Source organism: Rhyacophila brunnea, unplaced genomic scaffold, assembly GCF_057557595.1.
Source record: "Rhyacophila brunnea isolate RB1 unplaced genomic scaffold, BYU_Rbru_1.0 scaffold_15, whole genome shotgun sequence".
Classification (NCBI taxonomy): domain Eukaryota; kingdom Metazoa; phylum Arthropoda; class Insecta; order Trichoptera; family Rhyacophilidae; genus Rhyacophila; species Rhyacophila brunnea.
In genome coordinates, this window is record NW_028232806.1 from 33,384,222 (window position 1) to 33,445,169 (window position 60,948).

The 60,948-nt window shown below is 32.9% G+C and overlaps 1 protein-coding gene across 1 annotated transcript; it reads left to right on the forward strand.

Moving 5' to 3' along the window:
* The first annotated feature begins 9,349 nt into the window (after positions 1-9,349).
* On the forward strand, positions 9,350-59,581 carry wwk (anoctamin 8 white walker). The gene is made up of 25 exons (XM_085943311.1): positions 9,350-9,873; positions 11,221-11,337; positions 15,891-16,020; positions 19,772-19,877; positions 20,227-20,359; positions 21,237-21,353; positions 21,543-21,649; positions 23,055-23,158; positions 23,928-24,009; positions 26,456-26,608; positions 28,051-28,186; positions 33,340-33,395; positions 35,074-35,148; positions 36,412-36,544; positions 36,718-36,914; positions 37,025-37,222; positions 37,981-38,112; positions 38,253-38,384; positions 40,458-40,719; positions 41,293-41,417; positions 47,561-47,680; positions 51,475-51,633; positions 51,948-52,134; positions 54,924-55,060; positions 56,917-59,581. Exons 1-25 carry the CDS (start codon positions 9,747-9,749, stop codon positions 57,010-57,012), a joined length of 3,321 nt encoding a protein of 1,106 aa, XP_085799437.1. The 5' UTR covers positions 9,350-9,746; the 3' UTR covers positions 57,013-59,581.
* Positions 59,582-60,948: the final 1,367 nt, after the last annotated feature.

Below are 60,948 nucleotides of genomic sequence, written 5' to 3' on the forward strand. Positions count from 1 at the left end.
TTACTTGCACCAATAGCGTGTAAATTAAACTTTCAAGTCTAAGCGAGACGCGTTGTTTTCGTTGTATGGTTGAGAAGTTGTGTAAATTGGTCAACATCAAATTAATGCTCTGCGCGGTGTAGTTCGTATTTTTTCGACCAGGTTTGCCATTATTGTTCTACTCCGCATGCGCGTACGTCATGCAAGTTGCACTATCGCGAGATAATTGAAACATATTTTGATTTTGACATGCTCTATCTTCAATTATCTAACAGGAATAATATAATTTTAAAAGATTGATAGCTAATATAATATAAAAAATAAAAAATGCTGATACATAGGTAGGTAATTATATTGCAAGTTGCGGAACTATGGACCAACCATATTTTCCATGTTTGGTACATGCTTTTTGATTTAGGGGTGAGAAAATCTTTTACTATAATCCTAATCGAGTTTAAACTTATCAAATATATATAAATTGTTTTTGAATATTTATTTTACAGTAAGTAAGATTAACCAGTATCAACAATCCAGACGACAAGTCCCAACACAAAAACTGTATTTCATTTATCAAGTCATAACAATTCCTGCCGAGGTGTTGGGTCTTGCTAAATAATTTACATTAAGGGGGGGACATGCTCAGCATACGTCAAAATGGAGCTTTTATTGCATTTTAAAAGCATGATCCTGGACATTCCTTAAATATTGTAGATAATCTATTTACATAATTTTGAAGCCTTATTATTCTTTATATTTATTTTAAACATTAATGACTGCATAAAGTATTTTTTTTATTACATAAAATAGTATTCTTTTAAACCTCTCGCTCTATTTTTTTAGAATATAGTCATATTTCAGTACGTCCATGTGAAGTGGTGTTAAGATTTTGTATATTTATTAATTTTTAAAAGCATTTATAAAACTATTAGTAAAATTTATGTCGACATTATTATAGTGAAATATTTACAATAAAAAATTATATTGATAATCTCTGTGATCCCAAATTTGACAAGAATTAGGCATTTTATTATTCAAAAAATGGGCAAGATTTACAGATTTAAAGATAATTTTTAAGATACTCTTTGACCATTCAAATGTGATAAACATTCTACGAATAATGTTTGGTTTATAATAATTATTGACCTAAGAATAAGGTAGTATTTTTTTGAAATACGCCATTTCTACTGGCATTTCCCAGTGGCTAAGCTACAACATACCGCCGTAGCCATAAATTGACAAACTATAATTGAAGTAGGGAGTAAAATTATGTTAACGCGCGTGTTTGAACTATTTTGATTATCTACAACGTTTAAGGAATCTCCAGGATCATGCTTTGAAAATGCAATAAAAGCTCCTTTTTGACCTACGCTGAGCATGTCCGCCCTTAATATATTGACATTTATGCATGCTATATTATAATGTATCATTTGAGCATATTCATACATGATCCAACTCTTTTTTGTACCTAAATGTATGACAAGTACCTCGGTCTATTGTTTTTGGAAAATACGGTACTTGTTTACGCTTGCATTTTCTTGTTATGGCCGCTATATATCATACCATCAGCAGTAAATCCATGCACGTGCAAACGGGCTATAAATGTATAAAAATAAGTAGGTAGAACATATTATCTATCTTCCTTTTAATCAACACTTTTTTGTTATTTTTTTTTAATTAATTTTAAAAAACATCCTTTTTACTAAAAATATAAATTGTGTAAAACTTTAACCCCTTTTTTATTTAATTTATTTATTAAAAACGTTTGTGTAATAACTTTGCCAGTAGGAGAATGGACTTCAGCACTTTTATATCAATGCAACCACATTTTTTTTTTATCAGGAATTACTTACTTTAATTTTGAGAAATATTTCTAGGTGTCACCCCCTGATCGAATGGTTAAGTATCTACTATTTCTATCTTCATCTATAACGCAAATCCTATTGACATCATGGTATGGAAATAAGCTCATTGAGGAGGTAAGCGATTATTTTTTTAAATTTCAGTATGTAGACTGTAGATAATATAAATGATATGACATGATTTTAGGTTTTTGACCCCCCCTTCCCTTATTGTCACATTTCGTAATAAACTATTTTACACGGAGAGGTAAAATAGAGATCTAATTATGTCATATTTTTGAAAACCACCCCTATTTTTGTTAAAAAATAAATTCGTTGAAAAAACCGATTTCAGTTAAATGTTCTCACAGAACATGAGTTTGTATTGTTATTATAGGTTTTATCATGTCACATTTTTAAACAACCCCCCTAACCACTTTGTCACAAAATATTCATATTATAATAACAGACCCCTCCTTCCTCTTATGGTATGATGTCATATCAACTGTCGATTTAGGGGTTGTTTATATATCAACTGTAGAAGAAAAGGATGTAATCCACACAAATCAAACTTTACAGGAGGCACTAAAACGTTTTTGTATGGTTTTCGGTCAAAGTTAAAATACACAATAGACAGCCGTGGAGCGCATGATATGCAATAATAAATTTTGTTTTTATCTAATATTGATATATCCTAATCTGATATTAATTATATATTGAGTTAATTGAAGTTTCACCAACAAAAATGATGGTTATGTTGTTTTTCCCAGTTCACTTCCTACTTATTTTAAAAATAATTGTCTAACTTTAGATAATAAATCGCCATTTGCAGCTTTTATCTCTTGGACACAGCGTGTATTTAGTCGTATACATCATTGTTGTCCAATAAAACCTATTTTAAGAAAATTGAGTGCTATGTTCTTTTTCCTTTCTCAGTCAATATAATAACCACTAAACCAACTTAAAGTCCTAAGTCTTGCTATTAGGTATTTTAATTCTAATTTTGTTTTTAATTGCAAAAAGTTAAATTAGAAGGTAATCAACATATTCTTCTACAATCCATGTATTTATTGTAAATGTCTGTGGGCCGCATGCGGCACAAAATGACAAAAATACTTTATTACCAATTAGTGTTCAATTGAATATGATTGATTTGATAGGGTTGATACTATGTTCAATAATGCAAATATGCACGTAATGCAGAGTGGAGAGTGATTGGAGTAATGCAGAGTGGAGAGTGATTGGAGTAATGCAGAGTGGAGAGTGATTGGAGTATCATTCTGATATTACGTAACTATTAAATTGAATTTTAAATAATAAAATGTAGGTATGTCTAGTCTAGTATAATATAATATTATTTTTCAACACTTTTACCCGCTGCCGCCTGTGAACAATTATTAGAAAATGGATAAATTGGCTCTTCAGTCAAATAGGTTGTGCACCGCTGATCTAAATGCATACTGCATAGTAGTGTAGGTATTACCAATAACCAATAATTGATATTTTAGAGTGACCATGTTGGGGCAGCCGCATACAACTGCGACTGGGTAGGCTCAGAGTGCAATGCGGAGTCTCGCCGGACTCTCAGCCGTGGAGTTATGATGCTGCAGTCGCGCGCCTCCCGTCAACTGGCCATCTCAGCTATGGGTTTCTCCAACATTTCTCTAACTACGTTTTCATCAGTAAATGCAAAATCTTTCTCCAACAAAAATATTTAAAGAAACCATCTCTAGATAAATATGAAATTCACGCTGAAAACGAAACTACTATATAGTACCTACTAATATTTAGCTACAAGTAGTTATTTCGTATTGCATATCGTCGTTGAAACTAGAAAAATGTATAACTCTAACTGAAAATTGACTCTGAATGCCATCTAGTGGCCGTTGTTAAAATCAACCTGTTTTGCAAATGATATAATTCAAAAAAATTGTATGATTGTTAAATCACGGATGATTTAACTCCATAACTATATATTTGTATACGAAACCATAATGCTTTTTGTGTCTCCTGAAAAGTAGCATTTTTGGAGTTACACAATTTTCTAGTTTAAACGATGACATGCATCTGTGGCAAACTGCACCCTTTTATCGCCTGCATCTGTTGAAAAGTAATTTTTGACAATTCTAATGTACAGTATTATTTTATGCCAAGAAGACCTGAAGCTTGATTTTTTTAACAATATAATTCAAATAATATAGTTTATAACTGCCTGTAAGAGTAGTGTTCGAAATAGAGCAGAGTGCACTGGAGCCCACCTTCTCTACTACTACTATTTTACTACCTATTCAAATCAACCAAATTTCCTATTTTATATTATTTTTAATAATAATTTATAGTGGCACCTATGAATAAAAACTATAACTATTTAGTAAACACTTTTTACACCGCAGACAACTGCAAGTTTTTAAAAAAAATTTAATTCACGCAAAATATAATATAATGAAGAATATAGCGTACTACAGGTATTCAACATCATACATTTGAGGGTTAGTAAAGCGAAGCCACTGTATTTCTTGTACATTTTTCACAAATAATAATGTTAATAAAGCAATTTTATATTATATAATTAAGTACCTAGATATATATATTAATTAATATTACATAGTTTTATATTTTTGTTTCAGATACTGAGTGCAGCATGGTCATATTTTACTTTGCTGAAGACGGTGTATCAGAAAACCAATGAATAAAAGAATATTACTATCTAAAGTAGAAGACTGATATAATTTGTAGATATTTAAATCGAGATTTTAATGAAAATACAATATGTACCCCACTAGCTTTGTTGTGTAAAAACGGCGAATTTTTATCTCCACAGGAAAGTACTTAAAAAGGATAATCGACTAAAATTAAATTAATTAAAATTACGAAATAAAAAGCAAATGTGACATATTAGGCCTTTTAAAATATTATATAATAATACCTATTATAATGACGGTATTCTTTCTAAGCTTTATTATAAACTTGTTAGATATTTATAATCATCTACAGGTAAAAAACAAATAAATGTCAAAAGTTAAAAATCCTCCTCCTGTAAAGTAGCATTTTGGTTGATTCGCCTTTTTTACAAAACACCAACGATATATCCTAATTGCAACTGAAAATCTGTAAATGTAGCATTATTCTGAATAATTCATTGTTTTCGAGACAACAGCGATATAATACGATGTGCCCGTTCAAAACCCACATGTCATAATATCATGCTGTGCATCATAACTCTATGACTTCTATTGCCATCTGTTATCAAAATTAAATAATGATTTTTGGTTGATATGTAAACACAATCATTGTATGGTGCGTAATTCCAATTGATTTACTGAAAACTAGCATTATCACCGTAACATGTTTTTTTTGTAGAAGGCATCAATTTGGACAAAAACAGATCAAATATGTGATATATAATATGTTCAACAAACAAAGATAGTTATTTTGAGAAAGCTTTAAATCTGTAGTGGCAAGTGAAATGACATAAAACTATTATTGTTTGATGACTTAAAACTATTCAGTTTTCATTTAAGTAAGACATCATAAGAAGACATATTTACTAGATGCATCCGTGATGTAAAAATGTAAATTCCTAATTGTTTCAAAAATAAAGAACAGTGCAATGCTTTTATATTATGATGTGTTTTACAACAAAATAAACCAAACTTAACTAAACCTAAGCCATTCACTAAGACCGCTATTATAATAATGTAAGTACCTACTACCTCCTTCTACAACCAATTAAAATAGCTATGAAGTCATTAGCAATACAAATACAACAATGATATTACATAATAATATTATAATGAGTCCTATTATGGTCAAAAATTAGGTTTTTATTGAAGAAATATTAGTTTTATCAAATATCTACCTTTGAGTAAGATTTTTGCAATCATTACATCTATACATATTATAAAAATCAGCCCACAAATCTTCCTAAAACGTGACAATTATTATACAACGGAATAATTTGAAATCTCATAATGAAAATTAGACAGTTTTTACTGTAACCTATGAGGCGTAACATGATAGGATGATGATATTATGACATTGCTACTGTCAACACCAGGAGGCCAATCCTCGAATGAAGCACTGCAAAACACGACACCGAACCGCTTTAACTGAAGCACGTAAAATTTTTAGTTTTACAGGAGAAATTGTGTGTATAGAGCTTCGAACGAAATGAATACAAGAAATACAAGTGCAAGTGAGAAAGCATTCAGCATGCTTATACCTCATGTCCATGCGTTAGAGTAAGATAGAAAGTAAACATGTCATGACGGAACTCTTGTGAATTTCATGGAAATTAAAAAACATTTTTATCCATTTTGGTAATGACTTCATATTTAATCAAAACTTACCGTTAACGTTGCATGATTAAACCATTCATTGTTGAAGTACGTAGCCAATTAATCTTTAAACAAGCTAGTTACATCTCCAATATAACAATATTACAACACGGAATTTCCGTTGTATTTTGCAAACAAACATGTATGTTTCTGTATAACAAAATCACAATAAATATTTAAATGAAAATTTAAACACAAAATAATACTTTCAGCGGTAATAGTTATGTAAAAGATAGAAAAAAATAGATTAACAGCCTCTTCAATACTACGTACAAATGTCTGTCGTTTAATAATATGTCAAACGGAGAGTTGCTAGCGCCTCTACCGCCAAAGCATGTATACTTCAATTCCATACTGCAGTCGACACTACCGGTTCACTTTTAAAATACTTTGTTGAAGTAGGCTTGCGCTTCCGTTGCGCAACCGGTCATAGTGCTTCATTCGGGGATTGGTATCCAGGTAGCTCAACTCACTGTTCCAATATTATCGTGTGTATGAATCTGTTGACAATAAATAATTATTCTTTATTAAACTTCACATATTATCATTTTATACAATACAGTAGGTACACTATTACTATAATCACCCGTAATTTTTACTAGTTGAAAGAACAAAATCAAGCTCTATTCGCCGGTATTCGATTGTCAAATTTAGTAATCCGCCACGTACAAGTGTACAACGCAGATGAGACGGGTTTATTTTAGAAACTTCTCCTTCGTAAAACATACGTTCATCGCAAAGAAAGTAATGTCCCAAGAAGGAAAGTGCCCAAGGACCGCATCACAATTATCCCATGCTCCAATGCAACCAAGACACACAAACTGAAGCTTTTGGTCATGGGGAAAGCCAGGAATCCTAAGCCATTCAAGAATATCTACCTCACTTAACAACTGGTTGTGTCAAGTGATTTACTGTTTAACATTTAGTTAATAAACTTAGTTCATAAATATGTATAATTTAGGCGAAGAAATGATTTTGCATGTGAGATCCCCGGGGTTCCAGCGGCTAGCTCAGGTGTCCATCGAACCCCGGATTCACAAAAAAAGAAATTCAAACGGTTGGAGTGTAAATAAAACACGGTCTTTCGTGCTCGTAACGTGGTCTTCTTATATTTTACATTTTCTTTTAAACGTTTACATATTTTGTTTTAACAATAAGTTTCGCAGGTCCTATCCTATCGGAAAGGGGACGCTTACTAATTACTTTTTTTCTTTTTCAAACTTCGCGTACCCACGCCATTCCAGCAAAAAGGACTCTCGTGATTGGCCAAATTTTATCGCGTGATCTTTGATTCGGCGAATCACGAGCCTGACCCTGGCGCAGGCGCGTCGAAATTTGGACGTTGCCGACAAGCGCGGCAAAATTTATTATATTTAAATACTTATATTTAGTCTTAAAATTATCGCTTTCATCCATCATCATTTATACTTTTTAAATTAAAAAAAATACTTACGTGGTTGAGCAAGGAATCAGATTAGATGTTTTATGAAGCCGTTTCTAGAGGTCAGGGTTACGTTTCGACTTGAGCTACTAAATGATTATTTTACACCGGGAGAAGCCCGCCTGTAACAGGGGTGTATCACATGGCACGGGAATGTTTCATTTTGAAGTGAAAAGAAATTACTATTTTATACATATTTAAAAAATGTTTTTTTTATAAAAGAGTTTTACAAATAAATATATACCTACTTAAAGCGTCGATGACATTGAGCCACTTTTCAAGCTACATGCCGGCGAATTTACAATCTGTTTGTAAACTCGCCCAGTGTCATCATCGAACTAGCTAACAAGCAGATTGTAAACAATCTACCGAGAAAAGTTGAAAGCCGGGCTACTTTACTCGCTACTCGCTGGCATGTGGGTTGATCTGCGTAACTGCGCAGTAGAGCGATAGTGGTGAACCTGCCAGTAAAAAAACTAACTACTCAATATGCCTGACAAATAGTAACAAAAATGACTGTTTCAACTCGCTGGCTTGTTGGCTTCTGAGCGAGTGGAAAGTTTTGTGTGTCATCATCACAATTGCACTACCTGACTCACCCGCTTTTAAACTCGCCCACTAGCAGCTTGGAATGAGTGGAAATTATTATTAATGCAATAGAATTTTTTAAGAATTTTCACACAAAAGCGAAAGATGTAGGCATATTGTTGTGTAGATAGAAAAAGTTACAGGAGTGTCACTAACGTCTGTGGAAAGAATTGATGCAGAAAAAAGAAAGAAGGGATCATCAAGGGAATATCAATGCCGAAGAAAAGATGGAAAAGTATACTTAGCTTAGTAAAAATAGCTGTCGAAGATTTTGACAATTGCGTCATTCATAGAAAAATATATAACTTCCATAAAGAAGCCCACCAGTTGCCGACAATAAAAAAAATACATGTACTTACAATATTAGTAAAAGACATAAATTTTAGAGGCTCAGTTGAGTGTCAAAAATGAGAAATGTTGTTCAGATACTAGGGTTTAAATGGAAAAATACTGACAAGTGAATAGCTTTAATGGAAACTCAAGATATTCGATTCCAAAGAATCAAATATTTAAATTTAATTTCAAAGTTACGAGCAGATTACAGGTCAATAGTTTATACAAACGAATTATATTTATACATTCCACCCATAGTAGTTCCAAGGCATGGTCAGGCGGATCGCAAAAAGTAGTAGTTAGTAGTAAAAGTATTAGTAAAAAAAAATTTATTGTATAAACTATTATTTTTGAGCCGTTCTGCACCAGGTCCTCTTATAAATTGGAACCGACTCTACCTAGGTAGGTAATAAAAGTGATGGTAGATTTCATTAGATACCTAGGTACCGAATAACTAAGAATATACATATTCTTAGGTAGGTACCTATTATTTAACAAAATCTGTCGGTGTCAATCGATTTTTGATGATTCCGACACTATTTTATAATCCATTCGCAACTACAGCATGTAAAATGTTTTTTTTATAATGACACGGAAGATGCAACAATTTTAAGTTACTAGGGCTTTAATTGAAAAATATTTAAATATTTCTATTGAAGAGCTAAAATATTTCTATAGATAAAATATAAATTGTAATCGCGTAAAATTGTTTACGAAAATCGTGATTTTTAATTTTTATTATAACTCTACAATGTTTTTTGACCCTGACATAAATAAACAAAAACAACACTTGACTGTGGCAACACAAGAATTGGCGAAATGTCAGATTTTTTATAACAGCGTAAAAATCAATTTTTTTTGACGTTTGGTGTAAGGCAGTAATTATTTTCTATACATTTCATGATGTTCTGAGAAAAACTATCCATAATAACAAAGAGAAATGACAGGAAAGACTTAATCTCGGGTGTAAGCTACTCGCCAGAGTAGATATTCTTATAATTTCATCAATATTATGGTTTTCAAGGTTTGTGTTGTTTGAGATGTAACGCCGACATTGACGGTGATGTCATGTTTTCAAACAAAATACATTCTGCCTCGAACTGCGACTTGGATAATATTTCCGTGAAGTCCCCTTCTCGTGCTTTCTTTTGAATATATCGTTTTGTTTGTGCTCTTCTTTCATCGGTGTGAGGCCATTGCCAAAATAGTAATAATAAAAAACAACTAAAGATGGATGGGTCAAGTTCTGGAGATTCTCCGGTGGATTCGCACCAAGATGTGGTCGATCAGCACATGGACATGGGGCTGCGGCGGCGTAAGATGATAGCGAGCGTCGCCAAAGACACCATTGACAGTGGTTAGTATCTCTATTTTTCTCCAAACAAAAATCTGCAAATTGTTTACTGATTGAAATTATTAATTTTAAACCGGTACCCGTGCCTTTAATTGAAGAGTTGAAGGTGTAATTATATGACATCGTCCTTTAAAACTTCAAAATCGTGCATAGGCTTGATTAGTTTCTGTCAAGCTAAAAGCAATTTTATTATTTACGTAGGTATTGTTTTCATTACTAGTAAGTACTAATGAAGATAAAATAAATACTATGGGATGTAATTACTAAACAAATACTTTAATTTCTTTTATTTTATCAACTTTCAATTCATGGTGGAACTGCATTGTATTGTTGTTTTAATTTAATAAAACGCATTTTTTTTTTAGTACTTATTCCACTTTAAATCAATAGATTAGGACCGGTTTCAGTTGAAAATGTCCCTCTGAGGCGGACGAATTTTTTATAACTTTCTTTTTAGACCAAACCCAACCTAACCTAACCTAAACTACCCCAACCTAATATCTTAGTGTGTGATAATGATACATCGAAATGTATAAAAATTTCAAATTTTAAATTAACATTTATTGGATCGAAAAACACCTGCGTCAATAGAAAAAGGTATTTAATATAATTATTGTCTACATGGAATAAACTGTTTTCGTATAAAAAAATTATAAAAGCTCACGTGGGCATCTGCGGCATAATTACTTACCGAATATTTTGATGATTTTTTAAAATTTTTCCTAAGACCTATTATATCGTTGTATACACCGTATCGTGCACAGATAATCAGGAGTTTACTGTAGGTATCTAACTGAATAAAATGGTTTTTAAATTTGTGATATTGAACATTTATGAAGAGTGGTATCGAATAGCTGTGCAGAGGTTGTGATTTCTCAACTTTTTCAATTTCAAATTTCAAGAATTAAGAAATATTTGTTTCAAATATCTTCTAGAAATCAGGATGGTTTTTTGGTTTCTCAAGTTTCTCGAGAATTATTGAGAAAGTTGAGACACTAAAAGAAATGCTAAAAAAAATAATTCTCCCTTTATTGACGGTTTTTTTGGTCAGTCCATTAAAAAACGTAAAATTGGGGTTTCACTGTACAGCGCACTCTGTTGTGCAGCTGTCTCTCTCTTTACTGCTAAAGCTTCTAGATTCCTATGCTTCAACTACTCCCATTGATCAAGATGATTGATTAGACAGATTTGTTCACTTAATTCATTTTACATCTTAGTTTAGTTACTTTGTGGGTACTTGTTAATTTAATAATATGTAGAGATGATACCTATGTTAAGTTTTTATTGCATTTTGTTTTGGTATTTCCCGTAAAAGTGACTTTTTCATGTTCAATTTGAAAAATGTTTCAGCTGGCCGTTTACTGAGGAGAAAGCTTCCAATTGGAGGACACTTGCTGACACCACGCCGTCTTTGGCTACAATCAGTGGCTACCAGACAGTGTGACGTCGTCATCACTTTTCCTAAAGGTAAGAAACATAATTGTATTTGCTTGCAGATCGCAGAAGATGATATATTTGGAGTCAGAACAAGTACCCAATGAGTTCAGCGAATGGTTAACCCGGCCGGCGCCGATGTCACACACCTTGTACAAATCGGCCAAATTCGCAATGCGCATGTGTATAAATCGATGTCACCGCGTCCATATTTATCATACGGGACTGATTTTTTCACGTAAATTTGGCCTGATTTGTCCTTCTCCTGCCACCTATGACATATTTTAAAAGCATTGGTTCTAAATATAAAATAATCACCAAAGTTTCGAACCAATTCGTACGGCCAAGTTTTGCCGGTCGACAGAAATCAGTTTGAACTGCGCGCCGCGACTGCGCAGTATACGACAGACTTTCAACCGAGCGGGCCATTGCGCGGGATTGTATTTATCGCATACAAGTTGAATATTTACCGCAATCGTTGATAAATACTTTTTTTGCTGTCTGGTGTACTTATCACATTAAAACTGGCATGATTAACTATTGAACGTATGATTTTATTTTACCGCGATTTTTAAAATACTTTTTGTACTGTCTACCGTGTCCCATTTTAGTGAATGTGAAAATTAATACTGATATCAATAACTATTGTGTGTGAGTTTAATGGTTTCTGTGATTTGGCGTTCCCTAATACTGTAGTTAAACATTTTAAAAACATTTCATAGTTTTATAGTGCGTAAATATGGAGGAAGAAAATGTGCGTACTAATGAGGAATTGGACTCAGATTATGATATGTCGGAAGAGGAATTGGAACAGCATGAGACTGATCATGACGTCGACGATACGGACTCTGACGAGCCAATTGAATTTTTGCGGTCGTGGAGAACTGGCCCGTATATTCCAATAGTTCACGAATTCAATGATTGTCGATCTGGCGTGACATCGAACGACTTGAACGAATCCTCTCCCGAATGTCTTTTCTTTGAACATTTTTTGAATAAAAATATAATGTCGGAAATAGTGAACCAAACGAATACATTTTTTAACCATTCGTACAGTGCGGGAGACCTTGGACCGAAATCGCGATCACACAATTGGACAGACACGTCAGTGCCGGAGTTGTATACATTTTTTGCCGTATCAATGCTGATGACTCGAAATAAGCACACGTCGATAGAGGAACATTGGAGTACCGATCCTTACCTGCATGCAGACATTTTTGGGAAAATAATGGCTAGAAATCGATACCAACTTATTTTACAAATGCTTCATTTTTCTGATCCTAGTGTGACCGCCTCAAATGATAGACTAGCTAAAATTAGATTACTGTTAGAACACACAAGAACAATTTTTAGGGAAACGATGATACCGTATCAGAATCTTTGCATAGATGAGAGCATAATCGTGTTTAAGGGTAGATTAATTTTTAAACAATTCATTCCTTCCAAAAGACATCGATTTGGAATAAAAATGTTTGTGATGTGTGACGTAATGACAGGATATATTATTGACTTTATAATTTATTGTGGGGAAGGGACTGACATACAAGACAATGAAAATCTCGGTATTTCCGGTGCGGTAGTGACAACGCTAATGAAAGACTACATCGGGAAAGGTCACACCTTATGGTGTGATAACTGGTATTCGAGTCCGGCGCTTTTTAAATACCTTCACTCTCACAAAACGAATGCTTGCGGTACAGTGAGAAAAAATCGTAAAGATATGCCAGAGTTCAGCAAACTGAAAAAGGGAGATACCGAGTCTAAGTACAATAGTCCACTTTTGGCTCTGAAATGGCACGATAGGAGGGATGTTCACATGCTATCCACCCTCCACGATGCATCATTTGGACCAACGGGAAAAGTGAACTATAGAACTGGCGAAAACATCGAAAAACCAAAATGTGTTATAGATTATAACAAAAATATGGGTACGGTAGATAAGTCCGACATGATGCTTAGCAACTTGTCGTGTATGAGAAAGTCGATCAAGTGGTATAAAAAGGTCGCATTCCACATGATCGACTTATATTTATTAAATGCTTTTTATTTATATAAATTTATTAAATGTGACAAAAAAACATTGGGCGATTTTCAACTCTGTGTAATAAAACAATTAGTGAACAAATATTGTGTGAGAATTTCAAATGCACCCCTGCCCAAGCCGACAGCGTCAACTAGCGATAATCCCGTACGATTATTGCCCAAAAGTGCAACGGGACATTTGCCAGAATACATTTTACCGACACAAAATACCGATAAGCCTAGAAGGAGATGTTTCGTATGCGGGAATTCTAAAAAAAATCCGAAAAAAACAAAACTCTCTCGCTATATGTGCCCAACGTGTGATGTTGCGTTATGTCTGTCACCTTGCTTTAAAATATATCACATGTCAAAAGAATTTTAAAATAGGTTTATTATTGTATTTGTTTTTTTTTTAATATGTGAGTTCGTGTTAATTTATCAATAATATTCAATAAGTTAAGTGTTTGTGTAGTTTAAATATATTAAAAGGGTCCCCTTTATATTTGTTTACGACTCAACCCGAAGACATTAATATGTGATTTATCGATATGCACTTGAAAATTAGTAACACTTCAATTCGTGGGAACGTAATGCACAAGTGTCGAAATAGTACACACCGCGCAGAGCTCTAACTATTGGCTACAAAATGGCGTCTTACGGTGAGTTCTTTCAAATTTGGATAGCATTCGTTTGTTCGAGTGTTTCTGATATTATAACTGATTTATTACGGTTTTTTAGTGTGTCGAAATTATTTTAATGGTTTTGGGTTCTCGACTGGAGCTGTGACATATTTTTTATTGCTTTTTTTAGTATAGAACAAAGACGATAATGAAATTCATGCGTAGTTATGGTGCGTCATACGATTTTTGAGGCAGGTGCCGGGTTAATAACTATACCAGGGATGGTGAACCTATGGCAAGCGTGCCACTAGTTGCACGCGAGATGATTTTGCATGGTACGCGAATGTTTCATTTTGAAGAGAAAAGAAATTACTATTGTATATAAACTTATTTAAAAAATGTTTTTTTGATAAAAAAAGTTTTACATATAAATATATAAGTAAACTTAAAAAGTAATGACGACATAGCCAGGCGTATTTTCTTCGGTTTTTCATATTATGTTTACCAATCGATACGCAAACGGAAACGAAGAAATTCATGCATAAATGACAAATCACATTGTATAAAAAATAGCAGGTACTTAAATCCTTTTCAAAAATAATCATTACGTTGAATTAAAAATAAAAATATTCAATCAACAAACCTTATAAAATTAATTATCGGCAGTCATTCAAATATAATAATTGCTCGTTATTTTGCCTCAAACATAATCTCTAAAAATGGAAAACTGTTCAGTGATGGAGAATATAATATGAAAGAAGAGTTGTTTAAATGATTCCACTATATCAGAATTTTGAATACAAGGGAAAAAATATTCAATGAATAAAAGATATGCCTTCGGCTAGAAATATGATGAAAGATACAATATCAACAACTCAATTGAAATTTTAAAACTTTTTTAATAGGATTCTTAAAAACCATTTTTCAAAAAAACTTTTTTTTCGTCATGAAAAACTGCTTGGCACGTCACACAGTCGAAAAGTATTATTTGGGAAATCTTGGCACGCGTACATAAAAAGGTTTGCCAACCCTGAACTATACCTTGTTAAGAAGTATTGTCAATTATAAACAACAAACACTTTTAGAATATTCAGTCATGCACTATTATTATATAATCAAATGGTATAAACAAATAATTTTTGAGTCATTAATATTTGATTGTTGGAAGTCAATTTTGTATTCTGTGTAGAAAAATAAAGTCAGTCACCAATGGGTTAATTCCTTAATTACTACCTTAATTAAGTATACTAAAACCGATAACCAACATTATAACGCAATTCGATAAGCATTTCATGTAGCAACTACTAGTTAAAATCGTCATAATTAACTAAGATGACCGTAGCTTAATTGGAAAAGCATACTGGCGCGAATCCAGCAGATACAGGTTCAAGTCCCGTCGAGTGCTTTTTTTTCTACGAAATGATTTTTTCTAGTTTGTATATGCATGAATGTTTTCAAAATTATGTATATTCAGTATATAGAATGTTACATTCTGAAATCTTGTGTATTATTCGTTGAATGAAAGAAATAGTTTATTAAACATTAAAAATTATTCAATTTTAACTGTTTAATATTTGACAGGTCGTGAGCCTAATACTACAAGGTTCTAAGTGTTCGTCCTTGAAAAAACAAACCCAACAAAGAAGTAGTATTCTAAGTTGCCTCATTGTTACTTTTGTTTCTCCAAGGACAAACACTTAGAACCTTGTAGTTCTCCACTCGCGAGGTGTCAGATTTGCAGATTATCAGTCACTGCATGTTTACTCCAACGCTAACCACTAATCACCCATCAAACAGAGCCAATTGGTGTTTAGTGATTCTATGCATCTCGTCATAAAAGTGTTGAGGAATCATCGTCAAGTATTGTAATAAAGAAACATTGATTAGGATATTAGGTATAGTCTTAACTCTTTTCTCTTCTTATTTCTGTTGCTTCATTTGAAGGTGCATCGGATTCCACTCTGCTATGGCTCCTGAGAAAGCTTCGTTCAACGACACCACGGCTAACTGTCTGCGTGCGCCATCATCCGTCAACGCAGTCCACTGCTTTCTACCTCACAGCTAACTTCCAAGTGTAAGTGGTTCTACACATTTATGACCATTCATTTTACGGCTTTTCACTATAATAGATTTATTAGATTACAATACAATTTCTATTTATGGGTCAATTTTTGTCAATATTCGGAAATATATCGTGTTTGTAAAAATATATGTATGTAAATGCGTAAGATAATTCGGGCAAATAAACTATTAGAGATGGAAATATTTGGACTGGATGCAGAACAATAATAAGTCATGAACACCTGCATCATAAAATTCGACAAATGACAGGTGATAGAACTACTCGGTCGACAGCATAGACTAATATACTATATACTATAGATAAGCCACATCAATGTGTAGAAGTGGTTCAAAATCATTCTCTATATATCTCTCTCGAATTTGGACTGGAGGTCTTCGTTTTAAAAAATGGCTCGAATCTTGAACTGGAGGTCTTTGTTTTAAAAAGTGGCTTGAATCTTGGACTGGGACTTAGGCGGGAATTAAAAACAAAAAAATATTATATGTTTGACATTTTATTTTTTGAAATACACAGAACAGCATATACAATAAAAATATAAATACATAATATTACAACAAAATATCATCAAATTATCGAAAACAGAATGTAATATGACAAATTCAATAAAATCTTAAATCAAAGTAAGGTATAACATTTTTCAATTTATCACAAGAAATTTTACTGAAGGCTTATATAATTTATATTAAATGAGATAGCATTTAATTGGAAGAATTCCATTTGCAATGCAATATTGAAACTATGTACACTGATAAATGAGCGGAAAACATTGCAAAAATAAATAGGTACATTTTCATTATAGACGATTAACGGCATGTTAATTTAAATACTTACACAAATTAATTCATGTAGTTTTATTTTATATATTCAAGGTTCAAAATGATAAAATGTCATTTACTCTTAAAGAGTATTATATTATGATTCTCGCTAGAGAATCGATTTTTGAGGAACACATTAGTTTATTTAAAGTACCCCTTAAAATATCAAATTTATCAAAAATCATGAGAATTTTTATCCTTATTTACAAATAGGTAGGTACCTTCTTCTTCTTTCTCGGCACTACATCCCGGGGCGGGATTTGGCCTACTCTACAATTGTCCTCCACACGCTCCTTTCCCTGGCTGCTCCTCTCCAGTCTCCAGCCCTCCCCATCTTTCTCGAGTCCTCTTCGATACAGTCAGCCTACCTCTTATTTGGTCTGCCCCTAGACCGTTTCCGCTGTGGGATCCACTTGGTCATGATTTTTGGCGTCCTGTGCTCAGGCATTCTCTCAACGTGTCCAACCCACCTTAGTCTTTGGGATCGACAGAATTTCACCACCGTTTCATGTTTTATTAACTCTTCTTACTCGTGGTTGGTAAATTATCACACCCTTTTACTGCACACCTATCCTTTGACATTTAATAAATTTTATCTAATATTAATTATTACTAGTCAATTATTACGAAAAGTATTTAATTTCACAAACGTTTTAGTAGATTTCAATGTGTTTTTCACCAATCCGGTCGTGTTTTGTTTCATATTCATTTGACATTTGAAAAATCCAGTAAAATATAAATATTCAAAATAAGAACTCTCGACCTAATAAACTTATTTTCATAGGATAAATATTATGATGTATTATATTCCATTTTAACCTCTCTGCTGCGAATGTCTCAGAGCAGAGTACGTATGGTTAGTACGTTTGATTCCTGATCGGTGTGCCATCTGTTGAAAGTCACATTGTTTTTTTTTTTTGTAATACCTCATGGATTCATGAGTGTTTTCATTTTGGATATGATCTGGAGTTAAGCGAATGATGAATAATTATTTATTTGTAATTCAGTTAAGATGACACAACGAAAATGATAATTTACACATTATTATTTAAAATAGAAAGGCTAGATCAAAAAAAAATGGCGCATGTTAAAAGATAAAAATATACAGTACGACAAACACTTATTAAATCAATAAGCACGATATGGTCACAGAGTAAATTGAATCGAGATTAAGGTGCAAATTTACTGACGTATATTTATGTTTGGCCCATGATATAAACTTGTAATCTCTATCATTCTGTCTATCCGTTTGTCTGATTTTAACGCAAAATCCACTCAACCGATATATCAATTATACAACCGAATATAGCAATTCAAATAACAGAAAGGAGTAGAATCAGGGTAGGGAGGCCTTTATCCAACAGTGGATTGGTTCAGGTCGATGTCGATAAGGATGATAGAAATAGGTATACTATCACAAATTCGTTTAACCGCTAGTAGTAGAATCAGCTTGCGGAACCCTTCATCCAGCAGTGGATTGATCCTAGTTGATGATGATGATGATAACGATATGAATATGTATATAAATATAATATTACTTATAGTAGGTATTGTATTTTTTTGCAACAATACTAACATCCATATATCACAAATTAAGTAATATGTCACAATTTATTATAAATTATAACAATATACCTAATAAACATGCTGCACAATAAAAACTCGGTAATATGAAATATTATTAATAAATTATCTAGAAGATAATTAAATAACTGGAAATAATTGAAATAGGATTTCTCCACTTGATAACCACAAGGTTCAAAGAATATATTTATTTTATAAAGAAACATTAATAAAGAATGAAGAGATAATAAACATAAATTATAATTATTTAATCCTTCACGATCCTGCTGGGTGTCGTATTTGTTTCAAAAAGATTTTTTCTAGTAGTTATATATTTTTAAGAAGTGTTTTAAAATAACGTAAGTATGACAATTCTAAATCTTGTAATTATTCGTTGAATAAAAAAAAATATTTATTACACATGGCAAATATAAATGTACAATATAGCTGGATAACATCTATGATAGCTGGTCACATTTTTCACCGCCATTTTGTAACAGTAGTTCTAGTAGATTTCTACAATATCCAGTCACATGACATACCGCCATTTTGTTAAGCAGTCGATCCAACAGATTTCTACAGTCTGGACTGAATACAAATCATTTAATGCCTCTTAGGTGTATGCCTGATACACCCCCCTGGTCGACAGTTAACTCCAAAGAATTTGTCAAAATAGCTTTTTCAATTTGAACAAGGAATGAACATCCTACTTCGAATTGAACCCCATTTGCCCATTGTGAATGCATTTATTTTTATGATGGAAATGCCATTTTGAAATAAATGAAATACAATTTCAAATAAAAGCTTTCTTTTTTTAAAATTTAAAATTGGAACTGATTCTATGAGAATTAATTGTATGGAAATAAATACAAACATACTTACAGATTTACAAATTTATCTGAAGAATGGGATGGGGGAGCCACTGTCGAAAACTACCCAGTAAATACTCGTAACTGGACAAAATCTGACATTCGAATGAAATTTTTAAAATGGCGTCCTATGATAGTTCATAGTTCCATTTTTGGCCTTTCTACAGATAAGTTTGTAGGTCTGTACCATGATTTATTATGGTGAATACCAATATGTAATAAGTAACACTCTTTCAATTTTAATCATTTGCTTTAGTTGTGAATACTAGCTTACTCAACGAAGAATTTGGGTGTATGATGGAAGTCTCTGAACAATCTTAGAACTTTGTATGAAAGATATTTGTGACATTATGATGTATTACCTTTTCTCATCATAAGAATAAACATTTAATGATCACATAAAATATTTTTATTCATGTTCTATTTAATGTCAAATTTCTTAGCATGTCTCGTCGGATAAGTAAGTGATGAATGAAAAATCTTTTTTCATTCTAGTCTAATGCGAGCTGCTGAAGAAATACACATGCCGAAGATATTGAGAGCTGAGTTTGGCGGGGGATTAAAGGAATTCACTCTTAGGGACTTACACTGTTTCCATAAGGTAATTTGATAAACACAAGATACTTAATTGCTTGTACACTAGAGGTAACTTATTGCGTTATCATTTTAATTACATATTTCCATGTACATACTTATCGCGAGTGGAGAACTACAAGGTTCTAAGTGTTTGTCCTTGGAGAAACAAAAGTAACAATGAGGCAGCTTAGAATACTACTTCATTGTTGGGTTTGTTTTTTCAAGGACGAACACTTAGAACCTTGTAGTATTCGTAATATTAGTGATCAATGTAGTACGCAATGCGACACTTAGATACCTAATTGCTTGAGAAGGAAAGAGCAAAATTGGTTTAACTGAAATCATGTTTATAAAAGATCTTTGTCTGGTTTCAGAGTGACACGCCTGAAGACTTCTTGACATCTCTGGAGAGACAGGAACTAGTCCTTCACTTGCTGGAGGCAGTGAGAGCCTCACCAGGCGAGCCGGCCCCGCCACCTCTTCGCTTGAGGCCAGGACAGAGTGTCGGTTTGTACAATTTATTTAGTTTGCTTCAAGAGAAACCTATGAATATGCCGAGTACATCAGTATGGATGCCTGCCGTTTTCTTATGATGATTGATTGGTGATTGGCGTGAGTCTGCAAGAAATTGTTCATATATTTTTTGTCATTTTCAATTCACTTAATCTTTGTTTCATTTCGGTATGTCATGTGTCACAAATAATGAATGATATTCAGCCATTGGTGTGCTGGTAATTAAAAATGATGAAATTTTTGATTCATAAAACACCATTTGGATGTAATTTGTTTGTTCTCCCAATGTGCAGAACTAACCTGCCATTAGTAATGCAAAGTGGGAGTTTTTGGGGAAAATTGTGCACACTTATTTTATGTCATGTCGTTAACACTTTGAATTTATAATTTGTTATGTTCATTATATTATCGAGTGCTTAAAGTCAGACAACGTTATCTACATAAAAGTGTTTTTTTTTTTTTTTTTTGAGATAACGTTATTTTACATTTACGGCTACATGATAGTCAAACAACGTTATGTCAATCTCTTCTAATTTCTTATTAAATCGTCAGTAAAGTTTAACGCTAACTACATAAGTTACCCTTGTTTTCATATTTTTTTAAAACTATCCCTATAAATTTTAACATCATCATAAGCAAGATAAATGTACAATACACAATAAATTATAAAATAATAACATTAGGTTTTAAATAAACATTTCCCTTGTTAAGTTACGAGAATCTAAAATAACGATTTTTGGCTCTCCTGTAAAGTTGCACTTTTGTAGATAGTGTTGTTTGACACTAAGCCCTCGTTATGTAAAATGAATAAATTTGAATTTTGAACAAAAAAACTATTGCAATGACTTTTTTATTTACATTTTCTTTGCAGTGCCTGTATGTGTAAGTGCTGGACTGATAGAACGAGTATTTCCACTTCACGAAACTGAAAAACTTCAGGAACTCCGAGAGAAGTGGGTCCGTGCAATATGCTCTCCTCAGCCATTAGGTATTTATTCGATTTTTAATATATCTATATTATTTGCTTGTCTTAAAGTCTGATAGGTAACGTGATCATCGCAGGGAATCCTGGAAAGTTTCCAGTCTCTGATGGATCGTTCTTCGTAATCACAAGTTATATTATGTATTATGATATAGTTACACTATGATAGTAGTCATTATTTGATTGTATTTTCAGAGGAGATTCGCACTTACTTTGGAGTGAAAGTGGCCATGTATTTTGCCTGGTTGGGACACTACACGTGTGCTTTGACTTTGCCTGCCTTTTTAGGATTCTTCTTCTGGGTAAGTAAATAATAATGACATTTATACTTAACACAGACATATTTTATAATATCCAGAATCGAGCAGAAGTAAAGCTCCAAAATTAAACATACAGGTTTTCACAGAGTGAAGGTTATTTTAACAGATTTATTTATGAGGAATGAAGCTATTCACTCTTCGTATTGAGTCATTGCTCTGAATCCAAATACAATGTGTGAAATAATTCTATATAGTCCAATTAACTTTATATTCCGCTAACAATAATGTTGACCACTATTACAAGTTATGCTAGAAACACATTACCATCACTCATAGCCGTGGGGAGTTGACAGGGCTCTAACCTTGGAGCCTGGGCATAGAGGGGTCAAGTGAGATAAAAACACATCACAAATTCACTCTAATAGTCAAAAAATTGCACTATTTTACTTTGAGGTCATTACAATTTTAAAATATGTGATTGTACGATGCAATTTGATGTGCTATAGGTAATTAAATGACAATTCACGTATAAAATTTGAGAAACGATACAGACACTGTCACATCACACTGTCCTTAACCTTGGTAATAAATAGGGGGGACCATCCTAGAGGTCCTGGTCCGAGGGCCCGCTTTGGCATGTGAGGGCCATGCCATCACGTCACATAAGCACATGATAAGCTCGCATCACAGACAAAAAATCTGCAATATCATAGTATTTAGATGCTCCCATCACGTAACAGATTTTTAGCCGAAAGCGAATAGTGTCAGTTAGAAAAATTTGCCAAAATGTATCAGAACTACACTAAGGTCACCTCATGCGTAATAGAACATTGCTTATTTTCTACAAGTTTACACGAGTCACATGTCACATATTTTTCATTTTAGTGGTTTGACACAAATAACAGGTGATTAAATAAACTATCTATTTTTATTCACCAAATAATTCATAAGATTTAAGAATATAACATTTTATTGAACATACATAGTTTGGAAACACTTCTAAGTAATTTATAACCACTAGAAAAAAAATACGACATCCAGCAGGTTTGTACTTGCGTCCCCGGGGTTGGCGTCCATGTGCTCTGACTAAAAGCCGATTACCAAATTTAATAACAACTCAATTTAGGAAGTGCTTCAGACAATATTGTAAAAAGTATGTCTAGTTAAACTTCGTCACAATTAGATAGGATATCTATATCTTAGTGGTCTTTGCACATTTTTGCGAATCCTGCTGGGTGTCATATTTTTTTCTGTTCGTTATAATATTATATTTCTCAGAAGTGTTTTCAAAATGTATAACAGGTGGTTGACATCTTGTTTTTGGAATTTGTCAGTTTTTATTATTGAATGTTCTGATGGCTATAGCAGATTAGCTCACGTGACGTGTTGGTAATGTGTTTCTAGCATTAGAAATATTTTAGGTTAAACCAGACTTTTTCTGTTGCAGATATTTATGAGCAGTGTTCGTGATAGTTGGCGTGATATGGCCTTTGTTCTCTTCTCAATCTTCAACATTCTCTGGGCCTGTATTTATTTGCAGTCTTGGAAAAGGTAAAGGAACACGAAGATGATTGCACAGTTTTAATGGTTAATACTGCTCTTCCCTCATCGCAAAAACTACGCACCTAGTTTAAATGTGATATGAGTTCACATCCATCCCTCTGTTTCCTGAACGGTCAATCACCGATCTACACCTTTCATCATTACAACTCAGAAAACAAGTGTCTTTTTAAATAGCATTACTTTTTAACGGTAATAGGACAAAACAGAACATGACAAAACAGAACAGTGACAAAACAGAACATGACAAAACAGAAAATGACAAAACAGAACATGACAAAACAGAACAGTGTCAAAACAGAACAGTGTCAAAACAGAACAGCCAGGGGAAAAATGAAATATTAATTTTTGTGGAATCTATTTAGGTTAGGTTAGGTTTGGTCATTATTTCGTTGTACCTAGTCACCCAATCATTTTGAACATATTATATTGATTAAGATTAGATATCCTAAGCTTGCTGGCAACACCGAGTTAAGTCCCATTTATTTGAGGCTTTCTAGCGATTAGGAATGCAGAAATTAGGTATATAATTTGATTTATTATGACGTATTGAAAATCTGTGCTATTAAAAATCTATCAATATAATAGAGATAGGACAATTTGAATATTAAATTTATATTTTTCCTGAAAGGTCATAGTTATATTTATCATTGTTCTGTTTTGTCATGGAACCCTTTTTAACATGCGTCGTCATGTAGTTGCCTCATTAATTCATGTTTTATATGTTTATCGTTTGAAAGCCTCTATATTGATTTTTCAGATATTCGAATGAGTTAGCATACAGGTGGGGAACGTTGGATCAACGAGATGACCTTCTCATAGAGCCGAGACCATTATATCAGGTATATTTTCATATTCCTATATTATTATAAATATTACATTGTTCCTAGATTTTTTTTCCGTTTACAGATGTTGGCCATTACAGTTAAACCTTGTTAATACGAATTCCATGGGACCGAAAATCAAAAAAAAAATCGAATTACGAATAATATGAAATGTATGGGGGGAAAATATAACGAATACGTATTGAAATAAAAAATAAAATGTACCCTATCAAAACCATGGGGTGGGGGCTACTTTGATGCCTATTTTTTTTATGCTTTCGTTAGTTTATATGTGGGACTTCAAACCCATCCCTATATTTCATTTTTTTTTAAATTTTTTTTTCAGGAGATACAAGCTACATTAAATAAAATAAACGTATTCTCAATCAAAAAAATAAACAAAAAAATGTACAGATTTGCATTATAGCATTTATTCATCATGTACAGGGTAAACAACAAAGATCTAGGAACATTTTTATATGAGACCAAAATTACAATACAAAATAACCGATAAAACTTAAAATAAAATAATTTGAACCTAGTTTTCTTTTGTACTGTCGCACCATCTTATTCTGAAATTAAAAACATGTAAATTAAAAAAAATCACAAGAATATTCTTAAAATTTAGCAACTACACCATCTTCAGTATGGGTATTAGGTGTGGGGGCGACTTTGATACCCCGTATCAATGACGCCCCATACTCTAAATCAGCATGTTACACAAAAGTGTACTTCACCTCAATAAATTTGAATTTAAAATATGAAAAAGAAATAGTGATGTCACTATAGTGTTTAAATAATCATTGAATTACTACGATGATAATAAAAGGGTACTCACATTTTATAGCTTTTCAAATAAGACACCAAATTCACCTTGATGTTTACGGATTCCGATATACAACAAATCGGACACTTAATTACCGTATTTGTAGTTTGACAGGTAGACCATAGATATATCTTTTAAAATAAACCAGTAAATTATAATTATACCGTTCCGGTGAGTACTGTGTTGCCAATTTCAAAAACATTTTCAAAGTATCAAAGTAGCCCCTCGATTTCAATGACGCCCCATTTGACGGTACAGTAAAACCATGTTAATAAGAAAACGGTTAATTCGAAATTCGCCTTGAATCAAAATTTTCGCGAAAATTTAAAAAATCTCCCTAGGTATATAATATTATATTACATAATTATATCGATTTTGGGCACCAGGCAAAATTGGATTAGAATTTACTGTTTTTCGCAATAGATTTTGTTTCTAATGGATTTAAGCTTTGTATTACTACATTTGAGTAATTTTTTGCGACCCGGGTTTCGCTTTTTGGCATCTTCAGTCACTATGCTCACTTACCAGTGGTAAATGCGCACTGACAATGTTCATTGTCGCTTTTATAATAAATTGCATAAAGCAATTATAAAAAGCGCATTGATTGTTGGTGAGTGCGCATAATGTCCGAAGATGGTGAAGGTGAGACGATTCAAATGGGATAGTACAAAACTTAAATCCATTAGAATTTAAATTCGAATTCCATGAAGTACCTACCCTCAGTCAATAGTATTGATATATTAATACCAATGTCATTAATATGGACGAACCATCTGGAAAAAATCCCTTTTTTGACGGGTCTGCCGAATGGTATAATCTGTTTTAATGCCATTACAATAAAGGTGATATTGCTATAAATTCCCGATGCTTTTTGTCGGGACTGCCGAATGGTTTTGTTCGAACGGGTTCGCTCAAATTAACATTGACACTAGAAACACTGTTCTAACGCCATTACAATAAAGGTAATATGGCTATAAATTCCCGATGCGTGATATCGCATAATGGAAATTGCGTGACGTCTACCTATACATGTGCGAATGTCGCCATGCGTGAATTTACTTGCTAGCAACTGTACTGAGTGCATTGTCCAATAATAATATCGTTGATTAATACATATACATTTTGTAATTTGATTTTTTTTTTATTTTCTGTCTCGTCGATTTCGAATTACCGAAGTTTTGCTGTAGATGTTTGTATGTATGTTTGGCTTGACTTGCATGTCTCTTGATGTAGCCTATGTTACAAAAATATTTAAATGAAAACATATTGTATTATTATTTATAAAAATTGTCAAGATATGACAATAATTGATGTGTAAAAAAGCATTGCAAGAAAACAGTTATTCTCATTGTGACAATTAAAAAGTCAAACTTCAAAGATTCTTGAAGAATTAACAATTTGTTTTTTTTTTGTGATTTTACCGAGGCTTTGACTGCGACTCGCTGTCATATCGCCTCTTCTCTTTTAAAAGGGGATCCGCCGATCAGGTCGTCACTCCTATTCTGTTGAAGAACTTTACAATTTTGCCAAGCTCTTCCGTCTTACTTAGTCTAGTTTTGCATTAAGATAGCAATGTATCTGGAAAAAATGATCTTTTTTGGTTGTACTTATTTGGATGTTTATGTTATTATTTTTCAGGGTGAAATAGTGGTGAGTCCAGTGACAGGGAGGCCTGAACCTATATACCCCGGATGGAGACGTCGACTGTGGCGACACCTGGTCAGCGTTCCCATAATCTGCCTTTGCTTAGTGGGCGTAGCGCTCACTTCATACATCATGTTAATTATACAGGTACGCATGATTGATTATATACCATACAATAATAATATGTAAAAGGTTAAGAGCGTACTTCAGTGAAACGGCAAATAATTTTCAACAGTAGGTGCGATGAAATTTCTCACTAGTCGCCAATCGAAAACCAACAGTCGAGGTGCCCGCACGTCGATTTGTTTTGTCATGGCATCGGATCAAAATATTCCTAAATCGTGTAAAGAGGACTAAAAAACTTTACGTATATACTTAAAAAAAAAAAATTGTCAATGAATATACTATTATTATTAGTAATATAACAATAAACATAACATTAAATGGACGCATGTTGGATTTTTATGACAAATTATATTTCGTTCGGCACACGTCATTTGCACAATCCGCACATCGCCTAGCCACGATCTTTTTCGACCATGCCTCAGCTGAAGTATAGCCTTAAGCTAAAAAGTGCAACTTTTTTCTGATGGGATTTGTGCCAGAATTTTGTGTCAGGCTTTGAGATTTGTCAATTTTCACCTACTTCCTGTATACCTACTAAAGGACTTGAAACTGTAATAAGAGAATCTTGAATGAAATGGGATTCTTGGAGGTGCCGTGTGGTGTCCATATGCTCCGACTAAGGGTCAGAAATGACTGAAGAAGAAATATGAATAATTCTCTTTTTCCATAATCACAAAATATGGGAGGATTCACTAAATCTTTAGTATGTAAATGACTTTTTGTGTGTTAAGTTTCTTTTTTCTGTCGTACTTTATTTTCAAACAATATGCGAAGTTTTATAATAATTAGCTGCCATTTTTGCAATAATAAATGAAAATCAAAATTGGACATTTGTAGGACCGGGTCGATCTCGTACAAGATGGAGTTATAGTGTCGATTGGATTTAAAGACTATGGGAATTTTAAGCTAGAGGAAAGCAGCTTTAGATACCCTGCAGGAGGCCAAAACCCATATAGGGTTGAAGTGCCAGGAAGAAAAAGAAATAATCAGTTTCTGTAAATCGTTGGGTTTTTAAACATATTTTAAAAATGATTTTGACACGTTTTAAAAGTAATAGATCATTACATAAATAGTGTGATGTATTGGACAGTTCTCCTTAACTCGAAAAAATCAAAGGCACCACAAGCTTTCTTCATCAAATGACCACCAATTTGTGGAGTTCGTCCTCAAGAAAATCACCATATCAGTCGATAAACGTTAAAATTATCAGATTTCTCATTGTGTTTATTGGCTGTTCGTCGTAAAATTACAAAAAATTCTCTCACATATTACTGGGAATCTGATACTTTAATTTATTTAAAGTATTAGGAGTGATCCTGACTCCTAATGATAGAATATCCAAACAATTTTCGTTGGATAATGATAAGCACATGGGATAAAAAAACTACATTATCCCAATGATAACACTATTGAAGAAGTTAACGTGTTGACGAGTGGTTATTCAAGTTAGTTTTGGATTCTAGGACTGGTGGGAGGACCGTGTCAAATCCCGTGCCTTTGTTTCGTGGCTGTCGTGCGCACCCCGACTTATTCTTGCTGTCATGATTGCTGCTATGGACCACTGCTACTTCCGCATCGCTACGTGGCTCAACGATAAAGGTATGCCTGAGCTTATTGTACGCCCACTCCTCACCACATCTCATTGTTAGTTTCTTTTATTTTATGTTTGTGTTTGTTTATATCTACTGAGCGACGGGTCAAGTCCTGGATTTAAACTTTATTTTCTTGTAAGTATTTATTTACTCTTCATTACAAACTCCTATGTAGAGTGAATAAATATACAGTGAGCACCCAATTAATGCTCATATAGCAGTTACAATTTCAATTATTTCAATTGCAGCAGTATATAATTAATAACATTAAATTCTACAAAATTTGTTTTGTAGTTGATAGCTATTCCATGCAACATCTTACAGGCTGCGACAACTTCATCAAGAAGTGCGTTAGTATCGCAATGAAATTACTGCTAGTTCTCCAAACCACTGGCTTTATAATTAAAGTTGTCTCAGTCATGCCACAAGGTGTTTTTTTAAGTCCGATAGAATTTGAAATTGTAAAAAATACCACAAAAAATTTACTTTCAATCAAATTTTTTTATTCGAAAGATCAATACATGATTTTGGGCATATGGCCAACCGTGGCTGTTTTTGACGAAGCGGATTCTGGACGATCACTTTCTGGACGGCACTGTTGGCCGTATATCAGGAATAATACGAACAATGTCGGCTTCTAAGGCGTCAATTGTTGCTGGTTTATCAGCATAAACCAGTGACTTTTCGCATCACAACAAGAAATAATCCAGAGGTATTTATTAAACAAAAACTTATCGCCAAATTTTGATTTCAATAAGTCGTTGGTTGCGGTCACCGTATGCACAACCAATCTACGTCATCCACATTAAAAAATAATCATTGATCGTGATCCGGTAACGATCACAATTGATCGTAACTCGAGTTCCAGCCTCGTTTTTGAAAAAATAAAGTCCGATAATGCATGTCTGAAACCACACCAAATAGTGTATTTTTGTGGATCTAATAGAAGCTGTAGGGTCTCCTCTGGATTGGTCTCATTGCATATGTAGCAATTTTGCTTATTAACAAACCCATTAAGCCAAAAATGAGCCTCATCGCTGAACGTAATTTTGCAGTAAAACAACATCTATAAGTTGCACAAATCGATGACTTATTATAAAAGTAAATTTCGATAATCCGGTAGTGTCGTTCAAGCGTGACTCTGTTCATGATGATTAGCCAGACAATATTGATCATAACCCTCCTGCCTAACCAAACCACAATAGTTTAGGTATGCTATGGGCGATCTGACAAAAATAGTGCACCCCGTTTCCGTCATATTTATAAATGTCAAAAAGTGACAAGTATCAGCTCGGTTTGACAGTTAACACTTTCGTAAGCTCTATTTATAAGAAAACACCCTTATTTACTACTGAAATAGCTATCGTCTAAAATCTAATTTTGTGGAATTTAATACTTTTAATTATTTGTTGGAAAGACGTAATAGATAAAAGAAATCACAACACATTATAATATTATTATTTATGATATTTTTATTATTGTAAACGAAGACCTGTTTCATCTTAGGATATTATCTATTCAATACAAAATAATTATATAAAAGCTGATTTTGTGTTCAATTTGCTTTGCTTCATTAGTGATTCGTATTTTGTTTTTAATATAATGTGACATTAAGAGTGTTTTGTGAGCTTACTTATTTGTTTTCAATAACTTTTTACTTATAATATATATTTTACAAATAAATACTTTATAATAAAATCAGGACCCTTTATAAATAAAGATTCAGTTCAATATTTATGTTTTCATATCTACCATAGATTGAATCATTTTTATTATTCGTGTTATATGCTTACTTATTATAAAAACATATACCTTGTTTAATATACAGTAGAACCTCGATATAACGGATCTCAATAGAACGGAGTTCGGGTATAACAGACAAAATATACGGTCAGATGTGGGAATTGTTAAAAACATCCTGTTAATGTTATACATGTTTAAATCCAAATTTCACCGCTGGCTGCTAATTCACACAGCTGCACAGCAGTTTCATTTGTTTATTCAAAGTGAATGGATGCATTTATTACTCCATTCAATAAGTCTACAATGGTTGAAGGTGACCCTTACTATCACATCATGACTGAAAGTGAAATATCAGATGAAGTTATGATTTTGGAAAATGAGGATGGAAGTGAAGATAGCGAAGAAGAAAAAACAACACGCCCAAAAACAAAGTTATCAGTGATAAGATCGCATCTCGACGATCTAATAAATTTTATGGACTATTCGCCAGATAACGAAATTTGACACGCATTTTTGTAATTTTAGAGAGTTAATTATAAAAAAACAGCAGACTTCAAAAGTGCCAATGAAGCTTAATTCTTTTTTCAAAGGAGGATTACCGAAAGTAAGCCCGTCGACATTGAACATTAACGTCGCTCCACAACAGGTGTGTCTGGACGAATAAACAGGATTTTGTTTGTTTTTATATATTGGACTTTCGGCTTTAACGGACACCCGCATTGGTCCGTTATATCGAGGTTCTACTGTATAATCAATTAATTGATTAATTAGTTTTACATCAAATTCATATTATTCACTGTTTTGGTTAGCTTTGTTACTTGAAATTATCTATTATAGTAATAGATTTTTATAATGCATTGTATCGATATAATACAGTAAATGTTTCATGTTAGGAAAATTTTTAAGTATAATACTTAGCTGCAATAAGATGTGACCATCCGTAAGGCTTCAAAAATGTATCAGCAATTGTTTTTTTTAAGCAAATTATGTCAAGAAAGTTTACCTACATTTATTATTTAATATCTGCCAGTGTGTAAATATATTTTTGAAATTGATGTTGAGATATTTTTGGTGCGAACTTGTTAATATATTTTTGAAGCGTGTCCAACGTTTGCATTTTATTACAGCTAACTGTATAGTAATTGGTTTGGAAATTAGATTTCTCTAATACGTTATTATTCTGTGTTAACCTTTTGCAAGTATTTTTTTGAAATGGGGATAGATATTAATTTATTCATGTCAATTAGACGCCATAAACATGTTGGCTTTGTTGTAACATGTAATTATTTATATCTAATTCAATGTATGTATATTATTTTGGTTGTAGACGTTAAATTTATATTTCACATTACAATGCCTTTTAGACGATGCGTATAATATTCATTCTAGATCGTACGATTGCAAAACGAATTCGAAACAATCGATTTAAACAGAAATTGAGACTATGAAAATCGAAACCTATCTAAATGACATTTTTTAATTTTTCGAGATATTAATCCATTGGAGACAAGCCGCTTGTCCTTATTATAGTATATTTTTTATTTTTAGATATTTTTTATAACCCTACAAATTTATCTACATATTTAAAGAGATGAGTTTCAATACCTACACAAGTTTTGAAAACATATTTAAATTAATAATACAATATAAAAGTTGTAGCAGTTTTAGTAAACTCTTGTTGAATTTAATACATAATTTAATCTGGCTGTTGGTCCACTTTTTTCTGCTCTTCTGTCTGTCTCCAATGGAACCTATATGTGAACCTATATAATTTCTGATTATGTAAAAAAATTGCTAAATCCAAACATATAGCATATAATATCAGTCTTAACTTTCAAAATATAGTTAAATCCGTACTGCCAATATGTAAAAACAATTTGTAATTGCAAACAATTGTAGGCACAAGATTTCACATTCTGCCTTCGTTTATTTTAAATCGTCACACGGTAAACCGGTGAAATTTGATCTGCTTATTTTCAAAATGAAAGCAAATTTACGTTAATCTATGTTACTTTGTTCATGTTAAGTTTCAAAATATGGTTAAATTCATACCTTACACTCAAAACTCATTAAATCCATTTTTTTAAATCCAAATTACTCTTATAATATAATGTTGGGTACTCGTGCAAAAATCTTTTTTTATTTTCCTCCATTAATATACCTACTTACTCTAAATCGGTTGTTTTTTTTTAATTATTCAAAAATTCGTTTCGTGGATATATATGGTTTTGAACGTCATCGTCTCAATTATTATTATTGTATGCCAGTGGCAAAGGGTGGAAGTATTCTGTTAAGATTCAACATAAATAGAGCACACTAAACTTTGTCAATCTTACTTATTTGTTTTCTTTGAACTAAAAATACAATTTACAGATGGTGCTGGTTGGTTTTAAAATTTAATTAAACCCTGCCGAAACCATAATAGTTTAGGTAGGTATACTATGGATGATCTGTCAAAAATAGTGCACACTTTCAATCATACTGATTTGTTTTCGTTGAATTAGGAATACATATTACAGATGGTGTTGGTTAGTTTTTAAAAATCATTATAAAAATCAAATATTCTTCCATCGATAAAATATTTTTTGAGTATTATCTACTACGGCTTGGATTAGACAGGGTTTAATTGAATTTATAAACTGACAAACATTATCTACACATTGTAGTCTTATTTCAATGAAAACAAATACAATAAAACCTCGTTAATATGAATTCCATGGGACCGAAAATCAAAAAAAAAATCGAATTATGAATTATACGTGTATAGGGGAAAAATATTAAAATTTTGAAAACAAAATTTTTTTTGATTTTCATTAATATCGTTTACGATCCTAGATGTGCCTACCAAATTTCCGGTTTTATGTGTGTTAATGGGTCATAAAACGTCAGGATTATTTTTATTACCTTCTTAAAATAAGTAATTTATGATGTTATAAGAAAAGTCTGTCATAATTTTCAATGACTGGCTCATGAAATAGTGTACTTTTTTACGATTTATTAAATATTTTTATATGCCAGAAATTCGAATTAAAGGTATTGTTTTATGTGAAAATAATGTTCAAGGGACTTTTTTTTCGCTAAAAATTCGAATTATCCATGTTCTTATTAACGAGGTTTTACTGTATGTTTAAAGTTTAGTGTGCACTATTTATGCCCAATCTTAACAGCTTACCTACACCCTTCGCCACTGGTGTATGTCAATATGTGTAATATCGCATTGTTATATATAATTTTGATTGTCAATTTGTGTTACGATTCAAATTAAGACTTTTGACAATTAGCTTACTTCTAAAAGGCGCTGTATGTAAATAATAACTATATCCGATTCTGTACATTAATCTTCATTGTGGCAATAGAAATTAGAGTATATTTTCTCGTTTCATTGCATTCGTTTGATGATGTGGATTGGCCTTGAAGAAAATTACCGTCTCGACACCAAATATGAGAACCATCTGATTGTGAAAGTCTCATTGGTTTGTATGATGAATTTGTAACGCTTGCCTTGTAGCTTTACGGTATCGTTTATTTTCATTCAACAACAAATGTTTCTTACGCACTTTATTCTTCTTCCATATACAGTGGAAATTCTATTATATTGTGTAAACAGAGATGTCAGTAATGAACAATGTTGAATATCATGGGCTTACAGGCAGAAGTCACTAACTCCAAATACACAGTTCTGAGATAATCAATGTTTTGTGTTTTTGTTTTTCTTAAAATGGTTGTAAAATCTTTGAGTTGATTTTTTGAGTTCTTCCTTACTTTTATTTTTTTATATGTTCAATAATCTTAAATCGCGACTTATGCCAGTCAAGCAGCATTACTTTTTCTATAAAATGACATTAAAATCTCAATTTCGTCAAAACTGGAGTTAGTGACTTCTGCCTGTACGCCCACGATATGAAGTAATTTTAATGACACATTATTTTTTTGTTTAATTCGAATTTAGAACAACATAATACATTTCCCACTGGACATACACATGTTTAACAATTTTAACCTTTTGAGTTGTTATATTTAGATATGTAACAATGGGCGGATTGGTCTGGCAAGAAATCCCCTTAGACCGAACACAAATACAAAATATTTTTTTTTTTTAAATTGTGATTAACGCATGTATAGATTCCAAAACCGATATTGATATCGCAGAATATGTCAACTGTTAAAAGAGATCATGCGCATGTTGTGTTATTACATTTCTATCGCCCTCCGAGCCGTTCAATATTTGACTATAAATTTAACTAACGGGTCGGTGTCGGGCCACCAATTCGCCCCTGTGTGTAACCGATTTTTTAATTGTAAGTACATGAGTTTACAGTTTATGGCAATTATATCAGTACACTCATACTGTGAGTCTTAAAAAGACCAATAGACATCTTGGAAATATATATTGTTCGTTTTTGATTTTGTGCAACATAGACCCTAAATATGATGGTACGATCTTCTCATTCACAAGAGTCAGTTGTTAGCTATTCTTTCATGGAATAGGAATATGGCCCAGATTCATTTATTTGTCGAACCACCATTTTGTAACATTTATAATATTCTCTGGGATATGAATCTGAACACGTCCTTCTAAAAACTGTTACTATATCATTTTAATTATTATAGTGCTTGTAAGAATATTAATATAATAATATTGATGTTTTTAGTGCATACAAAATAAAATAGATTATATAATATTTTTATTTAGAATATTTTGTTTGGATAGTCAAAACTTATTACAAGATACTCCTAGAGTATAGTAGCGTTTAGTGTCTGAATTGTATTTGATTCTTCAGAAGTAGGTATTCATTATGATTTAAATAAATCAGGGGTGGAAGATTGTGTGATCTACTTGGCCAAGGTACAAGGAAGGAAATGCATAAATTTTAGTTATATTTTGTATGTGGTAATAAGGATATATTTTAATATATATATACCTATTCATAGTCATTATCTCACATGCATCTCATTACTCCTACTACATATATACTAAGAAAACTTAACAAAGTTAATAACAGATGTCGAATTGGCTGAATTTAGCAATCAAGCTTTTTGCACTCTCGCTTAAAGTTTTAAGCACTGAACGCCACGCTGTCTAATCCATTAAAAACTACACACATCGTCTCTTCTATTGGTGAATAATCGATTTGTATTTTCTTATTTCAGTTTCAATTTGTGAACTCGTTTCTCAGTTTGTTCTACATCGCGTTTTACTTGCAAGATCAGGAGAAGCTTAAAGAGGTAATTTGCTTTTTTAATTATAATTCAATGCCATTTGTGTTGAAACAATATAAAATGCAGTGTGCGATTGGTGAAAAACCGGTTTGGCTAATGCCAATCAAGGATTGCTAAGAATAACAGACTACTGCAAATCTATTCCAGTATAATACTTTCATAACACATTGTTGTTATCTCGATCCAGAATGCTAATACATAGCATAAGCTAATACATAGCATAGGCTAAGAACAAGACACATGATGGGTAAAAGATTTGATGTCCTCATGGGAAAAAGCGATTCGCAGCTCTGTGATGAATCTGATGTTTTCGAGGACATTGTAGATATAGCAGTACAATGCCCTAATTATGAACAACACAGAGTACAGCTGCGAATTGCGGATATCTTTGAGAATGTTGACTAATTGAAAGGTGCCCTGGCGGTGGGTAAGACGGAAGAGTTTGGCAAAATTGTAAAGTTCTTTAACAGAATTGGAGTGAGGACCTGATTGGCGGATCCTCTCCCAGATGAGAAGAGGCGATATGACAGCGAGTCGCAGTCAAAGCCTTGGTATAATCATAAAAAAAAATGTTAATACATATATATTATTATATAATCTTTATGGTGATTGTAAAAAGTATTTTGTTCAAAAAGATAAGAAAAAGTTATTATAAAACAAATTGACAGAACTAATCATATAATCGGTCACAGTGGAACCGGCAAGACATCAATGCATGCAATAGCTTTCGTTTTGGGCTGGTGTATGCCTGAAACTCCGCTGGAGAAGGCATACATGTTAGTTATAGGTAAATCGTTTTACAGTGGCACCATGGGTACGACAAATGCGGCGTGCAGTTATAGTGGTATTGTTTGCTAGCATTGAAAAAGGCACTGTCGCAAGCAATTCAATACACGCGCGAATCGCCTATGGTGCCACTGTAGAATGATTTACCTATACATGACTCCAAAATGTGCTCCATAGTCTGAATCTCAACACATTCACAAAATAGGGACTCTTTCAAGCCCCACTTATATAGCATATAGTCAGTTGTCATATCCCCTCTTCATCTCTGACTCATTTCTGCTCACTGCGACTGGACAAATTGGGGCCCTGGGCAAAGTGATATTCTGTCTATTTAATCGCAATCATTCTTAAAACTACCGTATTGACTCGATTTTAAGGCGACTGATAGAAAGTCAATATCCATTTTTAATGCACAGACCTAAATGCAATTAATCAAAAACTCTAAATAAATTGTATGAAATAATCGGTAATATTTTTTTTCAGCAATTGGCAGCACTGTTGATAGCTCGCCAAGTGTTGGGTAACCTGAGGGAGTCAGCTTGGCCCTATCTCTTGGAGCATTTGCGGTTGGCTCGGCTGAGTCTGGCTTTGTGGGGGGCGCTAAGTCCAAATCAAGGTATGTTTTTACTTTATGAAATCTATCGAAATAGACGACTAGAACAACACTATCGAAAGATAAGGATTTCGGTCCTAAGTCCATGCCTTATAACAAAGTGAGATGAATCGACTAAGCTTTTTGTTCGTATCAATTTACAAAATGTCATGGTTTTTAATCTTGTATTGTTTCAGAAAAAGCACCAAACTCATTCTCTCGCACGGGCAGTAAAGAAGGGACGCCTTCGAAAGGCACACCGACATCCATGGACCTACCTCAAGAAGAACTTCTCCTAGGAAGTCAGAAGGACCTTGCCGATGGTCAGAAAGACATTCCAGAGGGAAAGCAGAGGAATATCAGCCAGGCTGAGTTAGAGTCGCAACTCTTCAAGGTTAATGTGATTAACGTTTTTATTTTCTTTCATGTGTATTGTCTTCTTTTTTCTTCTTTTTCCCCACTTCCCCACAGTTATTCACTGATTTTTCTCATGCCTTTTTGCAGTACGAAGGTACGTTTGCAGAGCATCTGGAGATGGTGATGCAGCTGGGATACGTGGTTCTATTCTCGTCGGCCTTTCCACTGGCTGGTCTGTGCGCCCTCGCCAATAACCTAGTCGAAGTGCGAGGGGATGCCTTCAAGCTGTGCTTTGTTACGCAGAGGCCTTTTGGAAAGAGAGTCAACAGTATCGGGTCATGGCAGGTTAGATAATCGTTCTTAGCTATATCTTAGATAAAACTATCTAAAAGTTTGCACCTGTTGAAGAAAAGTTTACCTATCATGCAAACAAAAGAAAATACAAAACAACCAAAAATTTAACAAACAAAACATGAAAAAATAGTTTATTTAATTATTAGCAAGTTTTTTATTATAGCAATTATTTATATCAATTCGAGTTTCAATATTGGGACCATACCTAAAATAAATTTTGATATAAATAAAAAGGATTTCAAGTTATACACATTTATATTTCTATAAAAATTGATGTTTTTTAAAATAGATATAAAAAATATTGAAACGATGAATTAGTCAAAAATCGAAATGGTCAAAAATTGAAAACTTTAACTAAATTTTAATAACAAATATGACCAAAATATTATATATTGTAATAATAAGATATAACCCTGCAATGAATTCACATTTTATTAAATTTTTTTTACAATGTTATCTTTGAATTAAAAAAAAAAAAATTATTAATTGATATTGTAAATTATCAAAAAAAAATCTCAAATTGCAAGCTTCGTATTTTTCCGCTAGGTTCTCTGCTGGCGTGCCTCTCCCCCTTAACTTTTTTAAGTTTGTTGGGATTTTTTTGCATATTTCATTTAGTTGGTTGGCAGCATATAGCCAACACCATATATATGCACCACTAGTTTACGGCAAGATAGTTTCTAGTTTCTATTTTATTTTTAAGGAAATATGTCTCATGTTTTTTAACTGTATTTTTGTATCTATTCCAGAATGCCATGGAAATAATGGTGGGCATAGCCGTGCTGGTAAACTGTGCTCTAATTGGTTTATCCGGGCAAGTTCACAGAATGTTTCCGGAAGCCACTCCTACCCAGACTATTTTAGTTATCGTGGCCTTGGAGGTATGTATAACACTTTTCTTATGACCATTTATAATTACCAGATACTTTTACATAAAATATTACTATTATTATACAATATCACTTTTACCTTGAAACATGTACGTCAGAGGAAGCTTTAAAAAGATATTGTTTACTTTCAGCATGTCATGCTAGTGATGGTAGTCATGGTAAAGTTGGCCGTCCCTGAACTTCCTTCTTGGTTGGCTGCAGAGATGGCCAAAGTTGAGTTTCAAAGAAGGGAGGCGTCTAGAAATACCCACACTCCGTTACAAGTAAATATACTTTTGATTTTTTCCTACTACTTCATTACATACTTTTAGATGTTTGAGTGATGATGACTGATGATTAAAGGGATCCAAATGCATTGGTCACCAAGTTGGGTAAATAGATTTCAATATTAATATACGCGACTCAAACTTCACATCTTTTCACTGTCAGGGTGACTGCTACATAGTCTATGATTCATGCGAATTAAATTCAATATATACGTGCTCTGAGGTATTACAATTTTCGCCAAGGTGGAGTGACTGGCTTCGTAATTAAATCGAGCTAATTAAATATATTATATCGTCACGCCAACAGGCCAAGTAGCGTAACCCTCACTTTTCACCAAAATGACATTTTAATGGTAATGGACTTATTGCATACTCTTACTCGAACTGGCTAAGTATCATAAATCCCGAAAAATTATTTCATATCAAAATAATTCAAAAATTATTTTTTGAGCCATTTGTAACTTGACAAAAATATTCCAGCCAAATGCTGAAACCCTCTCGAAACGTAAGCCTCAGGGTACGTACAGAGTAAGCCACACAATTTGTAATAAAATAATATATATAAAATAATAAGTAAATCCAATGTCCACAGTTTTTTTCACTTCCTGAATAATTTGATATTTGAGGATTACGCTACTTGGCCTGTACGGTGACGATATATGAGTCGTATAGTTCCTATATACGATAAGTCCACTTTGATAAAATGTTGGCAAACTAAATATTTTCATTTAAAACTACTTCTTCTTATGAAAACCTATGATTGAATTTATACTATGGTGGTGTGTTGTTTTTATACAAATATTCACAATAAAATTAATCATTTTCGTAGCAGTAAAGGAGAAATTGACAAAACAGTGATGTACTTATCGGCATTTGGAACTAACTGTCAAATTTATCGTATTTAGGAACCCAGTAGGTGTGACTTATCGGTCTTTGTTTCTCAACGCTAACGATAAGTGGTTGACAAGTATAGGGTAAATAAAAAACAATTATTATTTCAATAAAAATACAAAAATAATTTGTTAGAATGATTTCATTCATTGGTGATATGAGAATTTTCGTCAGTAAAATAAAAATCGTATTTTTTTAAATTTATTTATTATCATAAAACCTAATACATTAGAACGAATCGAACATAAGTTTTGTCTTCTCTTCATCTAATAGACAAATGATTAGTAAAATAAAATCAAAAAAATATAACATGGTTAGGTTAGTTAGATTTTTTAGGTAAGTGATAGTAGAAAAAGATACACAAATGTAATTACCGTCTTCGCTCCTAAGTTGAGCATATGAACCTCCACAGAGTGAAGGTTATATTAACAGAACCTTTTTTTCGAGGAATGGTTGTTAGCCATTCGCCCAACCCATTGGGCCCTTGCACTGGATCAAGCATACATTGAAAAAACAACATACACTTTTACACAAATGTACCTATTATGTATAATTTTGACACTTTTTTACTATCAATAATGTAATCACAATATTTTTTTTTTAAATAAACGTATTCCGAGTAATTTTTAACAGAAAAAATGTTATAAAAAAATCTTATTAAAAAACCATTATTTGAAACCAGGGAAGTTTACATTCATACAGTTTTTATTTTGTGCAGGTAGAACAATTACAAAAAAGTACGGAAATAACTAAAATAAAAAACAATTGTTTAATTCGAGATAAATTCTCAATCACCCAGTATTTGCCAACATTTAATGCAAAATAGTCGTATTTTAAATACCTTTCCCGATGATCCACGTTCTTTTTCCATAATTCCTAATTGATGAATCGTTTCCTTGATGTATTTCCTTCCACTTTAGCAACATTCTGGGTACGATCTTATTTCGTTGTATTTCTACTAAAAACTTGAGACACCTTTGATAACGTGAACTGCTACAACGGCCATGTTGATTTTAGCAAATGCTCGATGCTAATTGGCTGTCTACAAATTATTTGACGTGTGTCATTTATTATGTGTTACATGATTTTGAGCCTGAAAATCGGTAACATAATGTATAAACACGCTTATAAGAAAGTATGACTATACACTGGGCCCTTATTAATATTTTTTTATTTTAGACGGAAAGTGGCGGAAATTCAAGCGGTACCAGCCAAGAAGACCTCCTGTGCTCTGATCAGCAAGCCAACAATGGGCAAACGGTGTCGGATGATGTCACTATCACTCCTGAGGAAAGGCTTCTTATTGGTCGGTTTACCGTTCGACCAACGGATACTCCGGTCTCCTCCGATATTAATGATGTTTTTGAACCTCCATCGGTGAACTCTTCACTCGAAGCCGTTTCGTCCAGGTCTGGGAGCAGGAGGGTATCGGAAAGAGAGAGTGAGTAGTGAATATGGATTACTTGAATCAAGGTGCATAATTTTGAAACCTCTACTGCCACTTATGTCTTGCCTTCACTCCGCCTACGCCTCATTATTAAACAGGCTAAAATTTTAACAATCATTTTCAATGGTGAGTAAATACACACCATTGTGCCGATTGCATACATATTTCAAGAGACAAGTTGGAAATGGAAAATAAAGGTTGAAATTTGGGCCATTAATTGAATGGGAAAGAGTGGATTTTGAAATAATAATACATTAAATCGTCATAAAAAATACAGATCGCAAATTCTTGCAATTTTTCCAAAATTTCGAGTCAATTGCAAACTCTAATGTAAAGTATTACCGAATATATTATTTTACTTTAGTATAATGTTAAGTGGCCATTAAATTGAATGTATTATATGTGTGTTAAAACTTAAAAAATGATATTGCAAATGAACCTTAATACATACATAAACGAGTGAAATCAATCTTTAGTTGGCTGGTTTTCTGGCTGGAATTTCTAATGATAAGTTCCAGCGTGGAATATAAAAGATTCATTATTTTATGTTGCATCATAATTTTCTAGGTGATCGCTCCCGTCAGGGAAGTGGCTCCACCCCCCCTGCCAGCTCACCCCGCCGTCCCCTCATCCCTGAGATTCCGCCATTCAGGCAGAAGAACACCCCATCACCAACACACCACCTTGCGCAGGTATTTGTTACATAACTACATGCATTGCACCAAATTTACCAAGTAAAACGTACAAATTGGCCATTCCAATTTATTTTAGTTAGTACTTTATATTTTTTTGATTATGCGAATGAATCTTATTAAAACTGCTACATGCCATACTTCGTAAAGAATAGTTCTATATGTAATATTTGATTATTTTTAATAATAATATCGTTGTTGTCGTCAATATTTTCAAATACCATCCAGATACCAACTTTATGTCTAAAAAATCTGATACTAATCACAAAAGAGTAAATAATTATATAATTCGAAAGTCATAATTCGAAATGATTTTTATCATTGATAATTTGAATAAAACCAAATACAGTGGAACTTGGTTATTACGAGGAAGATGGGACCGACTGAATTTGCTCGTTATAGCATTACTCATTACATCATTATATAACATTTTTCGCGCCACATTCTATTTAAGCATAGAACATAAAGAAATCAGAAAACCATTGTGAAAATCCCCCAAATAAGCATGGTATTCATAAACTACAAAAGAAGTTGTTTATTGTAATAAAGTGCTGAGCCGCCGGCTCTGGTAGGTACCTACTGACTTCACAAAGCTTGGATTTTTTGCATGCACTTTCAACCATATGCGTGGATACTTTTTCAATGTTGTCGGCGAAAACACCAATTAGGTACTTAGACACTTAACTAGTGTCATAAACGTAATCTGATGCCGGCGGCATCGGTCTACTTAACTGTCCATTTGGATTTTATCGCTTAGGATCGAAAATGTTGTTTTTAAACGATCGACACATTACAAGTTTTGCTCAGTATACCCGAGAAGTAGCTCGTTATAAAAGTGAACAAATGTATGGAGAAAATCATAAACTAATATGTCAACGAATGTTTCCTCATTACATCCTCTCGCTATTTCCGTGATCGTAGTAACCAAGTTCGACTGTATAGATAGTTTTTCCAATATTCATTATTTTATAACTCTTCATTTACGATTACTAAATATTTTCGTATTACTCAAAATCAATCACAAAAGTGCAAATATTTTTATCCAAATTTTGAATTTTCATTCCCACAATTTGATTTTAATTTGAATTTGATTTTATTCCCACAAATTATGGTTCCTTTATTTTGAATTAACGGCGTTAAACTGTGCAAAAACTTTTGTATGGACATAATAAGAATTTAACATCCTCTTGTTATTTGGAAATATAGTCGACTAATGAATTTTTCGATTCTAACGCAAATTTTACGCAGTAATATTTTCAACATGACAGATTACTTCTTGTGTTACGTAAACAATTCATTATACATAGAGTCAACAACACATGCATTTCATTGTTAATCTATATCATAAAAATGTCTTACAAAAAATTATACCTATACATATGTATGGGTGCCAGTTAAAATTCCTACATGTCAAAATCTCAAAGTATCATTTTGATTAGGTTTACATTCAACCACCCAAAGCGTCCGTCATTTCATGTATGCATGTGTGCTACATGAAGTGCATACATTAATATGAAATCTTATGCCTGTGCTCCATTGGCACGCAAGTCAGACGATTTATAGTCTTCGGACTTCTTTTTCCTGTGAAGCACTCCTAATCTGTCTACTTTAAGCCTGCAGACCAGATTCGTTGGATTTCAAACATGTTTGATATTTTACTCTCCGAGCTGCCAGTGTTCGTCCGTTAATCACTACGTAAATACGATTTGACATTAATAGATAATATGCAATCATTCGGACCAAAAAAACCAGTAATTTTTCTAAACACTTTTATTAATCATCTTTTATTATCAATATTTTTTTTTAAATATAAAATTTATGAATTTTTAAAAGAAAACTTAAAAATTTTGTTGTTATCAGTGCTATATTATTTTATGCAAATTTACATGTAAATGACACAAAATCTTAAGATTATCAGAAGACTTTTTGATAATCACAACTTTTGACAGCTACGTAGTTACTCATTCGTTGATCGTCCGTTGGGCAGTAGCAGAACCTATACAATTCGAACAATTTATTGTCCGTCAATTTTTGGCTCGCCAACGGAGCACTTGCATTATGTTATGGCGGTACCAACCAGATGACTCCGCATCTTTCAAGGATTTTTAATTTTAGGAATTTTAATTGTCAGTATTTTTACTGTCGTGATTTTAACTGTTGGGATTTTAATTGACAGGATTATGACCTTGACCCTTTATGTATATGTGAATAAATCGTTACCAGATATACAATACTATCTAGGTTGATCTTTTTAAATAGTTCAGAATCCATTAAGTAATACAGTTTATTACAGGATTATTCATTGCGTAACATTTATATTGTAAATATCATATAAATTGATAATTACTTACAACACAATATTACACTATCAAAATTTGCTGTCACACATGTTGCTTTAAAACAATTACATGAATCTATTTTAGGTTATGTAATACGGTAGGTATTAATTATTCTTTTAAATTTTCATATTGAAAATTATTTCTAATCTATTCCTAAGAATTTAATATTCTACTCAACAGCTATGCTAAAAAGATCTGTAGTATTTTTGAGACTATGTTTTGTGTATCCTTTTATATCGCAATGCAATATTTCAATAAATTTGTTGAAGAAATCTTTTTTATATATTTTATTGTTAAGGGGGGACATGCTCGTCGAAGGTGAAAATTGAGTTTTTATTGTATTTTCAAACCATGATTCTGGACACTCCTTAAACGTTGTAGATAATTTATTTATATAATTTTGAAGCCTTATTATCCTTTGTAGTTATTTTGAACATTTGATGACTGCATAAAGTATTTTTGTTACATAAAATAGTATTCTTTTAAACCTCTCGCTCTAATGTTTTAGAATATAGTCATATTTCGGTACATATCTGTGCAGCGGTGTTAAGATTTTTTACGTTTATTAATTTTTAAACGCATTTATGAAACCATTAGTATAATTTATTACGAGATAATTTTTGTAAAATATTCACGATAAAAAATTATATTGATAATCTCTGTGATCCCAAATTTGACAAGAATTAGGCATTTTATTATTCAAAAAATGGGCAAGATTAACACATTTGAAGATGATTTTAAAGATATTTATTATAAGCTATGTCTTTGATCATTCAAGTGTGATAAACATCTTATGAATAATGATTGCTTTATAATAATTATTGACCTAAGAATAAGGTAGTGTTTTTTTGAAATACGCCATTTCTTTTGTCATTCCCCAGTGGTTAAGCTACAACATACGGCCGTAGCCATAAATTGACAAACTATAATTAAAGTAAAGAGTAAAATTATGTTAACGCGCGTGTTTGAACATGTACCTAACTGAATTTTTTTTTTATTTTTTTTTAAACGGTACATGTTCAAACACGCGCGTCAATATCATTCTACTCCCTACTTCAATTATAGTTTGTCAATTTATGGCTACGGCCGTATGTTGTAGCTTAACCACTGGGGAATGACAAAAGAAATGGCGTATTTCAAAAAAACACTACCTTATTCTTAGGTCAATAATTATTATAAAGCAATCATTATTCATAAGATGTTTATTACACTTGAATGGTCAAAGACATAGCTTATAATAAGTATCTTTAAAATTATCTTCAAATGTGTTAATCTTGCCGATTTTTTGAATAATAAAATGCCTAATTCTTGTCAAATTTGGGATCACAGAGATTATCAATATAATTTTTTATTGTGAATATTTTACAAAAATTATCTCGTAATAAATTATACTAATGGTTTTATAAATGCGTTTAAAAATTAATAAATGTAAAAAATTTTAACACCGCTGCATAGTTATGTACCGAAATATGACTATATTCTAAAACATTAGAGCGAGAGGTTAAAAAGAATACTATTTTATGTAACAAAAATACTTTATGCAGTCATCAAATGTTCAAAATAACTATAAAGGATAATATGGCTTCAAAATTATATAAATAGATTATCTACAACGTTTAAGGAGTGTCCAGAGTCATGGTTTGAAAATACAATAAAAACTCAATTTTGACCTTCGACGAGCATGTCCCCCCTTAAGTATTTTTGGCATATGATTAAGTATAAAATATTTTCTATCCATGTTTATAAGAATTATTTTTGGATATCCTCAAAATGGCGTAATCAATATGGTATGTATTAGGTATAACAAAAGAGCAGATTTTTATTAATTAAAAGGCAAGGGAAATTATAATAATAATGCATTCTGTAAGTTACATAAAATATTATGTAGTTCTCTATTGATCGACTATCGTCACTATCATTAGGGCTGCAACCCAGTGTTGGTTTTTTCTACCCCCAACAACTTACTGTCTATAACCTCCCTCCATTATTTTGATGTCAAAGATAGTGTCGAGTGCTTAAAAAAAGTGTTTTTTTTTTTTTTGAGATAACGTTATCTTACATTTACGGCTAGATGATAGTCACACAACGTTATGTCAATCTTTTCTAATTTCTTATTAAATCGTCAATAAAGTTTAACGCTAACTACATTAGTTACCCTTGTTTTCATATTTTTTAAAAACTATCCCTATAAATTTTAACATCATCATAAGCAAGATAAATGTACAATACACAATAAATTATAAAATATTAATATTAGGTTTTAAATAAATATTTCCCTTGTTGAGTTACAAGAATCTAAAATAACGATTTTTGGCTCTCCTGTAAAGTTGCACTTTTGTAGATAGTGTTGTTTGACACTAAGCCCTCGGTGTATTCCTTCATCTCAGTTTAGGCCTCTTAATCATTCCTATTCCATCACGTCTATTGAGGGAGATTCTTTTATCTGGTTGTGGATCTCCATCCTTGAGACATGGCCTGCTTTGTGAAGTCGTCCCAACTTCATATGTGAGACGGTGGAGCAGGAGCCAGGGATTGGTTTTCTATCTATGAAAGCTATTTTTCCTTAAAATTACACATTCAAAATCAATTGAAAAAGATTAAATAACTGAAGCATTTAAAAACTTTTCCAGTTCAGGTCTTGGAACAATGATTTTGTTTCATATTTGACAAAAACATTTTTTCGGCTTTTTTATGTCAGAACAACTCAGATTCCTTCTTCGGGGCCCAAGCAATCTCTGTACTATACTTTGAAGTTCATACGGGTAGAAAATCTTTGTTTGCAAAAATAGTCTTTTGCAAAAGGCAACAGCATCTTTGACACTTTTCCGTGCACGATTTTAAAAAGCCTTTCGATTATTCTGTGTTTTTTGGGCTGTAAGTGTTCCCAAACTTTTCACGTTTACCCATCTACCAACCCTTAACTCCGAAATTATGAAAATAGTAATAAATATGCAATAACGTATTCCAAGCGTTAAGTATCTTGAGGTTATGAAATGTCAAAAATGACTTTTGTGAACAGCGTCTTTGCCGGCCTTGTTGATAACATAAGCTCGTTAATTCTCATTATTAGGCAAAATATTTTTATTCAACTTCACACGAAGGGTGACACATGGGTACCAACTCCAAGATTTCCTAACACCGTGCTGTCAGTTATTGATAACTGTCTTGTACATAGAATGCATCCATAACACAATATTGTTATCTCCGATTCTAATGGAAAAGTGTTATGGTGTTACGCAATTGGAATAGGTCTGCTGGGTTAATTTACCCCTATTCTCCGATCCCTGTTGTAAAGAGATCAATATCTGAAGCATACAGTTCATCGCAGTGACTTTCCTACCACATGCCAACTTCACATGCTCAGATCTTTTCAAGATCTTAGAGTATATGATCCTTTTCAAGATTTTCCTTTCAAAAATTCCCCATTTCCCATTCTTAAGTTAGTATGGGTCTGTCAATCAACCATTTTAAACTGCCATTGAGTGAGCGTAGTGTCGTCAACTCTTATCAATGATTTCTGCATTTTAGGCAAAACTGATTGGACGTAGTATAGACTCAAACGCTTTTGCAGTGCAAATTTTAGTTCTAAATCGTTCTGATTAATGATTGCCAACATTTGTAATCGACAAAGTTTTATACATTCAGGATTTTGTTTGTTACGAGGAGCGTTCATTAATTTATCTACCTCGCAGGTTTTGATTCTTGATATTTAATTTTATGGTGTAAATTTATAAATATAAGATTATAGTAGAATACGCCATATTGTATTTATGATACCACGCTTTCAATCACGCACACAAATAGCTGTTGGGAATCTCAAGCCAAGCCAGTGAGACGACACTGCCGGCACGCAGCCCCATGCTGCCGGAGATTCCGCCTTTCAGGCCCAAAAAGTCGCCGTCGCCCACCCGACACTGGCCTCACGTAAGTCCACGCCTTGCTTCTCAGCCATTACTTAACACTTAACGCATGCTTTTAATATTATACCTTTGTAACTTGTCAATTTTTAATATTATGACTCCTTGTAAAACTCAAATTACATGAGCAGATTCGTCATCTCAACGACTCTTATCGACCTATCTTGCCCAATCGGGAAATGATGAATGAATTAGTTTTTATCACTACAATGCTGTCAGATTGATGTTTTTCTTTGCCAAACTTTATTCATTATTGACACAGATAATAATAGTACGCAATTCAAATAATATGCCACTAAATTCAAAAAGCAATAGGTTGCCGTGACATTTAAACATTTGAAGTAAGATAATATCACGTAAGATTGTTTGGTGTAGCCACCAAGCTGAACAATTGATATTTTTATGATTTTTGGTTACATAAATATGTAAATTGTATGTAAAACATTTCTCTGTAGCACAATTCGCCGTGAGCTTACTTATCGGAAAGAGACGACTGTATACTATACTATACGGTTTCCAATTTTATTTGATTCAATATGAAAATTAATTCAATTTTCGTAACTGATTTTGGCAAAATTCATGAAGTCAAGAATGAAAACCTAACAAATAATCCACTATATCAGCTATTTTCAAAATTTATTTGCTACTGGCTTCCTGTAAAGTGTAAACCGACAAGAACCGTGTTTTATTTAGACATGAATTTTATGTTAGTAAGTACTATAGGTACGACCCATAGAGTTTGGACGGTCTTTAATATATGGCCACATATTTCCGATACAACATTTCACGGTGAATTATGATACGGCAAACTGCATACGTACAAGTTTCCGGTGTATGTTGTGAACCGTTGAAAACAACCGTCGAGACGATCGAATTGTTACCTGAATCGTTATGTATAATTGCTGTTTAAGATTGAAGAGTTGTCACAATGATTGTCATGAGTTGTTGAGTCTGCACATGTAACTAGAACTAAATACATCTCTTTGTATTATTGACATATTTTGGTGTAGCATGAGTTGTGAAATTGTCTTTGAATAACAATGTACTATTTTATTATTATATTAAACTATGTGAAGTCCCCCGAGGTCGCTTCATTGATTTGATATACATTTATCTTAACAAAATTACATTATTCAATCTGTATCTAGGATACAACATGACATAAAAATTTAAATAATTCTGACCATAAGTCAAACAAAAGAAATTAAAATCGATTCCAAAATATGCAAACTTTATCTGTTTTAAAAATTCGAAATTGGAATTGGCAGGAAAGATAATTTGAACAAATAAACTTTGAATTTTTTATATGTAGATGTTAGTTGACGTCAAGTTCGAAAAGGAAATCAATCAAACATATTTTGACTTATATAATATAGATTTTACACTCTTCAAGTACAGTATTCGTATAGTTTCTCCAGATGTATATGAAAATAATAAATTACTACTTCTGATCCAAGATGGCGCACAGTATTCGTATCGTAAAAGATGGATGATTGGTTTTCAGCGCATTAATTCATGGAAAACGGCAGACGATATATATTATTTTCAAATGTATTTTTATCCTTTCTTTGTTTACTGTACGGTTGCTGCATTATTCAGGTAAAAGCTAGCGATTAATGGTTGTCGAAAGCATCATTTTATTTCTGATTTCGTAACCCCATTCAAGTATTGTTTATTGAACGAGTAAATTATAACATGCGAATAGAATGATATTCATAATTCATGTATTTACGGTAGAAACTAGTGAAGTGGTAAAATGGTGAGTGCTTAATCGGATAAATAAACATGGAATTTACCTAAATTAGTGTTCATTTATCATCATAGTTATCATGACGGAGTGACATCGTGCAAACATATTCATTCATCCAAAAAGCCCAGTCGCTTACGTTAGAGCTTTACATCCGGTGTACCGCAAGAAATTGTTGCATTTTCATTGCGATTTTTTGCATCAATAGAAAATATGCTAATCTATTGATTTAATCTTTGCATATTATTTCGAAATCAATGTGTTGTTGGTATTTCAATTCCAACCTAACAAATAAATTTTAACACTAGCTTGATAACATTTATGGCTGTGGTGAAGGGTAGAGATAGGCTGTTAAGAATCAACATAAATAATAGTGCACACTAAACTTTATCAGTCATACCTACTTATTTATTTTCATTAGACTAAGAAAACAAATTGCAGGGTGCTGGTTAGTTTTTAAAATCCAATTAAACCCTACCTAAACCAAAACATAATATTTGAGGTATGCTGTGGGCGATCCGACAAAAATAGTGCACACCTTTTCAGTCGTACATAAAATTGGTTTTTGTTGAATTAAGAACACATAATATTACAGATTGTTTTGGTTAGTTTTTTAAAATGCAATAAACCCTGCCTAGACCAAACCATAATCGATAAAAAATATTCTTCTATCTATAAAATATCTAAATTATGTATGATTTAATGGCATAATTTTAGATAGTTTATGGATATGTAAACAAATATTTTTTCACTATTATCTACTATGGCTTAGATTAGGCAGGGTTTAATTGAATTTTAAAAACATACACTATCTACATAACATTGTAGTCTTAGTTCAATGAAAACAAATATGCTTGACTGATAAAGTTTAGTGTACACTATGTCGAATCTCTACAGCCTACTTCCACCCTTCGCAACTGATCTAAGGTCTATTATTATTTTGGCAAAACAGATACTCAACAATTCTATTAGATTAATTCGAAATCTTTTTCCATCGATATTGCAAAATATTTAGAACTCTAGAGAATGATTGATATTTCGAAATTTACTTCAAAGAAATTCAGTTGTCTAGATTTATTTTAACTGTAAAAGAATAATTTCCGTTTATTGTAGAAACTACAAAAAATTTTCTACTACCATTTGCAACCACATGTCGTTTTTGTTGGTGGTGACTATTGAAAATTTGAAAAGGCCTTTTTTTAAATTTAATTTTGAAGAGTTTGGAGTAAGCATCAAGATATGCAAAATTTATTAATTTCATTGTCTGTAAAAGTGATAGGTATGTATGTAGTAGTGCAGTAGTGAAGGGTGGAGGTAGGCTGTTAAGATCCGCCATAAATAGTGCACATTGAACTTTGTTAGTCATACATATTTGTTTTTATTGAACCAAGACTACAATTTACAGATGGGTCAGTTTTTAAAAATCAATTAAATCCTGCCTAAACTAAACTATAATAGTTTTGGTATATTTTGGGTGGTGCGACAAAATTGTGCACACTTTTTCATTCATTTGTTTTCGTTGGATTAAGAATACATATTGCACATATTGTTGGTTCATTTTTTTTAAATTTATTAAGCTCTACCTAAACCACATCATATGTAAAAAATATTATTCTATCTATAAAATATCCAAAGTTATCTATGATTTAATTGCATAATTTTAGATATTTTATGGATAAATGAGTGTTTTTGACTATTATCTATTATGGTTGGTTTTTGCAGGGTTTAATTGAATTTTAAAAACTAACCAACACCATCTGTAAATTGTAGTCTTATTTCTATGAAAACAAATACTTATAACTGACAAAGTTTAGTATTCACTATTTATGGCAGATTTTAATAGCCTACCTTCACCCTTCGCCACTGGTACAAGTACCTACCCCTCAACTTACAACATATCACGCTTGCAACTGAAAGAATTAAAAGTTGTTGCTTTTGATTATCATTGCTTGGGGTTGAAGGTTAGGAAGCACCCAAGGCTTCGGTTACTTAAGTTAGTTATCATTGTGAACACGCTGGTGGCGGAATATATTCAATTAACTGTGTGTAACCAGGAAGCGGAGCATCCGGGGGTTCACCTGACGGTGGGTCCAGGGGGCGCAGAGTGGGCTCCGAGACCTTTGAGAGCCGCTGTTCTAGCCGCCCGGGAGCCTCTGCATCGATCCACTCACTGCATTCCGCCCGTCGTGCCTACACTCAAGCTTGAGAGAAAGGTCATCCATTTTAATGCTTATATCACTAATATCCTTGGACTCATATTGCGACATCTTCATGCGTGTTAACACGGTGTTATGACAAGATTGCTTCCGCTGGGGTACCCACTGGTCAGGATCATTGGTGTGTTACTGTCTAGCAGACATTCCATATGGCCCCTCTTCCATCGCAGTTTTTATGACAGGATCTCCCATTACTTTGATGTTCACTTAAGTTATTCACGGTTCATCTAAGCCCCATTTTCTAGTGTCAATCCAAAAAAATTACACAATAACTACATATTAATAATTTAATCTGTCGTAATATGTTGCAGGAGATATCAGCGGCAAATAGCGGTTCAGACCCTGAGCTGTTGGGAGCCAGGAGTGTGACTCCTACGAATATAAGCGTATCGCAGGTGGTCGGTTCCTCTCAACCGACGCTGGCCCCTCCCACACCCACTGCAGAAAACAATGGCACCGCAGTCACTGCCGCTGCGCCAGAGGAGGAAAAACCTAAAAGTAAGACTTGCACCTAGTTATTGCCCACTGTACTGTCACCTTTGATATTGGCCTCGGTGATATGGCGAAAAGCTTTTTGACTGATACTATGATATATTGGCATAGATCAGCGATACTCAATCTGCGGCCCTTTAAGCTTTTATGTGCAACCCGAAACACATTTATTATCAGGATTTTCGTATATTTTGAGATTCGTTTCGACTTTGACGCACAGATAGTGACACCCGAAGAGGATTGTCATTATGGTCCACATCAGATCTGGTATAAGAGTGTTGCTATTGCACACGATTAATTTAAAAAACACGCATAATTTTTAAAATCTCAAAAACGTTTTGTAAAAAAAGGGGGGGTTTCATGATTTTTTTCGTCACACCAGTAGTGATGTGGCCCGCGTTACTTTACAAATATATGTATTTGGCCTGAAGAAAAAAAGGTTCAGTATCATTGGCATAGATGCTCTTCTTTGGATGCAATACCGGCAGTGGCGAGGGGTAGAAGTAGGCTGTTAAGATTTGATGTAAATAGTGCACACTCAACTTTGTCACTCATACTTATTTGTTTTCATTGAACTAAGAATACATTTTGCAAATGGTGCTTGTTAGTTTTTAATTTTCAATTAAACCCTGCCTAAACCAAATCATAATCGATGAGTTTTCGTTGAATTAAGAATACATATTACAAAATGGTGTTGGTTAGTTTTTTAAAATTCATTAAATCCTGCCTAAACAAAACCATACTTGATAAAAAATATTCTTCTATCTATAAAATATCTAAAATTATATATGGTTTATATTTTATCACTATTATTATCTACTATGGCTTGGATTAGGCAGGGTTTAATTGAATTTTAAAAACTAACAAACACTATCTACGCATTGTAGTCTTGAAAACAAATACATTTAGTGTGCACTATTTATGTCGGATTTTAAAATCCTACCTCCATCCTTTGCTACTGGATATTGGGTATGGTTACCTTTCTCTAGTTGGAATATTTAAATTCTGATTGGTGATACTGATTACAATACAATACAATATTAAATTTAGCCATTATTTTCAGTGTAGTTTTTTCGAGATTTTTGCTCCAGATCGAGCATACACATGTAAAATAGTATTTTGTTTTAATATTGTTTGTTCGCTGTTCGCCAATAAATATAATATCGATCAATACTGTCCGACAACAAGAAATTAGCGATAACAGGAAGTCGCTGTCGTCGCATATAGAAGATTTCTCAGTAATGTACCTGTGATGGCGGCAACGTGTGCTAGAGGCGTATTTAAATAATGTATTGGATCTCCTTCTAGATGCGGCTTTTTTTCTTCTTCGGAACAAACCAAAAGTTTATTAATAATAATTCCAACATCGCTTCTGTTCGTTTTAGACATATTTTTATTATAAACAGCTTCAAATTACGTAAATTGATAGATCTAATAAATATGTACCTACCATGAAATGGAATGAGATTAGACCAATGCTATTTCAATGCTACAGTATACTATCAGTAATCCGCCGCTCAATAATCCGATAACTACTATAATCCGCCGTTATTTTTACTAGTTGAAAGCACAGAATCAAGCTCTATAATTCGCCGGTATTCGATTGTCAAATTCAATAGTCTGCCGCGTACAAGTATACAATGCAGATGAGACGGGTTTATTTTGGAAGCTTTCCCTTCATAAAACGTACGTTCATCGCGAATTATGCCGTGCTCCAATGCAACCGGGACACACAAAATAAAGCTTTTGGTCATAAGGAAAGTCAGGAATCCTAAGCCATTCAACAATATCTGCCTCACTGAACAACTGGTTGTGTCAAGTGATTTACTGTTTAATATTTAGTTAATAAACTTATCGTAGTAGATTTTTGGGTTTCCACCGTGAGTCCTTCTTCCTTCTTTACTCAACGTTTCGGGCTCGTTGCAGAGGCCATTATCAAGAGATGATATGTTTTATGATGAAAATGTAGTGTAGGTATGTGAATATAAACATTGCTCTAAGAATGTCGAAAGGAATCCGTTATATTAATATATTAATAGGGATGATGGATTACGGTTAAAAACGTCATGGCTTCCGGCACTATCAGCAAAATCCAATATTCGAGCCGGTATCCCTGGTCGTAGCGATTGACAGATAACTCTGAGCAATGTTTGCTCTTAGCTAATCGGATTCCTTTTGACATTCTTAGAGCAATGTTTATGTTCACATATCTACACTACATTTTCATCATAAAACATATCATCTCTTGATAATGGCCTCTGCAACGAGCCCGAAACGTTGAGTAAATAAGGAAGAAGGACACACGGTGGAAACCCAAAAATCTACTATGATAAAAAACAACTGCGAAAGCCTCAAACATTATATTAATAAACTTAGTTTATAAATATGTATAATTTAGTAAATACCTACTTGATTTTGATTATAAATAAAACCGTAATTTGCTAGTACAAATTTATCAAAAAAAACTATTTTTACGAAATACCTGTTTTAATTTTTACCATATTTTGTATGTACTTATGCACTATAATCCGCCCCTTTCACTAATTGGACACTTGTCTGGTTTTTGGGGTGGCGGATTACTGAGAGAATAGACGTACTGTATTTCAAATTTTTTTGAAAGTACCAAATTAACGTTTTAAACCTCAAATTTTGTTAAATTTTGAAAAATTTAAATTATGTAGTATTATTACCATGATTATTCTATTTCAAGAAGACTTATTTTAGTTATAGTCCTAAACACTTTGATTATTTATATATTTTATTTATTATATATTTTATTTATTTAATCTTAACAGCTAAGCAAAGGAGTCCGGCAACGGCAGCACTGGTGAAACGGGCTCGGTCTGTAGCCGTTTTCTCGTTACGTCTCCGCAAGGCCAGAGAGGCCGCTGCGGCCAAAGACGCTGCCAAGCATGAAACCACCCCTCCTAAGGTAATTATCATCCATATCACAAGTTTATTACCGTCTACACTCTGCCGCCATATGAGTAAATATTAGAATCAGTGACAAATACTCCTTACCAGGTGCTTAACTTAAAGGCAAAAAATCAATTACAAACAATTATTTAACATTTAATTTGACTTAGTGACTTCTATCCAATGTCAATAAACTCTCTGGATTATTCAAGCCTTAAAATATTCACGCTGTATAGGTAAAACTATACGCTTAGCAAGTCACTTACCGCATACCAGAAAAACAAAACTGCAAATTTGTAAAAATTGAATTGTATAAAAATAAATACGGAGTCTGACCGCTGTCTCATTCTTCTGCTCTGGGAGTCTTTGGTTTGAAACTTTGCTGAAATTGTTTAAACAGAAAATATAATTTTCAGTATTTTTTTTAACCTTTTCACCGCTGACGGCACAGCTGTTGTGCCCTCATTAGTTGGCCGTTCAATATAATTAGCATGTTATTTAAATGTGGTAATTAAGTGCTCCACGGTGAAAGGGTTAATAGTATGGGTGACACTTTCAAATACAAAATGTAAAACCATTCTTTTGACCATGTCTAATCCTGATAAGATCATATGGGCCTCCACAGAGTGGGAGTTTGTATTAACAGATTTTTGTTTTTACGAGAAATGGATGTTGGCCACTTGCTCAACCTATTAGTTTCATACTCTCACTCCAAATACAAATTGAAAAATATTACATGTATTTGCCAGACCCTGGATTTGAATCTGTGCATCTATTCTATACACAAGGCTGCTATCGGCAGCTATCAGCAGCTATCGGTGGCTATTGGCGGCTATCGAGGGTAGTTTATCAAATTTCTGTATTGAAGTATTAAAATTCTTACAATAAGTTAGCTGTCTAAACTATCAAAACTGTGTATCTCTCTCTCAAGGTTAACACAGCCAAGAGAGGGTCTGTTAAAACATAGCACTTCTGACAGTTTAGTTTTAGACGATTTTATTGTAACAATTAACCACCTCAATACATAAATATGATAAACTACCCTCGATAGCCGCCGATAGCAGCCTTGTATGTAGAATTGATGCGCTGGGACCCATAAATGGGTAAATCCATAGTAAATGAAAAAAAATTGATATTTAAATGTAATTGTAAACTTGTAATTTTGATTGATTACATACAAAAATATGGAAATTAATGAACCAATATGGCACAATGTTTGTGTAAATCAGAGGGTGGCAAACTGCGGCCCGCTGGGTGTTTTTTTGCGGCCCGCCATCATTAATTGTACTTCTGATTACGAAAATTTTTTAAAAAACATTGACATAGATTAAAATTTGTTTAGCAATAGTACTCGATCCATTTTCAATAGATATTGATAGTGTACCGACAAAGCTACAACCTGAGATTATTGATCTCCAGTGTGACACTGATGAGAATTGCATCGTCGTGAAGAAATCTCCAAATTTTACAATGCCCTTAATTCAGACAAATTCGACCAAATATCTTCGATGCCCATTTACAAGCAGTTTTGAGAATATCAACGACAAAATTAACACCTGAATTTAATTTTTTTTTTTAAATGTTTCATTGTTCTCATTAATTTTTTTGTAGTGTTTATTTTTTGTGATAATAAATAGTGTAAAAAAAAAATGGTATTTTACTTGCGGCCCACCGCTCATTTTGAATTCTTGAATTTGGCCCTCCATCCAAAAAGTTTGCCCCCCTCTGGTGTAAATTAAATATTGTCATTTTATTGTCTAAACTAATTTTTTAAATCCTAATACATATCTCCAAAATATGTAATTTGCAGTTATGTACTATGCTTTTACACTTATGGCGCGATGCAATCATCATATTACTATTTTTCTTCAGCCCCTGCCTCCTACGATGTACGGCGGCGAGCTGTCGTTGATCCCCATAGAGAAATTGATCCAGGTGGATGACGTCAGGCCTCGCTCCAACTCTTGAATTCAACATCCGGAAAACAAAACAATATCAGTATCCTAACACCATTAACTATAATCAACAAAATTACATTATTGTTTCACGTGAAATTTATTATCTTTTTAATTCTAATGTCATAATCTTTTTGGATGAACTGTTGCGTTGTTCAAAATTACTACACCGGTTTGATTAGTACACTAATTGTATGTTATAGAAAACCTGTTTAGATAAAGAAAAAACACCCTTACCTAATAGTGAAACACTACATATTTTACCTTGTCATTTTTTAGATAACGTATTTTCACTCTATATGTCGTGTTTTCACCCTTTTTATATAACGATATACCTACTCTTATATACAATACATATTATTAACGTAGCCATCTATAGTATTTTTCCATTTACATTTTCAATAATTTCTTATCCATTTTATTTGAGACATTGAGACAAATTTTGTGAAGATTCTATCAATATTAAACATTTAAAAAAATGGTGCACATGTAAATTTTCGAGCAATGCCACCACTCAAATCAAAATGCAATTTAATACTGAAGACCACCCCACTAAGTGGGACAGAACGTGCACGCAAATCACTCAGTTTACATCTCTAGAGGCTTGGTCCAATTGATTTTTGGTATTCAGTTTCCAGATAGAAATGTACTTTCTTAGATAATGGATGGCAAACATTTTAGTAATTGGCTAATAACATGGGCAGTGCGGAAGCGTGTGCTCTGAATAATGCCTCGTAAATACCTCGCAGATTCCTCACTTCAACACATCGTCTCTTTCTGGACGTAGACTTTCGAATTTAGGATTTCTTATTATGTTTTGCCATTGTCATACAGTGATGGTTGTTTATTGATTTTAATAGTTAATTTGACTAAAATTAACAACTATGGTGACATCACTGAAGATAATAATGTCATATATCGCTTGAGACTTCGATAGATATTGTATATTGTTTTTGGCGTGTCAATGTGTATTCCACTACACTACACAATATTATTACTGATGATGGGCTACTTTTAAAAGCGATAAAGCATCCGGGTAATCAGGAATATCCAATATCTGATCTGGCATCTTTTTTATCCTAAGTAATGTTCAGTGTTGGCATTTTTCGACTTAATTGTCCACTGTAGAATAATGGAGAGAATGTCTCCTTATTCTGTCTAAATCTATAGGTCGGGGTTTTAAACCATGCAGTTAAATTAAATTCATTTGTTGACTTATTTCCATGTGTATTTGGATCCAAAGCATGGGCCCAATGTGTTGAGTTAATGACTAATGACCATTCCTCCTAAGAAAAGTCAAGATAACTTCCACTTTGTGGAGGCATATATGCTCAGTCTTGGAATGGAAATGCTGATTTACCGTACAACTTAGTCGGCTCTCACATCTAAACTCGTCTTGTTGCCGCACAACCATAAATCAAACTTTCCGAGAATGGCGATCCAGTGTTGCTGTGAAGACCGCGCACATCTACCTAGCGACAGTCGCGTGTAGCCTTCGAAACGAATAGATATTTGAATGCGACGATCGGTCAGCCGGTATAGGACTGACCAATTCGTAGGTGTTTGTGTGAAACTTGGCGTCTTCGACTCGGAACCCGAGAAGCATGCAACTTGTCGATTGCAACAGCAGATGTTTTTTCAAACGAAACAGTCGCAATCGACCAATCTGCGGAGCTCCATTTGGATGACGTCACATCGACATATTTGACACGTAGGCGAGATGAGTTTTGATGTGAGAGCCGGCTTAAAGTTTTTTTTTTAATTTCGTAGCGATAGAAAAAAGGAGATAAGTCTGGAAATTTGTAAAATTAGTTACGCATGCCAAATTAATCATAATGCATAATATGTATATGCGTAAAGGAGAAAAAGAACGAGCTGAATCGATGCGGCTGACTCAGTAAATTTCACATAGAAGTGTCCATACAAAATATCTTCTTTTTTCTCTCCTGACTTATCTCCTTTTTGTATTCAAAACTTTATGTACATCTCCATTCAATAGCACTTATTGTACAATCCTGTTAATTAAAAAAAATCATGTCAGTGAATTAAACTGCTAAAAAATAATACAATCATTACAGAAAATTGTGACAATAATATTATGAAATCTTCACAAAACATGTCTATCCCCACACATCAAGACCATTTCTTTCTTCGTATTAGGACCTCACAGACTAGCATTCCTGCTAGATGTAATGAACGGTATTCGGCATAGTGTCGATTTGATAGAAAATCAATTTAAAAAGAGGTGCCAATTTCTGACAGTTAGGAAAGCTAAGTTTGTTGAGTGATTATCGTATGTATAAAGTGTGTTATTAAAACAAGGTGAATATATTTTTTTGCATTTTACTGATGTACTGTTATGCCTTGATAATTAAATCAGGATTTTATATTATATAATTAAGATTGCCAAAGATAGCAATGAAGATTGTTTCAATTGTCTGCCACAGAATGAGAAATTATATTTTTTTCCTCATACTTGTAAGTAGAGTAGAGGATATAGAAAAAATACTACTGTTTTAATAATTCACTTTGTACATTTTTGAACACGTGAGATACGGTGATGTTAAGTGAAAAATATAACTTTTTTGAATTAGAGAAAAAGAAGAAAATGTCATAATTTAGTTTCCTCTACTAAAAATGTTTGTATTTTGCTGAAGACGCCGTACCTCCTGGTTCCTGATTTATTTATGTGGCTTTGTGTCAATTTATGATTAATTCAAAACTAAAATTCTTCATTATAAATATTTAGAGCTGAAATAATTTCACTCTGTAAACTGAGAAATGAAACTGAAATGGCATATTTTATAAAACTAACCATCAAATACTGTGAATTATTTCGATAATGATATAGATTAACCAAATAAAAGAGCTCACAAAACTGTATACAGGTAACCTCCATCAGTTTCTTCAATGAGTTGAGAGAAGAAGAGTTAGACGAACCTCGGATGCTTTAAATCCAGAAGCAGTCTTCTCCTCTGTGGAAATAAACGTACGTGTTGGCATTCGTTTCCAATAAGAGTCCCGTCTCATCGACATTAAAAATTAAATTTGGTGGATAATTTTCCTTTTCAACAATTTCCAGTTTTAAAAAAAGAACGCGATATAATAAATCCGCACTCGCCAGGGTCGCGATGAACGGGAGGTTACCTGTACTTACATATATCTTTTTTGCTTAATTCCGTCTTCTATTGAAGATTGGTTATCAAATTGCAGTACATACATCTCACTGTCCTGGGCCAATTGTATCATATCATCAATGCCTTGGACATTAAGCTTACAGAGAAGTCTCTCAAAATTAGAAGAATCAAAGAAGAATCTCATAATTACATATTTTGCATATAACATAAATTGATCAAAGACCACAGATAACATCTAGTATAAATCATAATATAGTCCACTGATCGAATACCGTTTTAAAATGGCAGTTCATTTGTATTCATATCGTTCAAGTGACATCGTAAATAGCTACACCTACAATTCATTTTTATCAATAGTCGTAAATCTATGAGTCTAAAAAATAATTCCAAAACCTAACGACAGGTCGAAGCTTCCCTATATCATAACCAGTATACCTACCTATGTAAGATTTCTATAACTAAGTTTTTTTTTATTGGCAGCATTTCGTAGTGTTCATTCCTGGCCTATAAGTAAGATATTAGAAATAATTACATTCCCTAATCTAACCTAACTATACCCATTTCTTCAAATACTTTTAATTGATTTAAAAACTAAGTTATAACATACTTAGTTTTGTTTTCATATTATAATTTCAATATTTTATGCTGTCTTATCTCTCTAACTTTACTTTCATTTATCTGTACTAATTATAAAACATACAACAATGACAAATAGGGCCTACATTTTGTTAATTATACGCTTTTTAAAATACATAATAACTGTTATTAATTGTTTATTTTATGTGCTACTTAATTTTTTAAATAATCTAAAT

Coding starts and splice junctions, on each gene's coding strand:
- wwk (XM_085943311.1), top strand. CDS start 9,747: ATGGATGGGTCAAGTTCTGGAGATTCTCCGGTGGATTCGCACCAAGAT. Junction 11,338..15,890: donor CGTCATCACTTTTCCTAAAG/GTAAGAAACATA, acceptor CTTCATTTGAAG/GTGCATCGGATTCCACTCTG. Junction 36,545..36,717: donor GGCGCTAAGTCCAAATCAAG/GTATGTTTTTAC, acceptor GTATTGTTTCAG/AAAAAGCACCAAACTCATTC.